Below are 71,877 nucleotides of genomic sequence, written 5' to 3'. Positions count from 1 at the left end.
TAGGTATCATCATCATCATCATCATCATCATCACCACCACCACCACCACCACGGCCCCATCGTGTGTATTCCGTAGGGTTAGGATGCAGAGTTGTGTGACTGTGCCCGTATTCACAAAAAAACTTCTTACGCAAGAATCTTTTCGTAATATGGAATTCTAGCCTCGATGTTGAACATATCATTGGCGAAGGCGGTCGACCAGTGACAAAGTCCACTCACGAATTAAAAGCTTTGCGATTCGAATAGGCGCTCAATTCTCACGAGCAGCTCCTGCCGCCATTCGACGAGCGCCGCCGCGTGAAACTTTGCTGTTTCGCAGAGAAACCGACTCAACAGCCACGCCGCTCGCGTTTGCTCGCATGCGCTCGCGTATGCCTTCGCTTCAGGACTGCCGACGGCGCCAGCGTCTATAGTTTGCCGCTTCTCGTGCTACGCGTGTGCCGCAACGAATTCGCCTTAGCCGTCGTGTTGTAATTTTTTCTAGCAGTAGAATCGACAACGACACCGATCTGCTCTTCGAGAGAATCGCCAGCGTATTGTATCGCATTTTCGTGTCGCGCTTTTCTCGCAGTTCGAAGAATCAGCGTCATTCATTGCGTCCGTTCACGTGCTTGTCAACTTCGCAGCAAAGGGAAAGCCGGACCAACGCGTTGTACTACATGCTGCCCATGGGTCTCGCCAACAACTTCGCGTTCATCTTGCCCTCGTCAGAGGCATGGAACGCCATCGTCTTCGAGATCGGCGGTCTCTCCGTCATTGATATGGCACGTATTGCCTTGAGCATGCTTATACCTGTATGTACGCGGTGCATAAGCAGCGTTCTTTGTCACAAGAAGATAATTGATTCGTCTACAATCAGTCCTTACTTGAATCCTTACGTTCTAGAGGGCGCAAACACGAAGATGTGAACTTTTATTGACTATTGTGGTAGCAATCTGGGTGGGTCAATTGGTCGAGGTTCATGATCGGAAAGCAGGATAAAGCACTAAAATGTGGCAAGGGAAAAGTGATTTAAGTATGCGTTTCCTTCCCGCGGTTGTGGTTGTAGTCTGTGCTTGTGACACTTGTTTGTAGGGCTCGTGCTCGTAGTTCCTGTGCTTGTGCTTGCGTTTAGATCACTCGTTTGTAGCGCTTGTGTTTGTAGTTATATCTTAAAACCTCATGCCTCTTCCTTCCCACATTCCGGTGATTTGCGCTGTATTTCGGTCGCGCTCAAGACGTGGTGGGCAAATTTTGTAAACAAACTTCGAAAGCAAGCAAAAGAAAATGACCGCCGCATAGCTTGTCACTGCCACGAGGCACTGTGCACAGTAGTGCTTGGTTTGCATGGACTCGCTACTCTGCTGACTCCTTCACTCTACCCGCCGTGGTTGCTTAGTGGCTATGGTGTTGGGCTGCTAAGCACGAGGTCGCGGGATCGAATCCTGGCCACAGCGGCCGCATTTCGATGGGGGCGAAATGCGATAACACCCGTGTACTTAGATTTAGGTGCACGTTAGAGAACCCCAGGTGTTCGAAGTTTCCGGAGTCCCCCACTGCGGCGTGCCTCAAAATCAGAAAGTAATTTTGGCACGTAAAACCCCATAATTTAATTTTAATTTAATTTTTTTTCCTTCACTCTCCTGTGAAATGGCCTTGTCGGAAACGGGGCTCGTAAGAGATCAAATTAAAGCCTACCCAAAACGCTAGACATGTAGTTAGCAAAGGAGACCGACCAATGGTTAAGAGCTTATGTTAATGTGGTTAAGAGTTAATGATTGGAAAGGTCTTGTGGGTTCGGCCTCAGGTTCTGGATGCTCTTTAGAACATCGTCAGCGGTATTTAAACGTGAAGAAAGAGAGTTAACTGAGGGGCCCGATTTTTATTAGCATATCATAAGCAGCCAACAAACACTGACACCAAGGACAACATAGGGGAGATTACTTGTGCTTAATAAAGGAAATAGAGAAACAGTGAATTCATGGAAATTAAAGTGAATGAAGAAAACAACTTGCCACAGGTGGGGAACGATCCCACAACCTTCACATTGTGGGATCGTTCCCCACCTGCGGCAAGTTAAACCCAAAAGGGTGTAAACTGTTTTTAGAGTGTAGGTACGCAGGCGCAAGTAGTAAACAACTACTCAATAAGTGTATCATTTACTGGGATTGAAAGTATGGATATCCCATTTACAGTCCCACTCCAAGAATAGGAATAGTTCAACTCTCACCGTTTCGGGGAGTTAAAAGGAGTGTAATTATGGGGGTCTTCACTCAGTGAGATGGACTTGGACTGGAATTGCAGACCTCACTCTGCAAATCTGGTGTAAATGATACCGCACGCTGGAAAAGGGGACATGCTATAATGTCACATACATTCATGCCCCTAACGCGCATATAGCGGGTGTCCCAGCGAATGTGGAGCAAAAGCAAAGTCTTTTGTGCGGGTGAAATCAACTGTATATTAGCAACCATCTGACGAAGGCTGCAGTACTTTGGTGTTTTATTAACTAATTATTAGCGGTTATTTTACAATATTTTTCATTCAATGCTGCAATGTCAACAGGAGGTTTCCAGAACACGCTTCAAAGGTTACTTTTCGTTGTTTGCGACGCGTCACTGTTTGCGTAGCTTTGTTTTCTGGCGCTTGAGTGAAAGCCCGCCAAACCTTTAAAAAGCCGCCGTGGCCCACCGACTGCGCGCTACAGGGAACTTGTTTTAAATGTGAAAAAAGAAAAACAAATTAAAATTACTAAAGCTAGGACATCCGATATGTGCGTTGTTCGTTGCCGGCAGGTCACGTGACGAGGCTGTCTTGCTCGCGCGCTCCCCTGCTCCCCCTCATCCGCACTCTCTCGCGCAGATCATTCCGGGCCTGTTCATGAAGGCCGTGTCTCTGGTGCTCAGCATGCTGTCGTTCTTCACGACGGGCGTGGTGCTGTTCCACATCAACGAGCACGCGGACAACATGTCGTCCTTCAACGTGGCGCCGCTTCAGAGCAGCCGCCTCAGGGTGCCCGCGGCCGCCCCTTACCGAGGGATGCACAAGTGGCCCTTCTGAGATTTATCGCAGCCGATATACCGTTACGGACATATTGTGCGATTCGCAGTAAAACGGCGCGTTTGCCGCATATTGTTATTGCTTTCAACTGCGCCATACGAGGCTCGTTTCTTCGCTTTGCGCCTGTGCGATTTTCCCCGGGGGTTTCGGCGTGCTTGCAGTCGTGGAGGAAGGAGAGAAACTAGAAGGAGAACATTATGTCACGCAGCCGACTTTCGAAAGCCTGCTCTCCCTTCGCTTTCTCTCTCTGACGTGTTTCCGCGAGTCCGCCCAACATGTGAACTTGCTCTCGGCGAACTCGGCCCCGTATGTGCTTGGGTCTCGGTGGGGTTTTAATCGATGCGCACACTTGTTCGGGTGATTCGCCCATCGCTGTGCGTCCATTTGCTCCCGATACATGCTTGTGTGACTTCGGTCATTTCTTGCAACGTACGCATTTGTTCGTTGCAATGTGCGTGTAGCGGCAGGCGCCCGTTGCAATCGCGCACCCATTGTCTTTCCGGAAAGCTAGGGAGCCTAAATGCAAGCGCTTCCATTTAGGCTTCGTATATAGGGAAAGCATGCACGGAGCGCCGCTAGCATGGCGGCGCAAGGCACAAACAGTGGCATGATCACGTGTCGGGCAGACTGTCTTTAAAGCGAAAGCTTTACTGGCCGCGAACTTGCGATTTGACCGTGGCCGCGCTCCGAGGAGGCACATTACGTCACACCGCGTTCCTTGTCCTTTCGCTCGCCTCCGCTCGCTTCGCCAGCTGCGTCGCATGCCTGATAACATGTCGGAGGATTTAAAAGGAGAGCTCGCGTGCGCCGCAACCACAGTTGAGGCGGCAGTATGGACGGCGACAATTCTGATAAGCAGGAGGAGGCCCGGAATCGACATGGGAACGAGATGAAGAGGAAACGAATCGCCCAGGAAACAGACGAACAGCGCACCGAACGACTGGCTAAACGCCGCAACATAGCTAGACAACCATACTAACCTGGACTTGTAATCAAGATTAAGCAAGGCTAACCGTGATATGCCTTAGCTTTCGCTAAGGTTTCGCTTTCGCTTTCGCTTAGCTTTCGCGATATCCTGGCATAGCCGAGCTAAGCCACTGCCAATTTTGTGTTTCAACCTTATCCTGTAAGGCTTCCTTCTAGTTTACCCTGCTCTATGCCTGCAGCCATAGGGGAGTACGTAACCATATTTTTTTTTCTTTAAGTAAAATTTGCGCGTTTTTAAACCTGAAAAGAAAAGTGTGAGGGGCGGGGGGGGGGGGGGAGGGGTATTCCGTACAGCTCACAATCCATATTGGCCCCTGATAACCTACAACTGTGCAGTTTATGAAGCTGCACAGTTTAATATTTTATTATTTTATTATATTTGTCTAAGCGAAGCTTTCTTTGCCTACCATCTTGGGTTTGGCGTGGCTATTGCTGCTGCTTGTGCTTGCTGCTGTCTGCTGGCTTCGGTCAGCTGCAGGGTGCAGATATATTTGTAAATATATATGCGCAGGATATTTATGTATTATGTATACGCCAAAGTGAAGTACGAGCGAACACCGACTGGTAAAGTAGTGCCACTATGTGCAAAAAAAAAAAAAATCCGAGGCAAATCCTGAACATTTAATTTCGGCGCACACGTCTCTCTAAAGCGCACTGATCTGTTAATATAATGTTGAAATATATCCCACTTATTATTTTATTTACTGAGTGTGTATAGCCGTTCCTGTCCAATCCTCTAGAATGTTAATTTGCCATTGTAACACAAAAAAGTACAGATTGATTGATTGATTGAAAACGTTATTATTCCACCGAGCTGGGGTGCCCGCCTCTTAACCTACACGTGGGTAAGGGGGGAGGACGAAGCAATCCCCGCGCGTTGAGGACGGTGAGTCTTCACGGCCTCAACGGCCAGGCGGACTGCTCGACGCTGGTCGTCTTCAGCCTCGCTCTGGAGCAAGGCCTCCCAGGCTTCTCTCCTGTCAATGTTTTCCTTGGCCCCTGGGGAGCCAGCACACTCCCATATTATATGGTCTAGCGTACCTTTCTGCTTACAAATATTGCAGAAGGCGTCGTTATAGTCCCTCGTCTGTGGTAAGCAGATCCAATGTGGTGATGTACAGAATCCCTTGATGTGTCATACGTGTCGCACTTTTCTGTGCATACACGTGTCGTCGCCATTCATTCCTCGACAAGGGTCGTACATCACCTTCGGCCTCGTGACGTTGCTGCCTCGACCTCTGGCCCTGTGCATCCGACAGGTTTGGAGTTAGCACTTCGCCACAGCCTGTGGCCGGTGTAGTGAATAAACGTAACGATTGCTTGAGAATAATGTTACAGCTGTGACCTTTGTGGTGCATGAACAGGGCAGAAGGTTATACGTTGCATAGGATAGAGTAAGTGAAATTATACAAATAGCTTTTAGTTGTAAAGCGCTTTGTAGACCGTTTTACTTAGGTTTGAATACGTTCATTGTATCTGCACAATTTCCATATCTTAAAGAAAAGCACCATGCCCCGCGTCGATTCTAACTCTGGGCCAAAGAGGAGCAGTGGCTACTCGGCCCCTTTTAAATTTTTTTTTTTTATGTGGCCTGACTGTCCCAACGTGGGAGCGGCCCGCAGCGCGCTGAGTCGCGTACCTCAGGACCTTCATTAAAGTTTTGCATCCATCCATTGCCCACTATCATATATGAATACACAAGTACACAGTCGGAAACATAAAGCTATAGAGCCACAATTTCGGCTATGAAAAGTAATTAGTAAGGCTTCGTTGAAGCCAAGTCGTCATGCACAGATATCTATTGCGGCGGTTCACTTTGTTTCCGGAACACATGTCGAATATATATCAAACTTTCAATAAAGTAGTACTGCGCTAACCTTGGATATATGTTAGCATCTCGTATACACCCACATGGGTTTTCCACACTTTGCATGCAGAGCAGCATATCTTTCTGCACCCCATCATGTTAGTGCATGGTAAACATCGAATGACAAACGGCGTAATCGATAAGTCTTTTCTTAATGGTTGAAGTTGAATAGGGCGCAAGCCCTTTCGCTTAGGCTTCTGCAGACCAGCACGTATCCGTGTCTGTCCGTTCTCCACGATGCTTACCCGGACGTGTATCGCGACTACGCCTGCGCCTCCTGCGGGCAGACCTCCACTCTAGCGCACATGCTCTGGGAGTGCGGGTAGACATACCCCAAGTCCATCAAGGAGGAGCGGGACTCGCTTCTGCGTAGCCCCGCTCTAGAAAAGCAAATCCTGGCCGTTCGGCGTGCCCGCGACCGGGCCGGTGGGCTAGACCTGCCGGTCCCGACGTGAGACTAGCCGGGTGCGCGGCGAGTTCGCGTCCTCGCCAGCCCTGCAATAAAGTTTCTTCACTCGCTCGCTCACTCACTCACTCACTCACTCACTCACTCACTCACTCACTCACTCACTCACTCACTCACTCACTCACTCACTCACTCACTCACTCACTCACTCACTCACTCACTCACTCACTCACTCGCTCACGTTGTGTCATGAGAATCTAGAAAAATAGGCTATATTTTTTCGGTCTTTATGTACGGGTCGGACAATTTACTGACCTAGGTATAGACATGTTTTTGCTTTGTAGCCATGACGTTATTGGGTGGGTGTGTTAAGCGAAAAAAAAAATACGATTCCGTTGATGAGCTGACAGGCTTGCGCTTGATCCACTATAGAATACATCTCGTTGAGTGAGTGAGTGAGTGAGTGAGTGAATAAACTTTTATTTGGTCCAGCAAAACGAGATGAAAGGCGCACCCGGCTAATCCCACGACGGGACTGACAGATCTAGTCTGCCGGTCCGATCGCGGGCGCGCTGGACGGCCAGGATTTGGTCCTCAAAGACGGGACTTCGCAGGAGCGCGTCCCACTCTTCCTTGGTGAACTTCGGGCCCTAAATTATGCATAGTACGTTACATTTGTACAGGCAAAATAACTTTGAACTATATCTGGATACAGCATCTTTCTTGTAACGGTTGTCAAATAGTCGCGTTTGTTTTTTAAGCAACTCGCTGCCAGATTTTTTTTTCCTGCTTGATCAAACAAGACGTCTTCCTAAAAACGTTTGTACTAGAGAGATTAAGAGATGGCTTGCCCACTTTTATAGTGTCTACACATGTTCTGAAACCAAGAGTGCAAATGGGTCTCGTAAAGGAAGTCGTTCTAGCATATCGGATTTTGAAAGTCAGGTCTTCGTCCGGCTATTTGGCTTTCGGCTACTTTTTGTACTGCATTCGTTGTATGGAATCTAACGTCTGCCATTGATGTGTAGCATCACACATAGATGGTTTGAAATGGGCCTAGAGAGCACGTCTTGCAACTCGGAAATACTACTAGCACTTTCACATCTATAACAGTGCTTGAGAGTCAATTGCCTGTCGTCGCCACTATCAGCCACTCCGCCGATGATAGCAGAGAGAAGTACTGCGCCTGGAGCGCGCGGTAGTGCCACTAGCTGCAGGGACTGGCTGACGCAACGCTCTGCAGCGTACCTATAAACCAACATCACGGAAAAGATTTTCGAAGCAAGCGGGAAAATCGTGAAATGTGGGATAAGGGAGTTGTAGCTGCACCCGAGCTGTGCAACTGCGTTTCTATTAGCGAGTCAGGTAAGCAGCGCTCAAACAAATGCGATGCAAGCCCGTACGATCGCGCCTAAAGCGACCACTTGAAGGTCGCACTTAGGGTCGACTCGAATATGAGGCGCACGTTCCCCGTTCGCGTCACACCACGATAAGGATGTTCCTTAATTTCATTCCCCTTTGAATTGGACTGCTGCAGTTACTCACCTAGTCTGCATGCGCAGGTCTTTGGGAACGTAAACTTCTCTGTAGAACATTTACGTTCTTTTGCGCTGTCTTTGCGTTCTCTTGTACGCCCGTTGGTTTGCGTCCCCCAATGATTGGACACCATAGTCTAAACCTCTCTAATTACGTGTAACACGCCGCAATCTTCCTATCCTTGCTTTATCTCCTAAGGTTACTTATGCCTGTTACGATTGCCTTCCCCATCTCTTCTCTGCTTTTTTTTTCCGCCACTAGTATTCCAATCGCCTCTTGCTGATCTCTGATCAGATAGCGCTGCCATCAGGTTCGAGCCCCACCTCTTCTGGAAGATGAATGTTCCCTCTGCTCTGGGTGTATGGATATATTCACATTGTATTGCAATATTCCGAGTCGTCTCCCGATTTTTCCTGTAGCGAACACACGTCCTAACTTCGGTGCAAATATTTGCTCCTGCAGGTTCTTGTGCCCAGGCAGCCAGCTCTGTCCTCGAATGCCATGGCCAACCTTTTTGTGTTATCGTGCAAATGTTCTTTCACGGCTGGTATCTTGTTCGTTACCTTTACAAAACTCCAATGGACTTTCTTGTCCCCAAGTTTTGCGTCCAATTTGCCGTCGCTGTTTCTGTTTCTTTCTGATGGTTGCGGGTTGCCTACTTGTACTCCGATAAGGATGATGATGATTTTTATTAGCATGCCCTTTTAAACGACGTGGCGGCAAATAGCGGTAATAGCGGTGAGGATGTCAAGCAGCAAACACCAACTAGGCCTCGCTTAATGCACCCGTCACCACAATCATCTCTGTGTTTGCGCAGTTCCCTATGCCTGTGACGATTCTGAATCCACCGCAGGTTTCGTTGCTCGCCTCCACGCAGCGGCCGCTGGGGGCCGCCACTGCGGCGCCCTCCAGGCACCGTACACGGCCTCGCGCACAAGGTGTATCCGGTGACACGTACGCAATTCCGAAGGGGCGTCGCAATGTGGGCGCATTATGGGGCGAACGGCGAAGTCGTCGGGCCACCGCGCCGCCTAATGGGCTTGGGACCGATGCCGATCTGTGCATAGGGCTCGAGCCCGGGCTGAGCGCCCCGGAACGCGCACCGACTTATCTGTGGCGCGCCGCGGCAGGTTTCCAAATATTCGCGCCGCGCCCCTCCCGGGCGTCGCATGCCTTCGACCGAGTCGCTCGCTCGCTTCGGTTTTTGCAGTGACCCGATGGCGCGCGAAGATTGTCCCTATAGTAAGTAGCATATATTTCGGTCGCATTCCGTTCGTTCCCCGCCCGCGATAGCGCATGCCGCGAAATTCTGTGCCGTCCCGTCCTATGCACGATGCTGCGGTTGGTGTAATCGCGTGGCTCTTTACCTCTCGTTGCGAGGGAGTAGAAATCTGGGCTAGTTGGCACTGTAGAGTCATTGTAAGGCCTCTTATTAATAACGTCTTGACAAGGTGACGACCCCTCGCTGCCCGAATTTCCTCTCTTGAAGCGCTTGCACAAGAACGCATACGGTCACATCGCTTTAGAGAACAATCTTCGCGTGCCGCGGTGGCTTTGCGGCTTATGGCGTTCTGCTGTCGAGCACGCGGTCACGGGGTCGATTCCCGCCGCGTTCCAATGGAGGCGGAATGCAGAAGCGCGCGCGTACTTAGGTTTAGGTTCAGGTCGATTAACACCCAGGTGACACAGAAATTATTTGCACGTAGCGGAATTACATCGGCCCCTAATACATTGACGTTTGAAACCGTAAGTGAGAGGAAATGGCACAGGCGCAGAAAACGCATGACACACAAGTGAGGACTGATTGAGGTCACGGCTAGGAAATCGAACCGGCGGTTTTGAGCTCAAGAGCAGGCCGCCACGGCAAACGAGCCACAGCGGCTGGTATAGGCATCTTTCCTACTGTGGCGACAGCTATAGTAGGGGGCCCCCTTCGAAACGTGTTGTGAAGCCCTGCATCGGGCAACGCCTACGTCACACTAACGCCTCGACCCTGTGATACCTTGGGACGTTAAACTCCATCAATCAATCAAAAGGCTGTCACCTGTACAGCCTCTAGTAATGCATGGAGCAGCTTCTTTTTCTTTCTTTTACCCTTTTCTTAGCGCTGGCTCTTTCCGGCCTGTGAAACGCGTTCGGATGTTGCAATCGACGATCTTAAAAATTGCCGTGCGTGTAACACCAAAAATAACGCGGCATGGCCCCACGCTGCATCAGCCGCGACAAACACGATGGTCAGCTCTCTGCCACTGGTTTTTGGACGCGTATAGATAGATCGGCTGCCGACGAGATGCGTCTTCCGCGTGACGCCAGCCTGCACCTCGTGGCCAAAGTGGCCTCGCACTAATGGGTTCGCGCTCGAGCTGACGAAAAAAAGAAAAGATAAAATGGGCGTGCGTAGTTCAAATATATTCATTCTGCGGCCACAAATTTGCGAAGAGACTTTTGAACTCCTCGTGAGCCAAGTGCAGCCACGAAAGGCCACGCACCAATAGTTCGCCGCCTATCGCTTTCTATATCCCCATTTATTTTGACACCCCCCACCTCCCTCCCTATTTGTTCCTCAGCCGTCCTGAATTACGCAATAATCGCTGTTATTCCGACGCCTCTGTAAAAAGGTGGGAGCGGGCCTAACTTGTCCTCATTCCCACTCAACGTGATACCAGCTGCGAGCGATTCGGCGATAGGCTTACTCGATGTTGTTGTTGTTTTGCTTCAACTGTGACACGCATATGCTATGAGAGATGAGTCGAGGATCGGGAAATAGGTACAAATGTGATAAAAAAAAATTAAGAAAACGCAAGGAAAAGGCAGAAGCAAATAAGAAGTATTACCTTAAGAAAAGATATACTAATATGCAACTTTCTGTCATACAAGAAGAATACGGTGCAGTTAAGAGGTTTTAAGGAGAAAGAGAGAGAAGCCTCGTCAACTATTTTTTTGCGCAATTCGGAAGATCGTGCGACCATCGTCATGCACGAGCGCCTAGCCGGAACGCAAAGCTCGCAATGGGTCGCAGTACAGAGGAAACCCGCGCGTCATGCTACAGCTGCGTCGATCAGATTTAGCAGGCGGCAGCAACAGCAACACGGGGCAACCATCGCGTACTGCCGGAGGGGCCACATCGGCAGCGAGGGAAAGAGGGCGGCACGAGGGTGACGAGGAAGGTGGGGGGGGGGGCTAGACGCGGTGCCCGATGAAGAAGAGAGATTCGCCGCCCTCGCGGCGGTGTGCCGGATGGCGCGGGGACCACGAGACGCACGCGCGCGGCGCGGGCGTGCGTTTGGGGACACGTCGCTGGGGGCTCTATTTTGAAAGCGCCGCAGCGGCGAAGAACGGGCGAAAATAACCAAAACGAAGACGACGGCGGAGACCGGTATGGGGGAGGAGGCGAAGGCGATGGGGGGGGGGGGGGGGGGGGAGCAGCACAAAGGGCAGCAGCTGCGGCGGCCTGATCGTCGTGACAATGGCGCTAGCTGCTGGCGCTGGTGCGGTGACGGTGTCGCAACTTCTGGCGAGGCGCTGGGTGGTTGCTGAGAGACGACTCTCGGAAGGTTTCTAGAGTTTTCAATCCTGCGCCGGGCAATTTCGCGACGAGTGATAAGGAAGGGGGGGGGGGGGGGGAGAGGGATTGTAAAGTTGAAATGTTGAGAGTGTCGGTGAGAGGGCGCGAACGGTTGGGACGTTGTCTTTCGGCAGGAATAAGCACGCTGCGGAAGCAGGCCAAAGCAAGGAACTTGTTGCTCTATTTAGCGTGGTTCGCGGGCGGTTCTTTCGTTTTTTGTTGTGAAATAAAATATCGCAGTTTCGTCATTATGGCCATGCAACTAATGCGATGGCAACATTTTCAGAACGTTACACGAAGTGCAAGACTCGCAGCTGTAGTGGCGGTATGAATTAATGTAAACGTAAGCCGCGTAAAAACCAACCGTTGTGCTAGGGGTCCTCTGTTTGGATCGTGCCATCGGAAAATTTCGTTTATGTCTAATAATTAAAACCAACTTCTTTTTCTAGCGACTATACCACCACTCTTCGTATCGGGCATGTTTCAAACCTCTTTCCTGGGCCGATCCCGGAAGTAGTGCACAGCCGCGCCAATAAAGTTCGATCATTTTCAGGTCAGAGCTATATTATTGTTTCGCACATTTCATATTTATGTCTGAGAACATTTAAGATAAAAGACACGCGCTGTCGGTGTTTTGTTTCGTGACATTTGTTTGTGGGATGTCATTCTCAAAATTCCGAGGAATAATGTTGTCAAGAATGTAAGACCTTGTACGAGCAACTTTCGTGGTAGAATGGTGTGTCAATATAACCCGCGTAGATACCGCATGTCATATAGCATACATATACCTAAATATATACGGAACCTTATGGTGACTCGACGGCGAAAATTCGCTTGGAGTGTCCACATAATTGTTATCGCAATAAATAAGAAATCTGTTTCCATCATGAGTTCACGATTCGTGCCGTTTATAATTCCTATACTGCCAACCCCCGTATTCATTCATTACAACAAAAGGAATTTCGTAGAAACGGGACGTTGACGGCGCGGCACACGTCGATCGATTACCTTGATTGCATAATGCCAGTCGGCTATTCTGAGGTTTCTCTGTTTCCTCACCACTTTACACAACGACTGCGGCTATTCTCAGGCCAAGTGATCGTGCGGTTAGGAGTTACTGCCAGGTTTAATGTAATGGAAAGGATGCAGGCCAGTGCCACTACGGCATACGGCAGCCTTCTCTTGAACAGCATAAGCTACAGAGGCCAGCTGCAAATATATATATATATATATATATATATATATATATATATATATATATATATATATATAATAGAACGATCAATGACCGGGGAAAGCAACTGTTACGCTATAATCACGTTCGCTGTGCACGCCGTGTTGCATATCTGCCTGCGTGTTTAATTACGTTAATTACACTGAGTAATTAGTTTATACTTTGTAGTGTATTCAGTGTATGTTATTGGTCGCCTTGACGCGCCTTGTGTCATGTTATTCCGCATTAACGAGAAGTGTGTGTGTGTGTGTGTGTGTGTGTGTGTGTGTGTGTGTGTGTGTGTGTGTGTGTGTGTGTGTGTGTGTTTGTGTGTGTGTGTGTGTGTGTGTGTGTGTGTGTGTGTGTGTGTGTGTGTGTGTGTGTGTGTGTGTGTGTGTGTGTGTGTGTGTGTGTGTGTGTGTGTGTGTGTGTGTGTGTGTGTGTGTGTGTTTAGTACTGCGTGCATGCCTATTTAGGATGGGTTCAATCAACCAACCTGAATCCAGCGGATATGCATGACTTGTTTCTGTACTGCCAAAAGATTCAGAAAACCTGTGTGAATCCTCCATTGAATCATCCAACAATCGGCCTGTGTTGACGTCTCCCTCCGTCCTATTTCTGTAGCGGTTTTTTATTCACAATCCTTCGTTAGATACGTATATCTAGTTCATCAAATATGTACATTTTCGTTGTTGCGTTATATTTCTTTCATCTTTTTTGCCATCTTGTGCTATTCTTGGGTTGGTGATGTTGGCGTAATAGTCCTGCGGGAACCCACAAGGTGGAGAGAAGCAATTAATAAAGGGGAAAATGAAACATCCACCCAATCGTAGCAACTGCTACAAAGGTGTAGCTCTTCTTAAGTCCAGTAAAAATCGATAAGCACACCTTTCGTATGTATTCTTGCTTCCGGACTTTGTGAGCGAGAACCGTCTCCGGCTTGTTTTCACACCAGCCTATATGCTTGTTTTCCGAGTGCGTTGTCCACAGTGTCAGTACAGGAAGCATTTCGTGTTGTTCGTTTGAGTGCAGAGCGCAGTTATAATGTTGCGTAGGGTTGTGACAGCGTCTGTAGGCTCAGCGAATAGATCTCGAAGCAAACTTTATACCAGCGTTAAGAAAACGAGACGAAGGACGAGGAAAACGAAGACACACAGACGAGCGTCTCGTTTTCCTCGCGCTGGTAGAAGTTGGCTTCAAGATCATGAACCAACTAACTCACACCAGAGTCCTGCTCTTGGGATAGAGTCCTGCGGCAAGGCCCATCGCCCAAGCACGAACGTTTCTGCAAACAACACCTCTGCGCACGATAAGTATGGCATGTATGAACCAGATAAAAGAAAGGGGGAGGGGGTGGGCGAGGTCCTTGCAACGAACATCTCTCGGAATTCCAAGGCCCGAGCCTATAGTCGTCTCTCACTTGGAACAAGAAGGACAGGCGGCATCCCGGCGTAAACAAAAACGCGGGCGGGCGGTGCCAGCGACAACAAACGAACAAGTGCGCCGCCCAAAATCTCGTTGCTTCCGAGGGGAAAGGCAATTTGTCACCGAAGCGGCCGGCATTCGCGCCGGGCTTTGTTCACAAGCGACGGCGAGCAGTGTGTGCTGTATGCAGGGGGATCCCACCCCCACACGGCCCTTCTCTACGCTTTCTATCTTTTCTCCGCCTGCGTCATCCGTCCGAGCTCTGCTGAGCTCTGCGATCTGTGCTAGACAGATCGCTGCATTTGATTGGACAGAAGGGGCGGCGGACTGCTCGCCAGAGTGAGAGGCTTTTTCGAGCCGCCCCGCCGGTGCTGCAGTGTCGCTCTCAATTCCCCTGTTCCTCCCCTTGCCTTTCTCGCACCCCCCCCCCCCTTTTTACGCCTCATTGAGCCTTCGTTTGTTTTCTTTCCCAAGGTTCTGGAATACGCCCTGACGTTATTTTTATGCTTCACGGCGAAGCGTGCTCTTGGAAGTTCGCTGTGGGTGGGTGCTCCACTGCATCAAGTGGACGACAGAAGAGACACGCACGAGGGAGCGCATGGGGCACGATGGAAAACTTGGACGGCAGCACAAAGGGGGGTTTAACCGTGCCTTACTTTGCGAGACCCGAGCCTGCTGCCCGAGTACGAGGACTTGTAGGAGTAAACAATTCATGACGGGAGGTACTAATCCGGACCCTGTCGAATTGCGCCATGTTGTCAAATTTGGTAATGACGGCATTTTGGGTCAATCAGGGAGGCCCAACACAGCCTCTGACTTGCTCAATGTGGCGTCATTACCAAATTCGACAACATGGCGAAATTTGACCACCTGCCGAATTGTACACATGGGGCAGACCCTGCTTTGCGGCAGTAGAAACCTGGAGACGATTCAGAAGGTTGTAATGGATTGCGAAGATGTTCGTTCGGCCAGAACAGGAGGGTACGTCCACCTTCCAGAAGTGCTCAGGTTCAAAGCTAATGAGAGCGGCAATTGGTCAGAGCGTCAACAGGCGGACTCGAGGAAGATACGACTGTAGTTTTCGGAGGGAAACGAACAAAAAAAAAATATTGTGCCCTTCCTCTTTGTGAAGAAGGATAACCAGCGAATCTCTATTGGGATGACTGTATATTGATTTATATGGTTATTGATACTACATTGATTTATATCGTTATTGCTATGTTAATTGAATAAAGACATACAAGTAACTTCGTGGTATTTATCGTCTTTATTTTCTCTCATTTGTTACCACAGTGACCATAGCTTTGTAGTCGCTGTCGTATACCGCGACTGGTTGCACTGCTATGCTAGACACGTTCTTGCCCAAGGTCAAATCTATACACGACCGGTGACGCGTGGTCGGCACATTGACGTCCGTGTAGCAATCAATTCCAAATCCTTCCAACAGGAAGGATACAATACACTTGCCGTCAGTACGCGCTAAGTCGACGTTAAAGCTCCCACTATGACTGTCGACTTGTCTTCGACGGATGAGACCCAACCAAAGGCATCTATTAGAAATGTCTCAATGTCTCCTTTGGGCGTAGCCGGAGACCATCGGGACGACGGTCCCCATCTTCCGTCTGCACAGCACATACTCGGTGGTCCTGACCCGTCGGTCGCTGCGCGTTCGGCAGCAGCGGCTTCTCGTCCCTTTCGCGCCCATTCGCGCTTTTGCCCTCGTCGTATTTCTTTGAGGGCGCGTTCTGCTTCCTCAGAGCGAACTATGCGCGTCCTGCCCATAGCAAGTGAAAAGTGCAACTGCTGATAACGTCGCTAGGGCGATGCTCGCTTGCCCAAATGCACGCGCCCTTTTCCAGCCCTTCCCGCGACGAACAAGCGATCGAGATAACAATCGACATTTGTCCCCTCTTTCTTGTCCCTCCCTCTCCACTTTCCTGCCTGAAGAAAGAATACATTCAGAGCGACCGCCGCGACTCATAACATCGCGCGGATACAGTTGGTCGACTGATCGCTACGGCGCGTTGTGTTTGTCAACACCTCAGACAATTTTTTTTTCAGATCCTAGTCATAGACAGATGCGCTACATATACTGGGTATAGAGAAATATGCGATCAGGTCGGCACAGGCATACCTAATATATATATATATATATAATGTATACGCACAAAAACTATAATTATGCACAAGACAACCAAAGCACTGACGCGCTTATTGAAGGCAACTGGGCTATACGAGCGCTTCTGCATTATACGTGAGTGAACATTCAGTTCACGTGATTGCACTGAAACGAGCGTGCGCACACTGACACTCCCTTTTCCTATCCTTCTTTCCCTTTCTCCTCGTGTAAGGTAGACAACCGGGCGCGACCATGGTTAAGCTCCCTGCCTTTCATTCTTAGCTCTCTCTCTCATTCTGTCGGGGATGCAATTTTCAGAACGTGGTGTCCGACAAGTTCTGAGCAGGAGCAACCTGCAAGCAAATAAACTAAAACTAAAATAAAAATGAAATCGAAACGATATAAAATTAAATAAAAATAACGAGAATAACCGAGCTTCGAGCTAACTGAGGCACTTTCAACGCGACGCAGCTCTCGTCCCTTTACCGCAGCCAACCCGCCGTGGTTGCTCAGTGGCTATGGTGTTGGGCTGCTGAGCACGAGGTCGCGGGATCGAATCCCGGCCACGGCGGCCGCACTTCGATGGGGGCGAACTGCGAAAACACTCGTGTGCTTAGATTTAGGTGCACGTTAAAGAACCCCAGGTGGTCAAAATTTCCGGAGTCCTCCACTACGGCGTGCCTCATAATCAGAAAGTGGTTTTGGCACGTAAAACCCCAAATATTATTATTATTTACCGCAGCCACTCGAGCGGAGATTCCAAGTGCGCTCTTGCCTTTCCGCAAGGGAAACGTTGGCGGGAAAGCAGATAAAGTTGAGAGGACGAATACCGTCGAGGTGTAGCTTAATGGTGTAGAGCATCGCTTGCGTAATGTGGAAGGTGTGGGTTCGGCTGCCACCTGCGCAACAATTTATATTGTCCTCCACTTTCAGTTCTATTTTCCTTGTTATTTCTACACCTACATTAAATATAATGCTTAGTTTTCCCTTTAGCTTTCTCTGGCTTCGTTGTCTGTTTGCGTCATATGACTGTAACCAGCAAAAAACCGATCCCCCTCTGTTTCCCTCCTTCTCCTCGTTCGGCACAAGGAAGAAAGGCAAGGGGAATAAACCGTGGGCTACTTCTAGCACAAGCGCGTAGAGTGTCCCGATTCTCGACACTCTGTCAAGATCACGTAAGGAGGCGGAGCACGTTTCCTGTCGTCCGACTTCGCGCCAGCGAGGCGGCGCTGCAATAACGCGCACTAATTGAGCCGCTCAGACATGCTGCAGAGCTTCTGTTTCATCAGGACCAGTCGCAGCTTACATACAGCAATTGCCCTATAGGTACCTTGCATCAGCCATAGGGCAATGCGAATTTTTCACGTATTTCCGCGGTGTAGCCGACACTGGTCCGCTAGCGACGCGAAGAAAACGAGGCGACGTTAAAAACGACAACGACATCGTTCGTTTGTGGGTTACGTACCGAGCTTTGGCGAGCTGAAGCTAGGGAATGTTCGCGCTTCTGACCTCGTTTGCAAGCGTGTAGGGCATACTACGGAGCATGCGCAGTTGGACGTTTTCGCATTTCAGACATTGCCTCGTGAGAAGCGATCTGAGGTGTCACCGTCGAAATTGCATCGCGTCACTCCCATTTTGCTTCAACCGCTCGCTTGTTGGATTTGTGTTTTGGCGCTGCTGTCAACTGCGGAGAGCTTCAGCACAAGGTATCTGCATTAATAAGTTGTGAAAAGCAAGCTTTCTCTTTTTTTAGTTGCTTTCCACTTGTGCATTTACTTTATTGTTTTCTTGTCATTTGCTGTTATGGTGGATAGAGCACATTAAGGGCGTATCGTGCTGAGAAGCCACGCGATGCTTCATCTGGCTTCCACTTGCGCTGCTGTAAACGCACGACGCTCGTGTTTAAAGACAAAAAAAGAAAGGAAAAGGAAAGAAGGCAGGTTTTTGGCTAACAGCGGTACAATATCCTTCCTTGTGTTCTCTTTCAAACGCCGTTTTTATTTTTATTTTTCACTTCACTATGCCGTCCGTAATTTGTTTAGAGGTCGGGCGCTTCAAAAGAAAACCGGTCTTAGCGGCGCGAGGTAGTGTGATGTGGCGTAATTGAACACGTGTCTATTGCTCTAGACAGGCGTGTTCTCCATCATGAGGGCCGTATCTGTATAAACCATTGCCACCCTGCAAGTTTAAGCCGCTATTTCTGGTACGCCCTATATACACCGCCAGATGAGGACCCACAGGCGGTTGCCATGGTGAGAGAAACCAGTCGTTAAACTGCAGTTTCGTTCAATTTGAAACATGCAACTTCATATGTGAGGATGCCACTCTTTATGTTACTCATTCTATGTACAAGGTGTGGCAACGGTGTTCACTAAATATGTGAATACGTTACTATTAGTGCCTTGTTATTGTGTAACGCCGCGATATTACTCTGTAACTCCGTCGTTTTTGTGTGACAGAACTAACTACTCTTCATATATGTAAAAAAAAAAATGTTCGTTTTGTAAGTTGAACACTGTTGCTTTTGCGCGCAGGGCAAAAAGGACCCCGTCAGGAGCTTTTTAACCTCCTTTTGTCCTTACCCGCGGACAATATGCCTTGTACTGTCCGAAAAATGAATACTTTAAAGAACTTTCTTGTGTGTTTACTAACGCACGATGGTTCAACATCTCTTGAGCATTCCACAGCCCAGAACAATTATTAAAGTCGCACTTTCGATTCCTGACCAAGGCAACCACCTTCTGGGGGAGATGAAAGGCAGTACTTGTGCGCTGAAATCGCCGTTCATCCAAAAGAATTAACCTTAGATGGCCAAAGGAAATCGTATACTTCGATGTCCATAATCCGGATATCACTCATTTGCAACCCACTTGTAGCTTTAGTACGCGTAAAGGTTCGGCAGTTGTGAATGGATAAAATTACGTGTAAGAAACATCTGAAGCCGCGTCATCACACCATGCATTTACTTCAATTCCCATTGTTTTCGTTTTTCGCCGTTGGATCCTACGTGTCTCGGATACCACCACGGCACGGCGTCTCCGCTATCTCCGGAATCGGTATGTCGGCGCGCTGTAGAACGCGGACCACTCTTAAGATCGCTGCGCTGAAGTTACTGTGGTTTTACGTGTTTCTTCTCGTACGTTTTGTGAGCTGGGATTTGTTGACTTTCAATACTGATTACCCTTGGCGTCGCCATAACGATTGCGGGACTGTTTAAAGCATGCGTAAATTCTTGTTCAAAAGCGTCAAGTTTAGCGCGTGGCCTTTAAATCTGCACCTTTTTCCTTCCATGTGAATCACTTGACCACTGACCAATTTTCAGTGAGTGGTGTGTGGTCTACACTCCCCGCACAGAAGTTGCAACGAGGTACCTCAGCCTCAGATCGCCGTGAACTTGTCTTGTTGGAGTACTCTCCCCCTCCCCCCCACCCCCCGGCGGCCAGCGCTTTCTTAGCGGAGGAAGTGCCTCGTCCCAGAGAAGAACGACGCAAGGCGCAACGTTCTCCGTAACGATGTTTCCCCTCGCTAAGCAGCGAGTTGGGCAACCGACTTCTCTACCTCTTCCACATCCCCGCTACTCGGAGGGCGTCAGATAGTCTGTTCTTTCATCTCCGGACCCCCCACCGTGCGGCGTCGCTGTCAGGCGCGCTTTCTAGGTTCTGCTTCACGCTTACAGGCGGCTAAGGTTGATCCTCCGGTCTCGCGCCCACCGCGCCATCTTGTCAGAAAAAGCCACCTGGCGCTGCAATCCATCCCGTCGTCTGCTGCAGCGAGCTCGTCCGCAGAGACGGCTCGTCTGCTCCGAGGAGCTCGCGTCGGCTGCTGCTTCTGCGGCCGCGGTCGCAGTCCGTTTTGGGTTCCCGAATCCCAACCCTCCTCACTGCGTCGTCAAAGTCAGCTGTCGCGACGCGCTGACGGATGGCGCCCGGCGACGCCAGGGGATGACCGATGCGCGGACCGCGGGGCCCGTTCCGGAAGAGAGACGTTAACGGGCACGGCGCGCTCATAAATAAATAAATGAACGCGGAGCGAAGTCTCCAACGAACCAGTCACGCCTGCTGGCGTATAGACGCTTTCACTCGGCCTGCGCGAACACGCGGCGCGGTGGGGACGAAATGTGAAAGGTGAGTGGCCAGAAGGCAGTTCGATGTGACAATCGTTTTTGGCCGTATAGCTGAGGAAAAAAAAATGTCTGCTGTATTTTTATTTCGCCGGGCTCGACATTCCAACGACTATGCGTCTCCTGTCCAACACTGTGCCTCTCAGTGGTGCCGCGTCATCCTGATTGTTGTGCGTTTGATTATAGTCCAATCCGGGAATTATTCATTCATTCATGCATTCGCAATACCTAGATAGACAGATATGTAAACTTTATTAAAACAATAATCAGAATAATCGCTAATGGTCGGGGTCCCTAGTCCACGGCTCCGCCAGCTTCGCGCGGTTACCTTTCTCGTCTACTCAAGGGTCAGAACGAGTGAGTGAACGCACATCACGAGTTTTCTGACGCCATACTTGTGCTATATCCGTGTGGATAATCTTGAATAGATGATCTTTTCTGCTTTGAGACGTTTAAGATTTTTGTGTCATGGAACTTACAATCGTTTTGAAGCAAATAAGAGCGAAACGTTACACGCCACAGTCGTCTAAGTTACTCTGTGAAACCTGTTGTTCGCCACTTTGGTAAAGAATTGTTAAGAAAGGGCTCGCAGCGCGACAAAACGGACACACATGAGCCAGGTAGACGACGAATAGAACCGCTTGCTAAATTATGTGAACATTGTTACTTGTTCCTTTTTATTCGTTTCTCTTTTTTCACTGTGGTATTCGCTCTATAGGCGTGACCACTAAAAATTACCGTTTTCTAATTCATTCCTACTCTTGGCCAATCCCCAATAATAAACATGCGCGCCATACTTGCAAGGAAGTCATACAAAATCAAAGTAATCTTGGCGATTGCCGATTACGTTACCGCTGCGACAAAATTTTGTGAGATCGTTTCTGTTTTGGCCACAGTGCCTTAGTATTATTTGCTCCAATTTCTACGACAGTTGCGAAGGCGACGCTAAAGCACCTACCTATCTTCAAGCTTAAATTCACTCGGCCTAACAAATCGCCGGCTCATTCCGAAGACTCAGCATGACGAGGCTCAGCGATACCGAATCGCGTCCCGTCACAGTCAACTCAGACAAGCTGAGTGACGTCACACGCGATCTATGAATTGGAACTCGTCATGCTGTGTCCACGCGCTAGGTCGGTGATTTTAGGGGGAGATGCAGTGTAAACGACCATTTAGTGGACATGTAAATTTCATCTGCTGCGGAAGTTTTGATTGGCAGGGCTGGGGGATGCGTCAGAAGGAGATGGGCGCGCCCAGCCAATCAGCACTTCATCAGCAAACGAAATGGAGATGGCCACTCGGTAAACACTTACAGAATACACTCCCTCCCCCCCCCCCCCAACCTTCTTGAGCTGCTGTGTGAGTCTGGTGTTATCTTCTCCTCATTCGTCAGCAAACGGAGCATCCGTTGTACGGCTTTTGTAGCGAAGAGGCCGTTTTGTTTTTGCAACAGAAAGCCACGTTCTCGTTTCACATTCGGCACTGCCTACCCGCCTTTCTTGCGAAGCAGGTTTTCTCTTCATTCTTTTTTCATTCGCACAGTGGCATTTACACGCTGATTATGTCACAAAGACAACCGACGACCTCTTAGGAATACTTCCGTGTCTATTTTGTTCTTGTGCTTCTGAGTTTCTTTTCGGCACCGTCGGTGTTGTTTGGTTTCTATATATGCTATCAATGCCTACTTATTGCGTAAGGCGTGCTTGCGGTGGGAGGTCGCTATTGCGTATACAGTGACGTCGTACCTTCTGCCAATACGGGCCAATGTTTGTCAGATGCGTGCTCAACGAATGTAGCACATTTTGGAATTGTTGCATTGACTACAGTTTTGTAGACAACACATAATGACACTTTTTTAATACTACACTATACGCATTAGCTGAATGCATAAGCCGTTTGATTTGACCGGCTACCACTGACTGTATTAGCAGTTGTAATCGTCGTCGACTAGTTCGAGCAGAATTCCAGTTGAGTAAGCCGTGACAACTGCAGCTAGCCTCCTGACTATCTCCACTGCTCGAGCCATTGACCCGTAAAAGCAAGATGGTTCGCTTATATCCAAAGCAAGGGCACATTTTCCTATATATAACAGTGAAAATTTCTTTTGTGGAAACCGTAAAGAATCTTCCCATAGTCAGAGATAGGCGCCAACTTGTGCTTTGATTTCACTCTCGTTTAGTTGTTCGTTTGCTGTTCATTGGCGCATACTTCTTTAGCAACAGATAAGCATGAGTGTCGACGCGGTTGACGTTATTTAGCTTCTTGGCTCATGACGTCCCGACGTGGGACTAGCCGGGTGCGCGACGAGTTCGCATCCTCGTCGGACCTGCAATAAAGTTTCTTCACTCACTCTTGGCTCATGACGAATAGGAGGAATCCATCTAGAATCGGGTGGTCAAAGCAAAGTTATTATAAACGTAAACTTTCATTTCCAATGTCCCAGCATGGCTTTTAAGCAATACTAGAACACCGTAAATGGGCTAAATTGCATGTCACAGGTACACAAAAAAAAGAATGAGCCCGACCGCATGAAGGGAAAAGAATCATAAAGAAAGAACGACAAGAGTCACAAGGCAATAGGTTGGAAACCATAGGAAAACATTGTGTGCTGGTGTAAATAACCCCGTGGCTAAATCCCGAGAGCCAATGCTGCTAAAAGATATGATAACGGAAATTGACAGATTCGGGCGAAGTCTTCCCAAAGGCAATTGGTCAGTGAATATGTTTGTGTCCGTGTGCAATATCCTCTCTCTCTCTCTCTCCATCTCTCTCATATATATATATATATATATATATATATATATATATATATATATATATATATATATATATATATATATATATATATACCTTCTGTCGATAGATGAATCGGAGGGTCACAAAATTAGTCGCCTTTTGGCCGTGTTTCTCTTGTTCTTTTATGTAACCCTATAGTCTCGTGTGGCCCCAAAAACGGAACCCGTCTGCCTCCGCAGGAGTTGGCAAGGACGCACTGCGTGTAGTGAGAAATTAGTTCCACGCGCGTGCACACCAGCTGCATCTTTTATTTAGCTCGCGCTCTTGCAGCGCAGTGCGCCCCTTTGATGCGGGCTCGGCAGCAGCGTCGACTCTCGGTTTGGGCTTTATTCCGGGGGCCGGCGCGCGTTGCTCTTCATCTGACTGTCATGTGGCTGCGATATCAGCGGCCCTTCGACGGTTCTGATAACTACGGGTGACGGAATATTGGTTATTTGTGGATCGATGTCATCGTTGTAGCTGATGTAAAGTATACACAATAGGGGACAAGAAGAAGCGACTGACTAGAAAATGCATTCTGAACGCGGACACTTTGTCGCTTTTGTCTTTCTAATGCGTTAGCATCATGAAGAAGAACTATCATCGTCAGTGGATCGTAGCCCCGTAAGCATTCATGCCCCCGTAAGCAAGCAAAAAATGTAATGGCTCATAGCTCCGTAAGGCAGAGGCTACAAGCACTCAGCAAAGGGAAGCGAACAGTGCTTAAATTCTTTCTAATCTCGCATACAACATACAGAACACCATGTCGAAAACTCTCCTCTTCGATGGCTCATGAGCAACGGCTAATACCTCTGTGAGTAACGGCTCATACCCCTGTAAGCAAGCAGAAAGTGTAATGACTCGTAGTCCTGTATAGTTCATGGCTACTCATTTTGCATGAATTAGCTGCGATGGCACTGCCCCTATTGTTGTCGGTGATTTCAGTGTGGATGTGTCGGTACCGAAAAAGGAGTGGTTTACGCGTTCCGTGTTGCAGACATATCCCTTGCCATGCCGTACCGATCCCGCCCAACCGACCACCCAGCGGTGTACGTGCATCGATTTGATGTTATCAACGAATGTGATTGCAGCAGCGAGTGCAATAATGACCACCGATCAAGACATTAAATGAGTGTGCGACTTTTCGTCACGATGACCACACATCAAGGCAATGAAGGAGTTCGTACCTTTGTTCAAAATTATGTGTCACCTCACTGTCGTGTGCCAAACAGCTTCGCTGGTCAACCACCTTCATAGAGTGGAATGGCTGATCACTTTCTCAAATTTTTTTCGTTGAACAGCTAGGCTAACATTAGTTGGGACACACGGTATAATAACATGTCCGCTCTTCCTGCAGTCGACACAGCCTTCTGATACGACAGCTAGGTGCTGAACTCGAACCGTATGCTCGAATGTGGTCGCGACATATCATATGTGCTGCGAAGGATCAGCCACTCACTGGATAGGGTTCTCAGTGCACTGGCGGCGAAGGATTCCAGCGGTATTGGCAACAGAAATTGTTCTGGAACCAGTCAGCGCGGAGAAGGCCTTCTCATAAGAATTCACCGTCGCCGAATTAGATTCCGTGCCGCTCTAGACGCCACATGTCTCAGTGTCAACGAGCCATAACTGCAAGAAGAAGGCTCCGCTGAAACTGGTAATTGGAACGCCAAGATATTTCGTAGCACATCGTTAGAACGAATGTGTCAGAAAATTACAACCATTCCACTCTGTGAAGATGGAATGGCAGCGAAAGCTGACCACAGTCAAAGCTCTCAAACGAAAAGCAAAGTGCTTTCGCTGCTATTCCTTCTTCACAGAGTGGAATGGTTGCCATTTGTTTGAAGTGTCTGTTGATGGGATTTCATTTCTTCGAATAATGATTTAGTAAAAACGGTGGCTGATGATCGATTGGGACTCTTTATTTTGTCAGGGAAGTCGCGATTGCTTTATGATCACTGTGATATACACTCTGGTTCGGCTGCCAACCTAGAGAGGTTCTTGATTAGAAGCAAATCAATGCACGTCCGGTGATGGGTTGTAGGTATCGCGGGGTTAGAGTAACATTGCAGGCCAAACTCTTCCAACACGTATTGCGTGAACCAATTCTTCTCTGGCTTAGAAATGTCCAGGCTGAAATCTCCGTTAATGATCACAGGTGCGGCATCATTCTTTCTAACCCACTGGAAATACGTGGTCATAAACTCCTCGATTTCGGACCTGGAAGTAGCGGGCGAGATGTACATCGTCGAGATCACGATTCCTTCTTCCGTTTGTTTAGCACAAACGTCTGCACTGTCGGTGACGATTCTGTTCATTCCACGATCGAACGGTTGGACTTGAATGTCGTTCTTTACGTATATAGCGACACCTGCAGCGCGCGACTCCGCCCGGCGATCCCACACGACTACGGTGAAGCCGTTGAGCTGGTCGAACGAGTCCGCCCACGTTCCCGTGTGCCTGGGACCTCTTTGGGCTCCCCGTGTGACAAGAATAGTTCAAGGGCGCGTTACAGGTTCCCGAGCCCACAGGACCATTGAGCTTGGACCCTTTCTTGCACGATCACCAGGATCGGCCGACATGATGATTTTTTCTCTTGCCGGTGTTGCACTTCAGGGGCGATCCCACCGTTAGCAACCAGTTTGTTGCGTTTGTAGGTGATCCCACCGCTAGCAACCTGTTTCTTGCGTACTCCAGGGTATCGTACCGTACTGCTGCCGAGAAGTAGCGACTCCTGCCTATCGAAGCTCGACCGACATTACCTATTGGGTAGCGTGGCGTTGTCGGCAGGCTGCAGGCATCCGGTAAATCATGGCGACCAAGCAGGGGCGAGACGATTTGCTAGTGCGAAACTTGCACGGTTTATTCAAAGGTAGTTGAAAGAAAATAAGAAAAGCATGAAGTATGAAGTATCAAGTATGAAGTCTCTCAAAGTACATTTCGGAGCCCCTTAAATAGGCTCTCTACAAGTGTGGGCGGGATCTTGCTTCCGTCGATGTCCCGTGACAGGCACAGAGAGAGGGCCCGTCCTCCTGCATTACCGAGCACGGGAGAAGAAGTCAGCCCTCTTTTCGAAGAATCCTGGTAGAAGGCCCTTTGTGCGCAAGCTGACTGACGCTCGTGGGCTCCGGCCCAGAGGGTAGGGGGAATGACCTGTCGCCCGTGGGCTCCGTCCCAGAGGGTAGGATGAATGACCTGTCGCCCGTGGGCTCCGACCAAGTAGAGGGTAGGGGGATGACGTATCGCCCGTGGTGTCCGACGCCAACCCTAACACCGGACGCCGAAAAAAACTAGGGAACGTTAGTCACGTACAGCTTTCGCTGTAAAAATGGTGCTATTGTTAAAACTTTTGCCAAACGTGACTCCGCTTGTACTCGGATTTGATCTTTCAATTACATCTGTCCTAAAGTAAATAATTAAACTTTCTTAATTAGGGAATCTTTTTTAGTCAACTACATGTGCACATTGAGGCTTTTTTTATGTAATGTCTGCATTTTGTGGTCATCCACCTCTATAGGTCGAATTGCAGTGAGGCCCAGGTCCCGTGCCGAGGGCCCATTGCACTGCGGCTGGCTGAGGCGCGCCACTAACCGAAACCTTGATAGATGGGACATATGATCGACAGCGGAGAGGCCGGGAAAAACTACTCCGTGGATTACGTCTCGGTGTTGCGTACACTCGCCGGAACTGTTGACTGCTGCGTTTGACGCAATTAAGAGGCAACATGCCGCGTACTTTACGTGTACTCTCAATATACGCCCGAGTGAAGGACGTTCGAGTTTACAATAGACCTTCTGGAGTCCCAGAATTGTCGCGGTGCTTAGACGGGATTCTGACTAGGAGGCGTCCAGTCGTAATACCACGGATGGTAGCTTCGCACCACTGGTCCATCGACCAAGCACGTAAACCAAGTACTCGAATCTGCGGTTCCTCTCGTACTGAACAGAATTGCTATCACAACGACCGGTCATCAGTAGGGTAAAACTATCCTTTCTCGCGACGGTCTAATCCAACCTCACGTTCTCTATTAGTTTGTGAATAGTCCAACACTTGGCGAATTCTGCTTCACAATGATAGGAAGAGCCGACATTGAAGGATCAAAAAGCGACGTCGCTATGAACTCTTAAAACATTTAAATCCAAAAGGGTCGACGGGCCCCGCTTTCGCGGTCCCGAATCGTACTGGATTTCGAAATCAAGCAAGCATTTGCCCTTTTGCTCTACGCAATGTTTCTGTCCTCGCTGAGCTCACCTTAGGACACCTGCGTTACCTTTTGACAGATGTAGGTGGGTTGACCCTGCAAAACATGCCGTAAGATTCCTGCTGAACCTCCCGTATGAGACAGGTTTAGACTCTCGTTTCGAGAACATGCGCGGTGGGAAGGCTATACGGAATGCTTTCTTTTTTTTTTTTTCGTTGAACAGCCTGGCTGACTTTAGCCGGGACACATGGTAGACTGAGATATTGCCCAGTTCTATGCGACAAGCGCTACGCCTAGCACAAACAAAGTGTCATGAAGGAGGAACTGACGCAACAAATGAAAACGTGAAAACTCCATGAGAGCGAAGTGAGTGAAGTACATCTTTTGGGGGAAAACTGCCCTAGAGCGTGTAAGTTTTTGTGTACTCAGCAGGACAGTGAAATATTGGATGCTTTCCTTGTTTACGCAGTATTTTGAGAGCTGGCAGCAGCTCCGGCCGTGCGACGAGCATGCAATGTTCACGACGCGGCCATTTTAGAGGCAGCAAATTCCATTCCGCTGTAGACGCCGAATGACCCATTGTGAGCGAGATGGCAGAGAGCATCTTCAACGGAACGTCAATGCATTTTTTAGCAGTTTCACGATGATGCTATCGTGTTCAATGTTTACTACCACTCGTATGATTAAAGTGGTGGTAATGAACGAGAAGAAAGTGGGTTAACCGAGGGGCCCGATATTTAATAATCATATCATAAGAAGCCAACAAACAAACACACCAAGGGCAACACAGGGGAAATAACTTGTACTTACTAATTGAAATAAAGAAATTATAAATTATAGGAATTGAAAGTGGATGAAAAAACAACTTTCCGCAGGTGGGGAACGATCTCGCGTCTTCGCATTGCGCATGCGATGCTCTGCCAATTGAGCTACCGTGGCGATTTTATCCACTTTCAGTTCCATTAATTTATAATTTCTTTATGTCAGTCAGTAAGTACAAGTAATTTCCCCTGTGTTGTCCTTGGTGTGTTTGTATGTTGGCTTCTTATGATATAAAGTGGTGGTAAATACGAAATTATTTCAAGAGTTTAGGTGGAGGTGAGCCGACGTTTCGATAGGTGAAACTGCCTTTTGCAAGGAGGCTTCGTGGTAATTTCGTGTTTATTACGGCATGTTCGGCTGGTCGTTTCCGAGCAACCCACACACAGCACAAAGAAGATGCCATCAAAATCCATGACGTCACAGCGACCAGGTGCGGAAACTTCAGGGAGGCTTCGCCACCCGTCTTTCGTTCTTGCGCTTTTTCTGGCTTACCAAGCGTCTTATGACAGTAAGAGTGGTATTTTTACTATCCTAGAGAGGTAATTTACTGATGCAGAAGAAATCATTTTTCTCTTCAGTGTCCCTCTAAGAGCGAATTCTGCGTTCGCTCGCCTATAGTTCACCTCGTGGTTATATGCTTGAAGCGACCCGCGGCGGTGGCCCTGTGGCTATGGCAATTAGCTGCTAAGCTCAAAGTCGAGGGTTCGTTTGTGCCTTCGGCGGCTGTATTTCAACCGGAAAGAAATGCAAAGACGCCCCTGTACTTACGTTTAAGCGCACGTTGACAAAACCCAGGTGGTTCAATTTAATCCGGAGTCTCCCACAATTCTGTGCTTTATGATAAGATCGTGGTTTTGGCACGTAAGACCTCGGAATTTTTCTTTTTTAATCCCAGAAGTGGTCAGTTGGGTCCACGCAGCCAGTAACATGACGCTTGTATGCGTGTATTAATAGTGTTTGGAAGAAAGAAAAAAAAAGGGAGAGGATGGCAGAGAGATTAAGCCCAAACAACACAACATCTCTTTGGGGGCAAACGTTTGGTCACGTGAGCTGAATGTTGTCTTCTTTATTCGGAATATGCACACAGCTCTCCGGCTCCTGTAAAAATAGTTGTGTGTTGTCGTCTTCCACCGCAGACGGTTTTGCAGCACGCTGTGAGCCTACGATTGTCACAAGGAAAAGCAAAACGCGAAATAAGGCACAATAGAACAAAGAAGAACAAAAGAAGAAATTGCGGTCTCTGCAAGTGTCTCTTGTCCCACGCACGGCAGCCGCGTATCGAGGTATATCAGGTATAGTCGTCCTTGTCACTGCACTTTCACCCTCCTACATTATATTATCTTCGTCACTTCGATCGTCTTTCACAACCACTTTCTAAAATAATAATAATAAAGAACAGTACCTACTCTCCTGTTGCTGTACATTGACTTCTCGACGTCTTTGTCGACTTGCTTGAAGGAGGCACCTTGTGGCGATGTCACAACGTCATTCCAACAGTCTTACTCGAAAATCGTTCGTCTCACCCAAGTACGCCTATTGTGCGAGGATAGTTAACGCTGACTCTACATAACGATTTGGTGAGCTTTGGCATCTTCCGCGATCTCTCTCAGATAGACGCGAGTGATGTTTTAGCAGGAAATCAGCGCCGTCCAATGACAAACGTTGTCTTTAGTTGGTCTGCATTTCTCAGCTTACTTCTCGACAAAGTTATCCCGTTGGAGAGAGGATGAAGAAAAGACGGCTCTGTAATCATCATGACACGTTGGTCGACCGCGTTGTGCATTACTTAATTAGGCATTGTTCGTCTCATCAAGCAAGGCACGCCTAAGAGTGAGCATGCTTACTTTTGTATGCTCATGAATAGCCGCTTATCTTCCCATCAAGTTTTGAGCACGCTCAGCACACCTCCCGGTGTTTAACTGGTCGATTTCACTTATTTATGCTCGCTGCGCCTTGTTTGTTCTTATTGAGTTGCACTCGAGACTTCGCATGAATTGCAGACAAAAGGCTTCATTATCGTTGCTATAATCTTTGCTGCAGCTTTTCTGTCGTCGTCCAAGTTTACATTGACGAATCCGCGAAAGCTGAATAGTGGTCACGAAGTCTAAAATGTCTGTGCTCCTCTGCTTTTGTGTTTCTCTCTCTCTCTCCATTGAAGCACAACTCCGTGAAACGGACACAATGCGTTTAAAGCTGCGACACTGCCTCTATGCGACGCATTAGAACATTATCACTTGTTCTTTATCGTCCGTTGCCTCGCTTGCCGTATACGTTTCGAATGACTGTAGACAAGCGGACAACTCTGTACCTTATTAAGTCAGACTGTGACTTTCTTTTTAAGGTACACGTAAAATTTCTCATCGCTCATTTGGCTTCATAAAAGCACTGGATCCGTTCTTTTCGTTATCGCGTCGTTCAGAATTGCTCGACGACGTTATATGAGAAGCTTTACCCATTTGAGCTCAGTTTGTTGCGAGATTACTCTTCCTTACTTGCCTGCGGTGGACTGTCCACTCTGAGTCATATATGATATAGTAGTAGTTGCAATAGTTTTTGTCCACATCGCAACCCCAGCGACGGCCCTCTCAGAGTAACGGAGACCAATTTGAAAGTCATGCATTGCCGTACTGCCGGCATCGGAAGCAACTGACGACGTGAAGCGACTGATGACACCGAGTCCTCCGTTTTGTAAACACTACCTATTCCCGTGTGCATCTGCTAGCGTCGCGAATGTATGGTTCGCGTCTTCTGCTGCTCTAGCGTGTTCCTCGCAGCCAAAAATCACCGGTCGTCATCCCTGTCCGAAATTATTCCCAGCCTACGGCCAACGCACTTGACGGAGCGTGTCACTTCTTCTTGCACCAGGTTGAACGACATGGCGAGCAGCGCCATGCCAAACAGCAGGTACACGGCGCACACCGCCAGCGTCACAGTCTGGTCGTCTGAGAGTGCCGTGCCCGGGACCAGGTCGCCGAAGCCGATGGTGGTCAGCGTGACGAAACAGAAGTAGGCGCTGTCCAGATAGCCCCAGCCTTCCCACGAGTAGAAGAGCCAAGCGCCGCCGCAGATGTAGCCGACGACTATGGCACAGCACAGCCAGATGGGCACCGAACCTACGACCTCGTCCTCTTCTTCGTCGCCCACGTCGTCGTCGTCGTCCTCGAGCGCGTTCACCGACTCGTCGTCTGCCAGCTCGCCACCGTCGTCGCGCCAGGCACGCCGTCTGTAGTCGACCGTGAACGGAAGAACGAGAACACGTCATCAAAAGGATAAGGAAAAATATTCGGCTATACAATGCGAATTGTGGCTAGCACATAGATCTTTTCTAATCCTCCCGCTTGTGGCTTCATGTGTTCTTGTAGTTTCATTTATTGCGCTTTATCTGGCCCTCATTTGCCTAAATTTTCATGCAATCATAATTTTTTGCCAAAAGCACGGAAGCAGTAAGAGTCGCCGCACATGCGTAATCAGTGAGATTCGTTGCGTTTATAAGGCCGAAGTACGCGCTAAGCGCGTCCTGCAGGACCGCAATAAAGTTTTCCGGTCCAGTCCAGTCCAGTATAACGCCGTTCTTTGAAAAAGCCACAAAGCCGTTCGAAGCCAGGAGGACGAAGTTTAGGCAAGTCCATGCACTTCCCATCATTTTCACGCTGACTGAACCGGCATGCTTGCAGCTGCCGTAAACGCTGTATTCTCTTGAGACCCGAGCAAAGCTATGGGACATAATCGCTTGTTAAGCTGGTTTCATTGCCTATTTGTTATGTTACGAACATGAAAGGCATTTTCTTTATTTTTAAATTGTGAATACCACGGATAGATGCCAAAAGTCACATCTCCACGTACGTGGAAGAACTATTTCCTCATGTTTGCTATGGTAAAAACTGTAATTCATTGCCTAAACGCTGAGATGAAATTGCAACTACGTGTAGTACATTGTCATGTTGCTGCTGCATCCCGTGTTTTCCCACAATCCAGAGGAAATCGAAGAACACTTCGAGGTTTCTTTCCGACATCTGTGGCAAAACAGAGCTCAGGTGACAAATTTCTATAAAGCGTATGACACGAACCTGATTTAACCACTTTCGTACAGTTCCGCGTGCACCGGACTTTATGTCCAGGATGGGTATCTTCAGTAATCGCTTCAGAATTAATTTTGCAAAAGACAATGAAGGCAATGTGCAATATAATGCATAAAGTGTCATAGCAGGATACAGCGCCAGATGTCACCCTAGTCGTTTTCGTAGAGAACCGTACGGAACGACGTACCCTGTCCTGGCGGGCGGTGTCCTGTAGTCGTGGGCTGGGGCAGGGCCACCGGCGTCCTCTGTGAGCGCGTACTTGTTGCTGATGACGGGAACTCGAGCGGCTTCGATGTCGGCCTGCCTCCTTCCCGCCGCCGATCCCGGAGGCAAGCGCGACGACGGAGGGTATCCGCCGCCACCTCGCGCCGGACGGCACGCAGACAGCTCTTTGTAGCTGGGAGGCGCCGCCAGTGACGAGCCTGCATTGAAATGAAAGGAAAAGTCGATTTCATCTGACGCATGTGTATCCACAACCACTGGTTAGTTGCGGATCCTTAGACTGGTTGCGTTACGCAGTAGGATTCACTAAAAAAGTAAGCCAAAAGTGTTTGCACACATATACGAACTGTAAGGTGTACACGCGTTTTCCATCGAGCGTTGCGGGTGTAATTGTGTTCATATAAAAGAAATACTTTTTCGTGTGAGGTACAACCTTCGCGAGGATTTTCTGTTCACAGCCGAGATGTTTGTTTTACCGGGAGCGTTCTTTTAACCGTCGATGCCTGACACCGTTAACCACTCCTTTGCAAAACAGCTAAGAAGCAAAGATAAGAAGCGTCTTGCCTCTGTCTCTCGTCCCTTTTCGTGCGCTAAAAACCTTAGTTATGGAATACCAACACGCCCTAACTTACGCTCTTTCAAGAAAGAGAAATAATAGCAAGGCTACAAGAAGCCGCGGAAAGCCTTTCACAGCACAAATGAACTCAAGCTCGTCGTATGTGTCTTCACCCTCCGGCATACGTAACGCGCTTCAGAAGCGACGGTGCTCTTTCGACGTATGTTGTGCAGATGGGGTCCTGGCATGGCCTATAGACGACGTGTGTCAAAACTAAGAGGTACACCGTTTTGTTCCTTGGTGAGTGAGGAGTCTTCTCTTCCTTGCGTTTCCCTATACCTAACCGTTGGGTGCTCGCGGAGTTCGGCGAGGCCGTGTGAGGGCTCGGTTAATGCATGCTCTAAAAAAAACGTAACACACACACACACACACACACACACACAAACACACACACACACACACACACACACACACACACACACACACACACACACACACACACACACACATATATATATATATATATATATATATATATATATATATATATATATATATATATATATATATATATATATATATATATATATATATATATATATATATATATATATAACACTCTGGTAACAAAATCTGAGTGACCTGTACGTGCCTGCCCTTTAGTGTGTCCTTACCCTGTGTCCTGCCCTTTACTGCGCGCTTTCACATTTACACCGTAATTGAAATTTTGTCATTAGCAATCGGAGAAAAGGAATCGATGGAGGGGCGATCGCTCAACGCGCGCTGGGAAACCTCCCTGCTGATGACGAGAGTCTTCTCACCGTGGCCTGCACCGGCGCCCTGACCCATGTTGCGGCCCACGGACCGGGGCTGCATTTGGAATTGCTGCTGGTAGCGTTGCTGCTGTTCCTGGTGGAAATGTTTGCGGGCGTAACGCCCTTTAGCCTGCGTAGAGTTCGGGAGGGAAGGAAATGGCAAATCAGGGCACACGCAAACGCTTCCGCAACGTGAGAAAGAATGAATCAGATAAACAACAGATCAGTCAGAAACTCTGTGGATCGCGCAACAATATCGATGTGAATATTACTAAGTAATCAATAGCTGGCATAGCCAGTTGTTTATGTTATTAACAAGACTGTTCTAAATGATGACAGGTTATTGCATGACATTACATGACATGACGTTATTACATAGACAACTATTTGTTAGAGTGTTCTGAATTTGACGCAGAATGTAAAGTGTTATTATAAATGGCTCGAAGTGCAAGATGGGCCCACACTCAAGCGTAAGTGGTATTTTGTGCCCGCGAGTACACTGTATATTTAGCAGAGGGATGCTTGAGCTCCTCCTAAAGTTCATCCGTGATACAGAGCTAGAGGGTGAATATCGAGCAGTGTGGGTTGGGGGGGAATGAATGGGGCGCATCCTGTTGCGCCCCGGCTCAAGTCCATCCTAGACATTAATATTCCTTTCGTTATCAGATGCCGTTGTACTATCAGTGTTAATCTCACGGGCTTCAAACCTTACTGCACTCGATAAGTACGCTCGTGTGGCGCAGCTCTACTTTTGCAATGCTCGGTCCATGTGCGGGAACTCCTCCTCGTCCTGCTTCTGATGATGATGATGATGATGATGATGATGATGATGATGATGATCATCATCATCATCTCATTTTTCTTAAAGCAGGAAAGGAAGGGGGAGCGCAGTCGTAACAAACTCACCCTTTGCACGGCCTTGCGGTGACAAATGGAGCAGCATATGTAGCGGTAGGAGAACTTGAAGCTCTGGGCCATGGCGTCGCCTATGTTCGACAGGCACAGTAGCATCAGGGGAATGCCCACGATGGCGTACAAGATGGTCACCACCTTGCCCTGGGGCGTCTTGGGCGCGATGTTGCCGTACCCTGGAACGTGAAAGCATACGAAAAGTAACATTACAATGCGGAAAAGCTGCGTTATTGCCTTCCTCATCGGCAGGTGAACAAGACATGTGCAATACTAAAGACGCTCCGAATAGGAATGCAATGCAATGAATTGACTTTATTTTTGTTTTTTATTTGGGGAGGGCCGAAAAAAACTGCTTGGATAGTTTGATGCGCCCGTCAACATCTACAGTGGGAGGCAGCAGATGTCAATATTATGTGATGAACAAAAAATTTTAAGTGGATGTTTGCCAGAATGAAACAAATCTGAACGTGAATACTAGCACTAAATATATTTAAAATTAATATAATGAAGTATGTAGTCAAATAAAAGAAATGCACAGTGCTATTGTTATTGAGGATCTGCAGCACAAGAGGCGACGCGGGGACGAAACTGAAACGGGACAAGTGCTGTGCCGAGATGGAGGGTGGGGGGGGAGGAGGAGGAGACAGCGCTTGTCCCGTCTCATTCTTGTCCCCGTGTTGTATTTTGCGCTGCACTTGCTGATTATGAATTACCAGCAAGCCCAGGCAACCACCGTAGTATAATTTCGGTAATGGGTGAAAGATTTATCACATAGAAAGATGGTAACACAACAGACGTAATGGTTATGTGTGACAGAGAAAGTTTAACGAAAGCTGAAGACGTCAGCCCTGCTATGTTCAGGGCTTGCTACTTCAGATGAGGTGCCTGAAATAACATGAAAAGGAGAAAATTGAGAACGAAAAGAAAAAGAAGTGAACTACCAATAAGTAAACAAGTTGAACCAATGACCAAGCAGTAAACGTAAAACGAGAATTTTCAACAACCAACTGATTTCAGCATAACAGCCGCCAGGCCTTCGTTTGCTTGGAATGCGTCGCCACTTCTATTCCAAGCCAATAAGAAATCACTAGTGAAGATTGCAGTGCATAATGTTGGTAGATACAAACAAACATCGTTCAACATAACACGCAAACTCAGTTGAATTCACGTGAGCAGTATACCGTTCGCTGCGCCATTCATCGTGCGATGACCAAATTGATCACGCGGCAAATTCTGCGGAAGGTCCAAGCGGAAGTCAAGTATAGTACAAGAGCCTAATCTCATCGCTGATTCGCAATATGGGACGGGCGTGAATATGTGTTCTGCGACCAGATCACAAGTCAAATTTAAAACTGAGGAGCGCTGTGGCTTAGCTTCACAACATCCTATACTGCTGTTACGCTACATGCAGGAATACATCAGTGTCCGTTTGTAGAGTAGAAGTGTCAGTATGTAAAACAAGGGTTATAAATTGGAACAGTACGATCATCACGGTTTACATTTGAAAGCCCACTAATTATTTTCTGCAAACGTAATTTAAGTAAAAGATTAGGGCATTAAGAAATCTTACCTCGCACGCTTCTACAGCGAATAGTTCTTAGGTAAAGGGGGATGGTAGAGGGAGAGGGATGTTAGAAAAAGCCGCGAAAAAAAAAACTAATATGAGCCGTTGTTCAGATTGTCGTACAATGTAAGCTGCCTGTTTCACAATTTGCAGACTCCACGTGCAAAACATTGATTTACTGTAAAGTTAGCTTTACTTTGAGCTTTAATGTGTATGGCGTAGCCAGATTTACAGGCTATTAAACCGTTATTGTCCTGTCGTACAAATGTGCGTACGTGGGCGCGTGAGCATAAGTGTACAAAAGTTTGAAATTTCGATATCGTTATATCAGATCACAGATTTTCTGCAGGCGAATGGCAAAGAACGGGCTTTTCTCCATGAGCTCTCAATTTCGGCATGAAGTTTTCTTGCGTTTTTTTTTCTTCTTGCTATTGAAGCTTTGCACAGAGCTTCGTTAAATAGTAAATCAAGACTTCTGACGTCGACTGCAGCAGTAAGGCAGCAGGGCGAATAGGTCTGCTACAACCTGAAATGTGGGCTGCGGGGGATAAGAAAAGCTACCTTCTCCAAACGCAAACTCACTTTGCAAACAACTCGTCCTCGGGTCGTTACAATGGGCTTTCAAGAGCGCTAGAAAATGCAGCAGTTCGTTTTTATGGGGCCGCCTCTAAACAAGACCGCACCGCTCCCAGGCTGGCCCGTAGCAATAAAAAAAAAGGAGGTAGAGTCAGACAACGCATGCAGAACGGCCGGGTCACTCGGCGCGAAACAATGCCTCCGAGGCGAGAACGTAGACGAACCCGCGGCCTCTCGAGGCCGCCAGGCTCGGGGCGAATCTAGAGCGCGGCCCGTCCGTTCGCGTTCCGTCCTTGTTAGCGGTGACGTCACCGCTGACGTCGGCCGCGGAACGGAACGAAGAACAAGATGAAAGGCGGCAGCAGTTTTCGGGAAGGGCGGTCCTAAAATTAGAACCGAGTTCGGCAAGTGCCCGCCACTACCGCCGCTTTTTTTCTTTTTTGCCTGGTCCCTCTCATCCAACTGTCTTCTTTTCTTTTCCTCTCTCTCTCTCTCTCTCTCTGCTCTGCTCTGTTCTCTTTTATGCTTTGTGTTCTGGGCGCTCCAACCCTCCTCTAGGATCTGTCTTTCCACGCACTCTTTGTGTCTTGCACCGCGCGACCGTCTCGCCTGCACCTCTCGTGGTTTTCTCTCTAACCGCGCCCTCCTCCTTCTCCTCCTCCTCCTCGTTTTCCTGCCCGTCTCGAAGTGCGTCGTCTCTCCTCCTCCGCCACTGCGGCGCCGGTGTGGCCCGACCTTTTGTCGGCGTCTGGCAGGGCCACGATCACGGGCGCTCATCGCCGGCCCTGGCGTATGGAAGGACGCGCGAAGGCGAAGCGCAGCTTAGCGCGCCCCCCTCCCTAGACGCCGTTCAGTCGCCTCGCGAACCTGCGCGTCAGGCACCGCAAGTACAGTGTCGCGCGCACTCCCTGCCTCGCCTTTCCTGACGCCGGAGAGAGCGAAAATACTCATTGTGACGGCAGCGGCCCGAAAGGAGACGGCGATATGCGCAGAAAAAAAAGAAACGCACGTATACCAAGACAATGTATGGACGACTGAAAGTTCAATGCATCTGCGCAAATACGTAAGCGAAGGTTCCGCTTCCACCGTTCGTTTACTGGGCAGGTGCATCAAACACTTATTTGCAATGAAGAAATACACTAAACATAACAGAGACATCTGCGTTTCCGTTGATGTACTTTTATTAGAGTTGCTTCAATGTTTTTTTTTTTCAATGAACAAATGCAATAAAGCCGAAGTTGCGTCCACCTTTGCATTGAACGAAGGCAGAGAGTGGCACCTACGCATCTGTGCTTGCACAGTGCGCCTAAAACTCAATTATTATTGTATTCGTGCAATAAAACTTCAGTTGATAGATTCATTAAACAGGTAGCTTAATGCATCAGCAGAAAAACGAAAGGTTAAAAAGAAAGTTTAATTATTCCATGGTTTTAATAAATACACATAGTGGCAACTACGCATCTGTGCTCATGCAACATTCATTCATCGGAGACATTAAAAATTCAATTGAGAGTTTAGCTATATATCCCGTGGTTTTCCGTTTCTGTGCTTTTCCAGTCGGGTACGCAAGTCTGTCGTTTTGCGGGTGCTGGCTGTTCTCATGCTGATTGCACAACTTGGGTGGCATGTGCCACTGAGTATGTGTGCCAATAAACAATTTGCAGGTGCAAGTTAGAATCAGCTAGCGCAAGACAGGGATCATTGGAGATCGCTAAGAGAGACTTTCGCCCTGCCAGTGGACACCAAAAAAAAAAAAATACAGAACAGGCTGATGATGATGGTGATGATGATGAAAGAACTTGGGCATCTACGTCGTGTAACTGTGCACGTATTACTGTGTATGAGGATATTCTAGGGCGAACGCACAATGAGGATGGGTGCCACTGCAGGTGGGTTTCCGAATAGACAAGTAGAACTAGAGATACCGGCTAGGGAAAATTGAACACGATCAACTACAAAAAAGTCGGCAACGGAAGCAGCCTAATGTGGAAGAAAAGTAGTCCATTGAGGATAATTGGACCCGAGCGTGCAATGAGACATGAGCGCTGAGTTACGTACAAAAATCACGATCTGATTACGCAGCGCGCCGTCGTGGTGGACTCCAGAATAATAGTAAACACTTGGGGGTCTTTAACGTGCACCCAATGTACAGAACACAAGCGTTTTTACATTCCGCCCCCATCGAAATGCGGCCGCCGCGGCCGGTATTGAACCTGCGACTTCGAGTTTAGCAACGAAACGCCATAGCCGTCGAGCTACCGCAGCGCATAGAAGTGAAGTGAAGACATTTCAGTAAACATCAAAGAAAGCTCCGCTTGTCACCGTATCACACATATGCGAGGGATTAGCCGATTTTTTGTCACCCTCCCTTTCCTCTCGTGTAAGGAAATCCAAGATTGAGATGGGGGGCCGACAGATGGAGTAGCGAACTGGGGGTGTAGAAGTCACGTAAACAGGGATAAAGTACCTTAAAAAGGTCAGCCAGCTTTTTCTCGAGGCACTTTATCCCTGTTTACGTAACTTCAATACCTCTCGCGTGAGGTAGCAATTTGGGTAAAGTCTAGTTTAACCTCCTTCAATTTCCGACTTCTTTCCCTCTCTCTTCTCGGTGTGTTACCGTCTCATTTGCAGTGTCGCCATGATGGTCGCCAACTGAGTTCGCTCGAGTTCCCACCTTATTGCGAAAAGCGCTCGCGTTACGAGGTAAACGCGACGACAGGAACCCCGGGGGCAATGCCGGGATAACGGCCAGTGCGCGATGAGTCTCGACGTCGGCGCGGCGGGCGAAACGGCCCAGTGATTGAGCGCCCTTGCGAGGGAGCCGGCAGAGCATATATACACTCTATGTGCGCTGCTGCGCCCCGATGGGCAGCCCGGTTGCAAAGAATAATATTTATCGCGCGTCGCTCGTTGATTATCTGCTCGCTTCCGGGCTGAGATGAGATTTAGAGGTCAGCTCGCTGGCTATACGCGACTGCCCTCCGCAGCAGGGCGATGATGTTTTCCCTGTTGTTTGCGAATGGGAGGAGTGTTCGCAAATTGAGTGCAGGTCGGCTATCAAGGGGAAGCTTATTTTCAAAGCCCCGTGTTTTGCTTTGTTATTTCCGCACTGTGGAATAACTCTTTTTTTAACGCGCTTGTGACCGCAAGGAGTAATTCGCTGCTTCATTGACGCGGCACGACGACACATTCCACGTTTAGTGGTCCCATATAGAGAACCTCGCGAATCCCAACGACTTTTTTCTTTGAACGCAAACAAACCGCAATGTTCAAGCTCATGTTTCGAGACGCTATTAGGGCATCCGGCACCGCCAGCCTCGAACTGTCTAGAAAAAACGAAAAAGAAAATACGGAGTGAGAACGTTCAATACTTAATGCGCAGCATCGCTGGTGGGAGAAATAACGACGCCGAACTTATTTCTAAATCAGTGAAACGACACTCCACAAGGGGTATAGAACTCAAAGAGTACATGGACGACAACGAGAGCACACGAAAACGCCGCAACAAGCGACAGAGAAATAATTCGCATTGCTTCAAAGTTATTACATCGAAAAATATGTGCTTGAGGTTAGACGCGAGTTGTCGTGTAACCAGATGACACCAGAGATCTTCGCCGGGATGTTTAATGATTAACGCAGACAACAGGAGGTCAACTAAACTAGCATTACATCTACAATAATATTCCTGACCAGGCTGTGTAGGATAGGGGCAATCGGAGGTATCCGGAAGAGGTCATCGCCCTGCAAGGTACGTAGAAATACAATGACGATGTGGCGACGACGTCGATGATAATAATGATGATTGCGGTTGCGGGTACAGAGGGTAAAAAATACCGAGGAGGAGGGCAGATACATAGTGATGATATTATGAAGTTTTGAGGTGCACGCTAAGCACGATTGTAGCATGGCTGGGTCAGATAAAAGAACGTTCGGTGATATTTTTGTCGTGGCGGTATAGATTTAATTACTCTGTGCCGTTATATGCTGTGGAAGCGGAGTAAATAAACTTTTTATTAGTCGCCACCTGTTACCATTCACAAATTCATCCTGCGACTCAGGGTCTGTGCGCGTTCGCAAGAGACGCAGCTTCCCTTTTCCGAGTTAACAGGAGAGATATTACTGAACCATCGTACAACACCTGTGATCCGCTTTATCTGTGCTTAGCGCCGAGCTATAGTAATGACGTATAAACATGGAGCGCGCAAGTAACACGTTAAAAGGTTCCGTCTTCGCCCACAGTTTAGCCATTTGGGTCACATACAGTGACCGGTAACAATTGCTCCCGTTTCTAGCCTTACTTGTTCGCAATTCAATCTCACGAATGGTGTTTTGTTTAGAATCCCTCCTAAATGAAAGCTGTCTGAGCACCGCTTCGTTTCTTTTTTCGTTCGTTTTGCTTGTCACGATATTTAAAACCCATATCACCAAGCTGATTTACTGCAACATGCAACTCTAACTAATCTGAGTAGGATTCTTACGATAAATATAATTCACGTAGAGGGAGCGAAGAGAGTGTTTGCGTTCCGCAAGAAAAAGGTAAAAAAGGTTAACCAGGCTGAGTTAGGCTGGCTGTGTGTCGGCGAGGAAAGACCGATAGAAGGGCGAGTAGACAGACTCGCGAGTTCATCATCCAGTCGCAAGCGATCACATATTCCAGTGCTCTTCGAAAAGCACAGCAGCACCTTTTCTTTTGGGGTGGGGGTGGGGGAGGGGGGCGCTTAATTCTTGCAGCGCTAAAGGGCGTGGCGACGGTTCCAAGACCTCTTTCTCTGTCATCTGACCATCTCAGAGCAGTGCGACTGGCAAGCTCTTGATCATGGAAAGAAGGGAAGTCATATGACAAGCACTTCACGGTTGCTTCAAAACTGCAGTCAACGATGCGCATCATTCTAATTACGAGGAAATACGCGTAAGCGAAAATTAAAAATAAAACGCGCAGGAAACACAGTAATGAGTCTGCGCTGGTTAAGGCCGAGCAAAGTCACGGATAGAGTCCGGCGTTTCCAGCACGCCGGTCAGCCGCCGGCAGAGTCGGATACGCCATGCCGGTGACTCCAGGATCGCGCAGCAGCGCGGCGTTGAGTTGTTGCAGCAAGCACATGCGCGCAAATGTGCGGCGGGCGAGGGATCGAGCGTTTTTGTTTGTTTGTTTGTTTGTTTGGCGAAAGGGCAAACTCGGTGCACTCTTTTCAGTGCACCTGAACTGTATGCCAGCATGCCGTCGGCCAACGAAGCTGGCGCGCGATGCATTCTGGTCTAGCGCCGTAAGATAAAGCACGTTCCATTCGCGTGCCGGCCGCGTCAAAGCGCGCTGAGCGCTCGCCAACCACGCAGAGTGCGCCGGACGCTAGGCTGTAAGGCGTCCACTTGTCGCAGCGCGTAGCGTAACTGCGCCGCGCGTGGCGCGCGCCCACGTTACGCCGGACTGTATCAACGCCTTAACAGCAGCATTACTTACGCATTCATAGCGGGAGAGCGCGCCGGTTGGTGAAATCGCTCGATAGCCACAGCCATAGGCATAGAGCGTAGATGAGCATAGAGGTTTCAGGCATAGAGCGTAGATTCATTCAGTCTATTGTTGACGTCACTGATCGGCTCCATTACGTCATATGCAGGAGACCATTACCACATACTCACGTAGAACAGACCTGACGACGAACGAACGAACCGTCGTGAATGACACGCTCCTCCGCAACTGCGATAATGCTAAGCTATACCGTCTCGTGACTGGGGCGATTCGCTGCGCCGGTATTTTGTAGCGATGCCTTTTCCGATTCTATGCTTTTTCAGGCTTTTCGCGCTTGGCCAGTGGTCAGAGCGACGGTCTGCCCACATCATCAACGGGATCAGGCGGCCGTGTGTGGTGGATGATAAGAATAGCATACAATAAGGCATCGCTACAAAATAGCGGCCCTGCTCTGCAGCGCGCAGAGACGCCGTTTCACGCGTTCAGCATATTTCTGACGTCAGCGATGAATGGTGTTACGTCAAATATACGGAGGCACTAGCGCCAACCTACACCAGACCTGACGACGAACGAACGAGGCGGCGGGAGCGCTCCGCTTCCGCGGCCGCGCATTCTCGCGTCGGTTGACGCCGTGAAGGAGAGGGCCTCCCCTGCGACGAGACAGCAGGCAGGTCGCTCGCACACACATGGGAGCTCTTCTTTCCTCGTCGAAGGGTGTGTGTTTGTGCGCGCGCTGAGTGTGCGTATGTGTTCGTCGTCACGCAGCAGGGACGACCCAAGCACCGTCGTGTTTCGGCGGTGGGTTTTAATTTGCCTCGGTTCACGCGCGCCTCGCGGGCAGCCCGCCAAGATATGCGACGCGGAGACACAACGCGCACTCGCCTCGACGGCGAGGGCGGTTTCTCTCGCTCAATGGAAGGGAAAAGCCCGCCTGTGAGGAGGCGAGGAGGAGGATAATTGCGGGAAATGGTGTTTGTAGTTCTTTCTCGTTTCTCGTAAGTCGCAAAAGACCACGGTCGTGACTGCAGACAGAGCGGGGAGAAGACGAAGAAGAGGAAGAAGAAAAACGGAGAGAAAGGACGGCTTGGAGGAAGGGGAGGGGAGAAAACACTTTCAGGATGGCAGCACGAACACAACGACCACTGATACACTGATCTATTCTGGAACACAGAGGACAAAACCTCGACGATCAAAGCACGCATGCACGCGCGCATTCACTCACTCTCCTCACACACGCTTTCACTCTTGCGCAAATACGCGCATACGCACACTTTTTTATTTCGCTTTCGCACTTTCATACACTCATTCTTGCCCGTACGCATACTCGCCCTTTCTTTCACTGTTCTCGCGCACACCTTCACTCCTGCACATGTACTCACCCATACACACACACGCTACACATATACACTCCAATACATGCGTACACACATACGCAACCTGCACCTACAGGCGTCCGCGCAGCCCGGCCAGAGACTCCCGAGAATGTCAACACAGACGCCCACGAGGGACTCCAGCCAGCACGACTCGCCGAGGGGGGCTTCGCCGAAGAAAGCGTCCCCGTTGTGACTGGGTGCGCCTGATCCTTGATAGTGCGACGCGAAAAAAAAATGAGTCACTGCAAGCAGCGCTAGCCGTGCGAGCGGTATAAATGAACCCGGGTGCGGAATGGGCGCTTCCTGCTTCCACTGAAGCCACGCTTCCCGGTAATGCGCGCACTTCGCCGCCACGTATGTGGAGCGATTCATGTCTCTAGGTGGTGAGGCAGAAACAATTTTCTCTTTATTTCTTTGGGGCTCAGCCTGGTGTCTGTATGTGGCTTTTTGGTCATTGACAACGCTATCTTTATTATTTGTTTCAGTCGCATTGCTGCGCACGAATGAAGTTTACCGTAATGTACGAGATGGTGGGTTAGCTTGTTGAGCGTTCTCTGGGCTGCTGCGCAGGACAGAACTCAAGAAATACAAGAACGTAAGAAAGCGCCGAAGGCCTTTCATCTATCCTTGTCTGACATATACACCGCAGCCGAAAACTGTGTGCACCATGCGTTTCTTCTCGCGTTTAGCCTTACCTGCATGCTTGCGTTTACAATTTGACACGAACAGCTTTGCAGTCGGCTGGCAGGTTCAACGTCGTGCAAGTTTTCGTTAAATAAAAGGACATAACAGATGCTTACTCAAAGCGTGGTATCGCGGATTACCATGTAATCCAGGTATGCGTATATCTTGGCGCACGCACCTGAAGAATAGAGAAATTCGAAACTCAAGGAATTTCGCTACACTGTCTCCAAAAGGGACGCCTCCACATATTCATAACAGAAGGCAAAATGGTACGCGAACGCTACTTCCGCTTTTGTCTGTGTCGTCCATCAAACGGCGCATCAGAATTACGTGTTACAAGGCATCCGCATAGAAGTGAAGCGCCTGTTGCATGCATAGAACTGGGGATAAGGAAGGTTAAACGTTCTGAGGCCGTGGTCTCAGTTAATGTGCGCGTTAGCTGTGTTACTTTAGTGCCAGACAATGTTAATTTATCGCTTAAGTGCTTAACTCAATCGTCGCGACTATGCGGTGTCAGAACCTCTGTATAGCTTTCCCGCGAGTTTGATAAGCACGAAATAAAGCGCCGTGTTTCAGGGTGAAACAGTTGCGAAGAAGTTCACGGGCGGTTCTCTTGCACCAAAAAATGCCGAAGGCACCACGTCGCGCATAAGATATGCTCGTTTAACCAATTTGCAATCCTGGATAGAGAGTGTTGAAAAGGTGTTTCATGTTGGGGGTGTTTTTTGGCTTGCCTTTACATATCGTCGAGAGAGGGAAAAATCCACAGAAAAGCCGGCGGTGCCCAACATATTAGGGGAAAGAGTGCGTACATTAATTCAGGAAGAAGCAATTAAAAAGGAACATAGGTGCACATCTGTGCACGAGCACGAGCAAGGGAAATAGTGCTTTCCCGTGCCATGTTTTACGTCCCCCGACCCTTATTCAACAAAGTACTGGTGGAAAAACTCTGCCAGTTGCATTCGCTAACAACAGCGCTGCGTGAAAAATGCACCTCCGTTTCGTATTCGATGCACCCAGCAAAAACCGTAAAGTCGTCATCGATTGCGGCAGATGGACGGCTAAAACTGCTGGAGCAGCCGTGCGACGATAAGCACACCGCCGCTTCAAGCGCGAAAGACGTGTGTGGTGTCTAAGACCACCGCTTCAATTCTCGCATCAGCTGTCACAACTCAGCATGTTGGTCAAATAATATAGCATGCACCTATTGCAATAAGGCTTCTCGGTTGCACCAAACTTACTGTGAAGTCGAGTAAAAAGAAAATGCCAGGATTGGCAGACGCACCCGCAGTTCTTGCTTCAGCAGAAGGCTTGCCTGTCACCACGGAAATTTATATAATACGACGAACAAGCTTCGGATAGAGAGGAGCGCCCTGCAGGAGGGCGTAAACCTTCTTATCTAACGTGGGTTAACGCGATGGGACGAATAGTTAGAGCTGCAACAAATCGCGCCTTTGTATATAGCAGCCCCGTTTGAGGAGTCATCGTGTGCGGCGCATTTCGGCGGCACTGTTAAACTAAATTCTGGGGTTTGTCGCGCCAGAACCGCAACCTGATTATGAGGCAGGTCGTAGCCTGGGGGCATCCAAATTGAAATTTTAACCGCCTGTAGTTCGTTATTTCGTGCACCTAAATCACGAGCATTTTGCATTTCGCCCCCCTTGCAGTCCCCACCACAGCCGGGACTGAACCCGCGCCCTCGATTTCAACAGCGCATGCGCCGTAACCGCTAGGCTACCGCTGTACCGGCGGCGCCACTGCTCCGCAGACAGCAGCTACGCCGTCAATCCGGCTGCGCATCCACAAGATGGACGGTACGAGCAGACGACGTATCCGGGAAGATATTGATACTTTTTACCCTACTCTCTTCCCGAATGCTATCTGCACCTTCAGCAACGCAAAGATAAAAGGTCGCGAAGAAACAACGGCTAATATTGGCCGCGATGGCTGCTTTTTTGTCGGAATTGGACGGAATTAGCCGATTGCCTGAAATATGGTCCTTTTAGCAAAGTAATAATAACCGAAGCCGGCGCTTCTTGGCATACTTGCAAAGAATCCTAAATTATTGGTGATCGTCTGAAAGAACTCGTTTGTGACAGGTAGTTCAGGATATTTCGTCCATGCGGGTCACGGACGAGGCGCAGATGACAGCAATCAGTGACGTGTAGTCTCGCGACGCGCATTCCAGTGTGGCATGGGAGCATCACGTGGCAGATCACGGTGTGACGGCCCTGCGATTTACCACCTCAACGAGTTAGCTGCTCTAACCGTCTGAGAAATGCATCTATCGCCGCAGTTACTAGGGGTGCTTGCACTGAGCCGATAGGTTGCAGACGAGACGACAGATTTCACATGCATCATCATCATGATCATCATCATCAGCCTGGTTACGCCCACTGCAGGGCAATGGCCTCTCCCATACTTATCCAACTACCCCGGTCATGTACTAATTGTGGCCATGTTGTCCCCGCAAACGTATTAATCTCATCCGCCCACCTAACTTTCTGTCGCCCCTTGCTACGCTTCCCTTCCCTTGGAATCCAGTCCGTAACCCTTAATGACCATCGGTTATCTTCCCTCCTCATTACAAGTCCTGCCCATGCCCACCCATTTCTTCTTCTTGATTTCAACTGAGATGTCATTAACTCGCGTTTGTTCCCTCACCCAATCTGCTCGTTTCTTATCCCTTAACGTTACACCAATAATTCTTCACATACGAATTTAACATACGGAAGTGCATTAACCACAACCCCCACTCGCAACGTCCATGGATGTGCAGAAGCGAAAGGCTAAATTTCCGAACCCGGGGTGCTATGCAGAATGGCCCGAGTTTGTCAAAGTTCGGCATTTCCGCGAGATCTGGCGACGCCCTCAGATGAATGAGCCAATAGTAACAATACATAAAATCCTCGGCACGCCTCCAGTTTCGTTCGCTTACCTAGATTCAATCTCGCGTTATCATCGCTTAGGCGTTACCTCGCGGGTGGACGAAAAAAAAGAGTCACGTGGTGATACCGGCGTTGTTTTCTTTCAGTTATTTAGCATTACTTGGGCAAGTAAGTCATATTACTTTTTTATTTTATTTTTTTACTTTTGCCGTATTCGAGGAAGAGGAAAGGGTTGGCGTGAGATTGTGTCACCTGTGCACAAACAGGAGAAATGGCCGTGACGCGCTCCAGAAAGGCGTGGGTATCGGCTTGCGCCGAGTGTGTAGATAACTAGTGGCACAGTCACGGTATCGCGATATTGCGTTGATAACAATAGGAACCGCTAGAACGTAATCAAGTCTGTGTTTTGAAGCGAGGAAGCGGCGTGCGCAGGGAGCGCTCGTGTTGACTTCATCGTCAATAACCTATGTTTATGTACCTGCAAGAACGAAGGCCTCTCCCAACGATCTACAATTACCCATGTACTGCGCTAGTTCATTCCAACTTGCGCCCGCAAATTTCCTAATTGCGTCACCCCACCCGTGTTGACATACGTGGCTTTTAAGCTCGGCATTTTATTGTTTGCTGCTATTGCGCGTTCCACGCTATCTTTGTTCACTGACTGCCGTGGAGCAAGCTCAGAGGAGCCAGAAACTAGGGGCATCCTGCATAGCACCGCTGGAAACATCGGACCAGCGCAACGCGACAGTAAACCGCTCCCGGGTTCGCGCTCAGCACTGGCGTGAGTCTCTGGCGGTGACCGTGAAGGTATCCTACACGAGATCACGACCAGTTTGTTCCACGAGCAGCTCCAAACCTTAGCCATGCAGACACGTGATAGGACGTTCGAATTGTTGCTTTTTTTCTGTAGCCAATAGTAAGAAAGAAAAAATAAAGAAACGATTGTGCACGCAGTTAACGCTGTCCATTTTTGACCCCAGTGTAGCGAGATCGTTTTTACAACAGAAGCGTGGGTCCATAAATACGCCACTGCAACAGGAAGGGAGCCTTATTTTCGTTTTGGCTGTCATAAATTAAGCCCTCTTGACAGCCAGCAGCGAGACGACTCCTCCGCGCTAAGGAGAGCGTGAAATCTGTCTGGCTTTTCCCGCTTCTGTTGCTTAGTTTATTGGAGACGTTACGCAGGCGGACCTGCACTTAGCCAGTCTGGCAGGTTGCTTTAGATATCTGTCTTTGCGTGTTTGTGCGTGTGCGTGCGTGCGTGCGTGCGTGTGTGTGTGTGTGTGTGTGTGTGTGTGTGTGTGTGTGTGTGTGTGTGTGTGTGTGTGTGTGTGTGTGTGTGTGTGTGTGTGTGTGTGTGTGTGTGTGTGTGTGTCGGGTACATGTTTGTGTATACGCTTGTGTATGCGCATGTGTGCGTGCGTGTGTGTGCGTATGTGTGCGTGATTGTGTGTGTGTTCGTGTGTGTGCGTGCGTGCGTGCGTGCGTGCGCGTTTCTTCGCTCGCCATACAGCTTCATTCAGATAATTTCATTTTAGTGCAGCGACTAAATGGAAAGCGCGGAGTGACTTCTTAAGCAGACGTTTTTAGCCGGTAGTCATGGCAGTTTTTCCACATCTCAAGGCCAATAGCTCCTATATTGCGGAAAGCGTGCACGTTTTAGCCATGGCATCTATAGGGAAGTCTCGAGCGTCCATACATAATTGCGGTTGCGAGTGACGCCTAGCGTAGTCTAATTATTTCAGGGTGAATTATTCTTTAGATAACCTACCGAGTTGGACTGAGGGCTGCAGAGTCATTTAATGATTTGCTGGTGGCTGTCCGGCGCATCTCGAGCACAGTGCAACGCGATCACGTGGAAGTCTCTCCAGCATAACGCGCGTGAAAGCCTCGCATGTGGCGTCTCAAGCACGGCGCATCCAACGCGTACAAAGATTTTGCGGTTTAGCCTGAAGGACGAAGCTTTGTATGACTGACTGAATGAAAACTTTATGAATATTAAGAGGTGCCGCTACGTTAGGCAGCCGCTTTCAGGCACTTTCAGGCACTTTCAGACGTATAGTCCACTGGGTAGCGTTGGTTGTGCTGTGTCTTGGCGAGACAGAGTGAGCTAGTCCAGTGCCCCCTCCTCTTCCCCAAGGCGCTGAGTCGTGCTCCCTAAAAGGCTGCAGAAAGTAGCGCCTCTTCTCTTCACAATAACACATTCTCTCTCTCTCTCTAGAGTGAAGGAGGCAGAGAGAGAGAGAATGAAATAGAGAGAAAGGCAGGGTGGTGGTGGTGGTGGTGAAAACATTAATGAAATACTTGGAGCCTTATGTTCACATGCTAGTATTGGTCGCGTGAAGTGGCCGGCAGTTGGTGGCGCTCGGCGACTTCCAAAGGCCAGCGCACCGGCTGTTTCTGGACAGCTGGGTCGGAGCTGGACACTGCGACCTCGCGTCGCTGTAGGTCGGCGAGTAGCCATTGAGAAGATGTCCTCGGCCAGTGTCCGAGGACTCTCGTTTCCGATAAAGGGCGGTTGTCCAGTCGGTCTAATGCGGTTGGAAGTTCTCTCCCAAGTGGTATAAGCACTGGCAGCGATAGCAAGGTTTAGCGTTACGCTCGACCTTCGCGGATGGTGTTCTAACCATACGCGGGTGTGACGACATGTTAGCACTACGAATCGCGCACGGAAACTCCTGCTGGGCAGACGGGACAACGTCCTATGGCTACGAGACGTCACACAACACTTGCGTGGTGAGCGCCGCCAGTGGTGTTGCAGGCGTCGCACCTCGCCGAGGATAGCTTTAGTCGTTCAGTGAAAAATTAGGTAACGTTAGCCTAATGTTTACCGCTCAGACCACAACGCACACACAGCACCTCATACACCTCATGTGCGCGCACCATGCTTATGCCAATAGCGGAAGGCGGAACGATGCTCTTGCTATGGCCGTGCCTTTGCTCCGCCATCGAGTCCTTTAAGCACAGCGTTGAGGGTGCGTCCGCTTCGCGTCGTCGTTTTTGCAGCCAAGGGCACAACGCGTATCGCAGGCTCCCTAAAGCTCTCCGCGCGCGAGCCGCGCATGCGCTGTCAGCGCACAGCACGCCAACAACGATGGCGGTGACGCCGACGGCATGAATGCTCCTCGAGTGTCTGTAAATTCGTATATTCAAGTAAAAAAAGAAAAGAAATTGTGAGCGCCTCATCACGCCAAGCGGCGCGCTCGCAAGAAAGTCTTTGCGGGCAATCACGTGGTATAAATCCGAGCGGTGGCGAGACGAGACCGCCAGAGATGCGTATATAGGCAGACCTCCGAGGATGCAATGAAGCAGAAAGCCGAAAGAGAACGGCAGCGCATAGAGTTTCTCACTATGTTACTTCCATGCGTCAGCGATAATCCATACTCTCTACAAGCCCTCTATCAGTATTGTTAGGGACACCTGATGGTCGACCACCTTGTGGCTGGCGCAGCATAGCTTAAGTCGCTTTTGCGCCAATTAACTCGATTTAGCTGGCTAACAATGTTGTTAGAAAGAGTTCACCGTTTACCAGTATGTATGCTTCCTCTTACATGAAAATGTCAAGAAAACCACGTTTCTCTCTCTCTCTCTCTCTCTCTCTCTCTCTCTCTCTCTCTCTCTCTCTGGCAATCTAAAAAAATATCGCCGTTTCACCCGAAGGACGAAGCACTGACAGCGAGCAAGGCAGAAAAGACGGCGGATCCAACACTTGGTTGAATATACGTTAACCGAAATTTTGTTGAAACGTTTTAAATAAAGGTTGTGCGATGATACAGACGATGCCTGCAATTTTATTATGTTTCTAACTACGCTGAAGAAACTGTTGCACTTTGTTTTTACCATCGCAGAAGTTGTTGCCCTTTTACTTCGCGGTAACACGAAAGTATAACCGTTAGCGTTCAGCACCACGTTTTTCAGCAAAGCGAATACGTGCCTGCTGGCAAGACGCCCTGTTCTTAGCTTCGATAGTGCGGGAGAACGCTTATGGACGCCGACCAGTGCAGACGCGTGCACATCGACCTCCGTATGACCTACATTTTCGGGTGGTTCATCCTCTGAAACCGCCCGGAAATTGTCACCCGCTAGAAGGGGAAGTGCTCCGGCATCGGAGGACACAACTCTCACCGAACTCGGACCATTTTTCACGATTTGACGGCCACTTGCCATTTCGCCCATGCGAAGCCTCCGCCACCTCGAGTAGAGGAGCGGCGGCGACGCCGGGAGACGCACGCTCGAATACGCCAATCACGACCTCGCCGCAGTCACTGTGACGACCATGACATCGACTACGCAATCGCATCCGATGGCTCAACAACCCGCACTGGCTTTGAGCGAAGAGGTTGTGGACTTTGCCGCCCAAAACCGGGATGATGAACGACCGGCCGGGAATTGCACCATGGCGTCCGCGCATGCCAGTGTGCATTTTTCCACCCAAACGGAGACTGACCGCGCAGAGGAGGGTTGGTAGATATCCCAATCGCTCAGAGAACCGAAGAAACAGGCAAAGGAGCGGAATTTCCGGCGAGGAGGAGACTTCTCCGCGGACAGCAAGCATACAGCGGACAACCTGCCAAAACGCCGGGGTCGGCCCACGAGACGCAGGCCCCCACCGCTACCCAAGGACCACCTGAAAGTGGTTTTTCGAACTCACCAGGGACTTTCACTGAGGAATGTAACCCTCCGAGCGCTTTCCGACGCAGTAGTGGAGGCCTGTCAAGGAAAAATAAGGTGGGACCAGTTCATTATGCGCATACGGTCGGGCTCCAACATAGCACTAGCGTCCACCCCGGATGCGACCGTCGCAATGGCGATGAGCGGCGTCACGTCTTTGAAGATCAACGGAAGACCGCACCTAGTCAATGTTTACGTCACGCCAGGCAAAGGAACCATGGGAGGTGTTATCCACGGTATAGAGCCGCACACTGCGTCTGAGACTCTCAAAGCGAGCATCCGTTTTCGCACCCAGGGCGTGGAGCTGGTAGAGGCCCGGATGTTGGGAGACTCTCACAGTGCTCTCCTTACTTTCTTCGGAGACGTGCTACCGAGATACATTTGCTACAGAGGAGGTGAGAAGGAGTGCATTCCTTTTCGTAACACGGTCCGATTCTGCCGAGCGTGTGGGGAAGTTGGCCACCGCACCGACGTGTGCCCGCAACCAGATTTGCCCACGTGCCGTACCTGTGGATTGCGCAACCCAGGAGTAACTCACAACTGTACCCCGACATGCGCAATTTGCTCTGGGGACCATCTAACTGGAGACCGCAGTTGCCCAAAACGCCTCAAGCCTGTACGAAAGCAGGCAGCGCAACCATCCAAGAAACCACACAAGCCAGCACCTCGCTAGTTCTCCTAGGAGGACGAAGAATCGGAATGGGCTTGCGGACGAGGTGCGACCAACAGGTGTCGTTCAAGAACCCGCACGCCATCGAGCAACCGCTCGTAGCACGGACAATCAGGGCAGCAGCGCCGAAGGTCCACGTCGAGGCCAAGACCAACCACACAGGAGAACACGAAGGCGAAAGCCCATCCGAGAAGCAAGTCACCCGGGGCATTCCTGGCACAGAGCAAGCCACAGGCGAATCAGGTAAGCTGGGCGCAAGTCGTATCTCCCACTGCCAAATATACATCTGTTACACCACCGATCACGCAACACCCTGAATACAGAAGGGTATTAGACGAGAACAGACAACTCAAAACAGAATTAGACGAGGCTAAGTCTAGGATGGCACGCCTCTAGGCACCACTTTTAAAACAATCAAGGAACACGCCAGGCCCAGCGAACGCATCCGTTGTGCAGCCCTTGACAACGCAGCAACCACAAACAGTGTCGCTAGCCTGTCGCTAGTATCCTGCAGCAGATGCAGCTTGTCTTTGCCAAACTAGGACAGATGGAACGCACCATTAGCGACCTAAGCCAGATGCAGAGCCCTAGCAAGAGAACTAGTGAAAGCCCGGGCTCCCCCACCAGACAAACGAAAGAAGTAGGACCGGGTTACGAGAACACCAATGATGGCTATAGACGAGATGCGTCATTTTGCCTTGCCGGCTTACCGCAGCTTCCCTTAGACCGACCTCCACAATGCGTGGGATCTGCACATTGTTAAAGCGAATGGTCGGAAAGGTACGTGTCCTCCGTGAAGAGAACGAGTGGAAAAGAAAGCGCACGTGCGTAGCAGTTGTCATGCCACCGTAGTCGCGCTGTGTCGTGATGGTGACATGCCATCTTTGTCATTCTGCCGTCGTCGTCGCGCTGCCATAGGCCTATTAAAACACGTTGACGATAATTTGCGCCGTCATCATCAAACATTTAGTTATCGACGTCAGAAGCATACTTCGGATGTATCGCTAGTGCGTTTGTTTGATTTCTTTGAAGTTAGCTTTGATAGTTTCTGCAACAAGCTTACATGCTGAGCCTTACTTACGCGCACTGTCTCGCCCACGCGCCCACAGGGCGCACACACGGCGGAGGCTCCCCAGGCACGTGACCGATGTTATCTACGCGACCGCGAATTGCCGTCTCCAGAATCAGCCTAACTTTGATAACACTATTTTCGGGCTATACAGTTCACTTTCGCGCCGTCTCTGGGGTGGGCTCACTTTATTCGGAGACAGAGCGACCGAGCAGACACGCCAGACCCCGAGCAGGAAGGCAAAGAGGGCTTGACTTGAATAAAATGTTTATACATGTGCTCGAAGGCGGATATTTGTTGCACTGAGAATGTTCAGGCACCGTTTCCTTTATCTTCTTTCTTTCTTTCTTTCTTTCTTTCTTTCTTCACTGGGCAGTTCCGTGGAGAACCAAGTCGATCAACGGTACATCTGTAATGCCGCTGCACTTGGATATATAGGCTGATTAGTCGGCCTCGTGACTGTTCCGTATGAGACAGACTCACGCCAAGCCGCGGTGGCGTAGGCCAAAGAAAGCTTCGCTTTAAACCTCTAAACAGTAGTACACGTCCCTCGCGTTTCTCGGAGTTTCGTGCCGCTCTTTCTTCCTCGCACCTCTTCACACTCCTTCCTTGCTTCCTCACCACATCGCTCAAGTGGTGAGGTGTATTTATCAATCAGGCGTATTTAGACAAATAATAGTGCTTAAAATGTGCTGACTATCTTAAGCACCACCATTTAGCCTAGAAACGCCATTCTCTACCAACGAGCACAGAAAGTTTCTGCAGTGGCGAAGAAGCTATCGCTTAAAGAGTTATACAGTTTCAACCGAAGGAATAACTGTCGACGGCGGCAGTGAGGTTCAGCGTTGCGCTCGAGTTCCTCGGACGGTGTTACAACTGTACACGGGCGCCATACGGTGGGGCGACGCGGCACGCGAGGCAATGGCCACTGAGCAGAAGGAACAGTGCCTTGGAAACCTCCAGGCGTCTCACGACGGTGGCGTGACGAGAAGCGCGCCCGGTGGCGTTGCGCGGGCGTGGCACCTGGACGGTGCACGAGGTGGGAACGAACGGGAAACCGTCGGCGCCAGTCAGCTGTCAGTGAAAGGAGCGATATCATTCAGCTTGAGCTTTACCGTCCGTTCCGCTCAGACCAGTGCATGCAGACGCCATATATAGTCGCTCAGCAGGAGCGCTATATTTGTGCTTGTAGTGTGCTTCGTGCCTTCGTGCCAGCGGCGGCAGGCAGACCGCTGTCCTAGCTTCGCCACGGAGCTGATTTAGAAAAGTGTGGTTTGGTTTGGTTTGGTGCGTACGGGTATGGCTCGACCCACCGCGGGGGATCGGCCATGAATCGGGCTGCAGTAGGTAAACAAAAGAGAATAAGGATTAAATAGAGTTTTGGGAATTAAGAATGACATATTAACTGAATGCTAATCGCTAATATCTCATGCTATATTATTTTAATATTTGAAGTCAGTATTTTTGTTTTCATGTTGAGGAAAATAAAACGATAAAGTTAGCATGGCAGTCCTTTGCATCACTTACAAAAGTCAACATGGCATCACATACGTTCCTATTGCAGCATTCTAGTGCCGACGCCCCAAGAGGAAGCGTAATCGCAGGAAGCGTAGCCAAACGAACTGTGCATCTTTAGAGACGCACTAACCGTGCGCGTGGGAGCGCGGGGCATGTGCCGTCTGTAGTGGGACAGCACGACGACGGCGCGCCTTCCGGAAGTTCTTTCGCCGCCATATTCTAGTTCTCGGGAGATATTCGAACACGGCGATAAGGCCCGGCGCGATGTTTATCCACCTCGCCTTTTCGCGAACACTAAGGTTTCGTGGAAGCAGTGGTTGTGAGCCCGTAAGCGAGCGTATTCAGCGGTCAGACTTTCACCCAGGTTGAGAGGATAGAGGCGTAGAGGCGTGAAAAAAACTGTTCTCTCGATGTGGACGGCGTGCGTCTGAAAGCTTACATTTTTGAACACGCACTAGGAGCCGTATAACGTTAGACTATTCAATTCTGGTTTTATTGCAATCTTCTGATGTCAAATTTACGCAACCGCCGACGCAAGCATCAGGCGATGAAACCGCAGCGTTGTTTGAAGAGGCCAGTGATACGCGCTCCTCGTTCATAGGAGATCACTTTTGGTTGTTTTGAAAGCAAACAACATCTCCTACCTTGAAAGTTTCTTTTCTTATTTAATTGGCTGACGAGAGGCGAGGAACATGCAGAAGTGGAGAGTGTTCGGTTGGTATGAGCTAGCGTAGTGAAAGTAGATAACCAGACGGGGAGGGTTGTGCTGGCGTTGGCGATTGGTCCGCTTCCCTTTGCTTAGCATGCGGTGGCCGGTCCAAAATCACGGCGGCGTGCAACGGAAGGCTTAAAATGCCGCCCAAACAGATCCTCAGTGAAGAACAATTGGCATAGGAATGTCGCATACATGCCAAGAAGGGCTCGACAACGTTATACTGCCGTGGACAAATGTTTAATATACGCAGAGAAATCGATTCTCCCAGGCAGCTCCTAGTAGCCAGTGCCCGAGCGATCGGTGGGCAGCCATCTTTCATTCCTTTCAGAACGACGCAGTCTCCGGCTATTCCGAAAAATAAATCAGTTCTGCATATTATTGCATCTTTAAAGGGCACACGTCAGTTTTACGTGGTGACATCACTTCACGTCACGTCACCTTTAGCGCGTCACCGCGCCTCGTCCGGCGCACAGAAGCGCGCCGGACGAGGCACCTGGTCTGAGGCACCTGCAAGGCGCACTTTTGCGCACCTTCCAACCTACTGTGCTGCTTCGAAAGCCGGGGAGCAATCGAGCAATGGAGGGGAGCGTACCGGTTAAAACAAGTAACTCCCTGAAACATCGGTTACACTGAAATCTCATGAAGGAGGCAGGAATTTCATGCCACTAAGCGATTTAATGAGCTCGAGATCGGGAGCGAAAGCGCCTAGCGCCCCACATCTAACGCTTAAACATTGCGTTACACACTAGTAACCATCCTGCGAGTTTTTTTTTATAGACTCACTGCGTGAATTCTTGGGACAGACCTCGTATAACTTAATATAACCCGGCTATCAGATTACGAAGATCGTAAAGCGACCTGTGTATCAAAAGTAGCGTAACACCGTCTACTTTCGTGACATATTTTAGTAGAAAAGTAGCGAGTTTCCCCTCTCTGGCGAGTCTGAAGACGTCCAAATTTGCGGCAGATTAAATGCGGCCGATGACGTTGAATCTTCTATGTGTTAAAACTGCGTGGTGCATCGATAGGACTTTCGCAGGCACCAGCGACAGCACCATATGCGAGATTTGCAACAGATGCCTGCATGTTCCCATTAACAATGTGTCTGCCTGTATATGAATGCATATTTTCGCGCACAAGACGAGGACGAAGGAGAGGCCGAGACACACGAGCGCATGTTATACCTGTCCTGGGAAAAAGAAAACTTTCGCGAAGCATGAATCGCAATAAATTCATAAAAACGAAAGAAACTAAGAATGAGATACAGACGTCAGTAGAACCAAGAAAAAGCAACAGCATCTCCATGGCCTTATTCATTTATATTGCGCCGAAACCCATCGACAGCTGGCCAGTAAAAGCGGGCAGGGGTCGGCCGTAAAACAGGCATCACCCGGTAGCCGAAGCCTCAGGGTGAAAAGCGCCAGTCGGAGCGGCGGAGACTTCTGAGAGCAAGAGAAAAGCGCGTCTCGTTCGGAGATAAACTTGACGCCTGTTGTTACGGGCAGTACGATCGAGAACCGACGTAGTACATGGAAGGACGGCTGCCCTACGAGGCCGCACGCAGTTCGAGTGAATATACATGTATGAGCTGCGGCACAGACGGGAAGCGGTGGCAAGTGTAAATACGGGCCAAACCGAGTGCATGTATATTTTGACAGGGCTGCCCGTCGCAGTGTTGTTATTGCTGTCGGGCTATAAACTCTACAACCAGATAGGCTGCGGCCACCACGAAGCTTGTGCTTCTTTAAGAGCCCACACACTACGTGCCGACGGGATTAGATACATACACCTAGGCCGGTCAAAGTAGGGCTTCTTTTCGCTCTACTATCTGTGTGTGTTTTTTTGTGATTTTTTTGAAGCGGAACCTTTCTTTGCGTAATCTCCCGGGTTTTCCTGACCGTGGCTGCTGGGTTCCGTTCCTGTCTTGCCAAATAACTCGTGGGTAAATTGGAACACCTGCCCGATGGTGAGATCGAACCTCGGTCTCCCAGCACGTGCACTTCTATCATTGCCAACGCCAACTGTCTCCCTGAGATAATAGCCGGAGGTGTTACATTACGCAGCATTGGTGCGCGACAGCGCATGCGCGCACATGTGAAGGAGGCTGCGTTTGGAAAGCTGCTTGCGTGACAGATTCACCGTCCATGGCGGGCCAAGTCCCTGTGATCACGTGGGCGGAGCGTGACTCAGACCACGGACAAAGCGCAAAAAGAAAAGGACTACCACTGGAAGTGAACAATTACGTAAAATTCCACGGGTAAAGATTCATTTTTGGGATGACTGATTTACTGAAACTAATTATACCGTAACGCCGGACTCCTTGTGCAATCCCACTTGGTATGATCAAGTAATGTCGCCTATTCTGGTGGACTATACTTGGAGAGGCGGGCATTACTTGCACAAGAATGGTCATGTTCAGTTAGCTCATTCCACGTTAGCTATAGTTTCGACGGCTCATCGGCATATTGGCAGTTTCAGCGGCTCAGAAGCTTCCGGTATATACCCATAGCTGTGAAGGCCATAGTTGCTGTCCGATTGACTTTCGCACCGCAGTGATGTGTATATTCATCTGAAACGAAAGCATCGCATGTCTTCGCTCACTGCGCACGCACGAACGCACACACACACACACGTACATACATACACATACACATACACACACACACACACACACACAAGCACACACACACAAGCGCGCGCGCACACACACACACACACACACACACAAACACACACACACACACACAAATACGCGCATGCGTAATTCTGCTTAGATGTGCTTTTGAAAGTATGAGTACTGTTGGCACGCCTTTTATTCAATAAATTAGTTTTCATGCAATGCCTTCAATAGCGCGGTCGACATAATGTGAGAATTCTTTTCGCAGGATTCTGTTCCTTTGTTACCCAATGTTCACGACCGGCCGGCACCGATAATGGCGTTGGCGGAGCGCCTCTCGGACACTGCCGAAGCGTGAAAAAAAAAAAAAACATCGGGATATAATCTTTACATTAGCCCGGTCCACGACATGCACGTGCTGACGCTTCGCGCACTTCACGTCAAAAAATTTTCAGCTCTCGATGCGCCAAGCGGCACCGAAAACGCTAGAAACAAGACGGGTTCGTCTGATCATCAACCGCTTGAGTTGACAATTCGCTCGCCAAAGTCAATGCGCTCATTTAGAGGGCGTCCTAAGTGCCCGTCACTTACCGGGAAAAGAAAAGACTCGGAAACCAACTACTGGAGAACAAAGCACTCGTTGAAAACGGTCAAAGCACTGTACATAACCCTGAAAGCTCGCAGGCTGTTTGCTGAAACGCGAACTGCAGCGAACTTTTTCAAAAGCTCCAGGTCTGTACGTTAAAACGCAGTCTGCGTGTCAGCACGCGGTGTGGCGCTGTCGGCGTCGCAATGCATTCAAGCCTGACACGTAATTTGGACGCAATACCTCCTGACGGCTCACTTTCAGCGTGTACTGTCGACGCCTTTCAACGTGTACATACATCGTCCGTTAAATGCGATGTAATGTATTTTAGTTGAACGATGGCATTTTTTTGGCATCACACAGTGACGCTGCACACGCATTTGCGGTGCGCTTCAGTTGCATGGACCAAAGGTCATGGCAAGCACCCCGCCAGCGTGCACGGTATCCTATGGGTTGAGTTTACTGGGCGAGTGATAAATGTGATATATATACAACACTACCGGGACATCCGGATGACGTCAAACTGAACTCCTTTCTCACCTCAACCGAATGAGAAATCGATCGGCGAAAATATTGTCACAGGTCGTATGTTACAACGTTCCCACTCAGATGTAATTAACGGCCAGTGCTCAATCGAGATCGTTCAAGCATTGCCGCGACAAATTATAGATCCACCTCGCGATGCATCTCTGATGCCGCCAAGCTTGATTTGTAAAACCGATAGTGAAGTTCAGGAACTGTGGATGTGCAGGCAAAAGTTTTATTAACGGTTAGCTCGCTCATATTTCTTTCCTGCACCTCTGTCCCCGCCCGCTGAGTTATATCCGTACACTGTACAATTAAGGCAATGCGCACTGAAAAGGCTAATCAAGCGCTTAGATTCTGCATTTCGTCTGCTGTGGTGCTGAAATCTGACAGCCTTAGAGCGGTGTCCCTTTTTTTGTCATATTTGGAATAGTTTAGACGTCGACGGACCGTATTATTGATGAAACATCCACTCATCATGTACGGTCAAGCAGTGGGCGTATCGCATTATTTTGCTAAATTGAGTGTTTCAGCCTCTGCTATACGACACCAGCGCAGAAAATCAGACTGCCAGAATCGCGACAAGAAAAATAAAGCGCATGAGAAAACTCTTTCATATTACGAAACAATTTGGCGAATTTTCCTGCCCTCCAATGTTGAACAGAATGTCTTACATTTTCAAACAAGGTTCATGTAAAGTGAAGTAGCGGAAACAATGCTGCCTCCAAACTCTCCCCATATACCTATATACCAGCCCAAGGTCATCGAGGATGCTCGGCTGGCAATATGAGTTACATAGCCCCCGGATATATCGACGAATCTCGAGCTACAGATGATCAAATTTTACGCCAGACTTCCCCCTTCGTGCATTAAAAGAGCTGATTGCTGGGCTAGTTGGTATATTGATATGAGAACCATCTTTAAATGCAGCGCAACGGGACAGCACAACAGAAAGGAAGACAAACGCAGATGCTCGCTGGCACGAGTGAATTTCTCCTCCTTCGTGACGCACCCAAACAAGACACGACTCATGCGTGTTGACTGCTAACGATACAAACGAAAACGCCCCGGCAAGCTATTTCAGTTTAACAATCGATCACCGAGAGTTTGCCGAGTAGCCACGTTCGGCCGTCATCAAGCGGGAGAGCCGCGAACGCGCCGCGTCTCACCGCTACGTGCCCTTGCGAAAGTTTGTCAGCGGCCCAAACTGAGCTCACGAAACGTTTTCCACTGCCGGCTTCAGTGCATGGTCTAACTAGAACGCTCTTCGATAACTTGGCGTTGTTGTCACGGTAACACGTTCTTTGCGCCGATTGTGGTCGTATGGCCCTCGTTATTTAGTAAGTTGTCGGATAAAGTGGTTCGCGCATCACAAAAGATTTGTGCAAGTCACTCACTCCCGCTCGATGACTGGCGAGCGTCGCTACACATGGACACTGCCTGCTATAGATCTCTAAAACAAAATTTCTTGGTAATGTGAAACGTTGGGTTATCTCGGGTCTGCATAATCCAAAATGTAAGCGCGCTTGTCTTTGTCACGCTCTTCAGTTTCTGTCCTTCTCCGAAGTTGCGCACTTACATTTTTTTTCGGGACAACTTGCAGGAACGGATTCGTGCAAGTGCCTTAACCGAATAAACAGCGTGCATATATTAGAATCGTAATTGTGACAGAAAGCCTGAGTAGTGAAGTATGTAGCACGTGGAACTGCTATATTGCGCTGGCGCGTGCACGTGGTGCGGCAATGCGGGTGCATATACGAACAGCCAAGTTAGTTCATTGTTAGAATTGTTAGTCCAGCAATTAATCGTCCTGAGTGTACTCTTTGTCTTATGCGCACGTACACGTCTTCGCTCATTTTCGTTTTAGTAGATAATGCATCGACCAGCCCAGCGCTTAGCATTTGTTACAGTAACTCGGGTCGCATAGTACAGAGACGCACGCGAGCGCTTGCGTGGTCCCAATTGAACAGTTCTCCCACTAATGCAGTGAGCGAGCTAAGCCAGTTTGCTGCGCTGCTTTCGGCACGAAAGACAATGCCCAAAGAAGGACGAGGACAACCATACCTTCTTTGTGTCGTCATTCGTGCTGAGACCAGTGACGTCTGATGTCTCTGATGTCAGATGCCATCTATAGCCCAGTGGATTTGAAGCCCTATTGATCAGTGAATGAGCGGGAGCGAGCACTCTCAGCTTCTGCAGGGGACGAACCGCGCTAGCAGTACACGAGACAAACGTGTGTGCCCTTGACGGGTTTGGAGCAAGATGAAACGACAAGAATAAAGGCTATGCCCACACTGGTTTACTAGCGAATTAAGACCTTACATACACCGATTGCGCCGATATAGGGCTTTTCCTATAGAGTGTTTCTGCCACTACATTTGACCGTCATAGTCAGGTCATGCCGAATGCCAAAAAGTCTAAACTCAAGAACCACGATTTTTTTTTTGTGTGTGTGGATTCAGTGTGCTCTTTATGACTGCGTCTCATTTTTCATTCCGTCTTGCTGGCACTTGTCAAAAGAAGTCGCGGTATGGCAAGCATTTTTCCGGGATCACGACATTATATTATATCAACGAATCGTTATATTGTCCCCGTCATTCGAGCAACCACGCAAATACACGGTCTATGTGATCATAAACTACGCAGCTACGGTTGAAAATCCTGTAGGTGTATAAGGGAGAATTGCAGGATCCTGCCATCACCGGCTATACTGAATCTCTATGCTAGCGCCCACCGTTACTGCGATTTCATGAGAGCTTAAAGAGGCTCACTAGTAACTTCCTCCAAAGTAAGCGCCACGAACCCAGATCATTGGCACACTGATTTAGCCGTCGAAGTGCCTTTTTCAAGAAGGCTTCTTTTCTTTCGCTTCATTTTTTTTCCTCGAACGTATCCATAAATCCTTATCGAACGGAGACAGCCATCGCTCGCGGCTACCTCGAATAAGGAGGCCACCCACCTAAGGCGCACACTGCGCTTGCTCAGAAAAAAAGGTTTATTCTCTCTATGTCGAGTGTATATTCACCGCAGTCACAGAAACGAGCGGACATCTGGATGCCTTGGGCGCGCTTTGCACATGCATGCACTTCATGCATGTTATTTACACCGTGCAGACGCACGTTGTAGATATCCTATGAAAAATAAATGGGAGTGGGGAGTGCATCATTCTACTGATTATTTGATACTCGCAGTTCTTTAATTATGAAGGTGGTGCAGCGGATCTCAGGACTCAAGGGACTTCTTAAATGTACCGCTACAGATGCCTTGGCGCAAAAGCAGCATTTCTAGTGCAAATAAATTACGGCGTTTATTCAGCTAAACGCAATTCTCGCTAAACATCTGTTGGTTTCGGTAGTGTGTGTGCGTGGGCATGTCGGAGTTTTCTGCAGTGCAAGGGGTGCACGGGGATAGGGAGGGCTATCGCCTTCCGGACTTCGCGATGAGTGCCGCTGCAGATACTACTAGGCCAAGAAGCCATTACAGGTAACTGTTTAATGGCCGTGCGACCATTACAGCCCCTACTTCATTTTCTTCCGCTCCGCATTTCCAGCCGCCGAGCATTACCCATGCCTCCGCTAACATGTAAGTTTGACCTGTAACAACAAATTGGCAAAGGTAAACTCGTGCCTTCGGGACGCACATAACTTCTAAACATCTCTCCGCAGACTATCACCGACCACTCCGACGCCTGTATAGTGAAGCACTCACCAATGGTGGTGATGACGATGATCGAATAGAGCAGGGCCCCGGTGAAGGACCACTGCAGCTGGGCGTCCTCCTTGCCGTCGTAGCCTTCCTTGCGCACCGCTTGCACGAGGGTGACCTCGAAGCGGCGCAGCCTGGCCACGGCCTCGCCGGTCCAGTTGGCCTGGTCCAGGAGCGGCGCCTCGGCCGTCAGCTCCCACAGCGCGTCAGCCAGGTTCGAGCGCCAGCGCATCATCTCGAGCCGCTTGTTGCGCTCGTTGGTGGCCTCGAGGTACTCGAAGAGGAACGCGCCCATCACGCAATAGCCGACCACCAGGCTGCACAGCCCGAAGTGCGACATGAGCGACGTGGTGCCGGCGCGGCAGTAGTAGCGGCACTTGGAGCATCGCGACGACCGGCGTGGTTCCCGCATCCTGGAGCTGCCCGATCGAGCGGCGCCGGGGTCCCTGCGGGGCCGCGGCGACCCGGTGCCGACCAGGATTCGCGGCGATCACCGACTCGTCTCCTGGAAACACTCATAACGACGGCCACTGCACCGTGCGGCCACCTCACGGTCGAAAGGCGTAGGCTGAAGACGGTGTAGCGGCAGGCGGCAATCGAACCTGTTCGGCACTCTTGATTGGTCCGGCGGTCGACTCGTCATGATGACGCGAGAGATGTGAACATGATCACGGCACAACGAAACACTCACTTGGGCACTCATACGCTCGGGGATGGCATTTTATGTCTTCTTTGATGGCGCGTGGGGACGATAATCGCAAGTTCGGTGAGTCTTGAAGTTCGACTTCCGGCTTCCAGTGCAGTATAAGCCAAGCGGCGCGTTGGGTTAAGCGAACAGTTCCGCTCTAGAAAGGCGTTCTTCATCGGTGTTGCAATCCGCCAAGCGCTTGGACGTGGGCTGTGCCGTGGGTGTCCCACGACGGCGATCGAACACGTTGCCTCATGACGGCAGCCCCGAAAGCACGTGGTCCACGAGGACGCCGGCTTCGCTGGGCGAGGCAGATGGCTCCGGCTCAGCTGCAATCCACTCGTGCTAGTCGGCGCGCTACTTGAACTTCAAGTGGGCTGAGAGTTTGTGGCCGCCAATCTAGGCGCAGGGATACTTGTATAAGCTGAAAGTCTCCTAAGCGTGAAGAGCACGCCTTACTGAGACGTCGCTTCCCGGAACATGCTAAATCTCTTTACGGAAACACCACTGCATCCTAGCTCTTCCGCCAGAACACGTCCTGCACGGGCCCTATAGGAGTTCCATCGGCGTTCACTGGCGAAGAAACAACGTTCGCCGTCTGCAGTAGTACTTCCGCGTCCGGCCGAGTCGCCACGTGTGGAGTCACTCTTTCTGGACGAACGAGCCGGCTATCGTAGGAATCGGGCAAGGTGAGCGATCGCACCCTCCTCGCTAGAAGAGAATGGTTATGCGACGGCGCCTCCTAGTGCACAGCAGTGGCTGTGGCGACGGAGCCGGCCACACTGCACCCGGGCTCCTCCACGGAACGGGACGGTGTGGCGAAGAGATTTCCTCCCCGGCCGGCTGGCTGGCACGGCCCTTAAAACCTGCGGCGGGAGCGCAGGCTTTCTCTTTCGGCCCGTCGCTGTTGTTGTGGGCTGTGCCACGCCGCTGCCGCCGCCGCCGCAGCCATCGGTGCGGCAGCCCCCCGAGAGAAAGAAAGCGCGGGCTCTGCGCGGCCTCCAAAAATAAGACGGCCGGAGCTGCTGCCCGTGCTGCGCTGCAGCGGCTCGTGGAACAGCGGCGCTCGCGCGCGCGAACTACACGGCGCTGCTGCTGCGCCCGCTGCTACTGCAGTGTGGATGAGGCACGCGCGCAGCCACTGGCGGCCAAAGCCTTTGGGCGAACCGCCCGTCGGCGTCGCTCGCTGTAGGGTTCGTCGTCGTCCCTGGTGTGGTGTCACGGCGCGTCGGCACCACCCCATCGCGCCGGCGGCCGAGAGAGCGCACCGACGACGAGATGAAAGGGGGCGACCATTTCTGGCCTTGTTTGTTTGTTTGCTACTCTCTCTCTCTATTTTGGAGTCTATACCGCTCGCGCGCCGTTCCTCCTCCCTCGTTGAAATATAACTAAAAAAGAAAAAAAAAAGAGTGCCGAGGATGACGATGACGAGAACAGACCGAGGTCTAAGACTTTAGGCCATGTGCCCAGGGAGAGCGTAGACTGCTTGCCTGGGGAGCGGGAAGAAGAAGAGGACTTCTCTGCTTGCGTCACGGTCGGCTGCTGCTGCTGCTTGTACGCGTCGGGTCACTGACGTGAGACCGCCCCCGCTGTTGCACTCTTTAGCTTGCCCGCTCGTTCTCGAGTCGTTTCAAAACTCGGCGCTCCGCTTTCTTGCTTTCATCTCTCTTTCTCGCTCTCTCTGTCTGTCTTTCTCTCTGCCCGCTTTCTTTTTTCTTTTTTTTGACAGCCGGTTGAACAAAGTACTGCCTCTGTCGAACCCTCCTGCTGGTGCCTTGCGGAGAAGCTCCGTGGGAGTACCGGCCATTCCTACCCTCCTCTCACTTCCCAGCTTCGCCTCTGCAGCTCCTCTTTCTCTTTACTCCTTGGCATTCAGTTCTGCTGGCTGGAAAGGGAGCACGACCGCACATACGCAGCCAATGCCACGGGTTACGGCGCTGACGCTTCCGCAGCGCTGTGCGTGTGAGTCGCGTCTCGTTGATGACTGACAGGGAGACTCAGCTTTTCTTCATTCTTTCTTCTTATCGCTAGTGTGACGCGCGCGCACGGCTGATTGATGATCTGAGCGCGAGCCTGAAATTCTGAGAAAGCTCTACGGTCATGGACATCCTTTCCTTTTTTTCTTCTTTCCTTAACCCCCTTTTTTTTTTTCTTGCGTTGCAGTTCTGTTGGTTTCATAACCACCCTTCTGTCGGTGATCGCTCGCGCCATTTCCGTTTTTATTTTTGGGGCGTCTCCACGCGAGTTGTGACTGCCAGCCTTGCCATGTCGTTTCAGTGCACTCTAACCTATCTGCAACGAACTCGACTAATCGGGCGCGTGATGTTTCTAGTGAGTCACGCTTATAGACATTCGTTGTTTTCTGATAAATCAGCGGTATGCAAAATTCAATATACATTGTAAAGTTCGTGCATAGTTCAACGCAGAAGCTTTCTTTTTTTATATATGTAAGTATTTTATGCCGTGACGTCAAGATGCGGTCAGAGACAACCAAGGAAACAACCATAACTTCTTTATGTAAACAAACCCAAGACACAAAAAAGAAAGAAAAAAGAACACTCTTGTCCTTGCCCTAAGTGGTGCTGTTCACAATTAATGTGTTGTTACTAATTAATTCAATTTACCATCTTCATAAAATATACTTTCTATGGGGTCTCGAGGCAAACGTCACCCGCTACTTAAGGTAGAACAAGACATCCTTAGTAAAATGTTCTTGCATGTCCTCTAAAAAGATTTACCTGGCGGAAGAAAAAAAAAGCAGAACCTTGTTCTAAGAATGACGCTGATGACTGTGAGTTGATTTTAGTGACAAAGCTGCATTTTCAGATGTCGTAACCTTGGCGCGAGTCTTTATGTAAAACACAGCGGGAGATGGTAACCGAAAGGTAGACTGCAATGTGTATCTTATTGAAAGAGCAACACAAACGCATGGTACGAAGCACCTGCTTCGCACCATACGTTATCTCCTATGTTTGTTTCCTTTTTTCTGTTCTTCCTTTATTTTTTTTCCTTATGTCGGCGTATGTTGAAACGGACGGCAACACGTTTATCTGACGAGAAACTAAAAGTGTTCAAGGTCATCATCCTTACGTAATCGGGAAAAGTCAACTTTTGCACACCGCGACCACAATTGGCATACATTCTTCGTCTCCTATTTTATTGGTTTCTGATCATTCGTCCCGCCGGATGGCCGATCGTGGGGATGAGGATGGGGGGGGGGGGGGGGGGCGGCGCTCGACACTGTGCACGCTAATTACGAAGGGAAATGAGTGGAAAACGTAAAAAAAAGTCATAAAGAGTCGGGTCCACGGCGACTCTCCGTCAATTCCTTATGCTACGGATTGTTTGGAAACTGATTTGTAAGGTCTACGACGTTACCGTTTTGCATAATTTTCGGGAAATTGTAACGAAGAAACGAGGAATAAGAAATCTGAGGAACATATGACCATCGGGCTGCCGCTGTCGTCCAAACCACGGCAACTCGAGGAGAAGCCTATGCGTGCTCGTATATATATATATATATACATATATATATATATATATATATATATATATATATATATATATATATATATATATATATATATATATATATATATATAATTTTAAATAAGCAATGCAAGTATATGTTTTAAAGCAGCTAATCAGATGCCCAAAAATGTTCTTTAGCTGATTAGCCACACCGTCGTAAGTTTTCGCCGATGACATCCTTGCGCATGATGTACGCCTGTCCCAATAAGTATTATTGCCAAGATTGCGATTTGACTAATGACCTTGGCCGTTCAGCGTAAATCTCTATTAAATCATAATATAAAAAGACTGATCATCTATATCTGTGTTCTGGCGATACAGTAGATTCTCGTTACAATAAAGTCAGCAGAAGGATGAAAAGCGAACGCGGGCGTTACGCATGTAGTGTCAGTGTACCGTGGCCAGGAAATACCTGTAGAAGCGCGATTTCGTTTTTTAGAGAGATTCACCGTATCCGTTGTTTCGCACACTCCTTGTTCATTGATATTTTGGCTTTGATGCTTAATGAACACACCTGCGAGCATGGCACGCTATCTGATATTATAGGAGAAAACGCTTATTCATAAAGCAGTGACCAGGGAACGCTGCCATCAAAAGCACCCGACGACATCTTGTCAGCGTCCTTTGCGAAGGTCTTGTGTGGAGGAAAACACGTGAGCTCCGAAGTAGGCCTCCAAACTGGCACACACAGTGAAAAATTGCTCAATATCGAGCGATGCGACGACGCCTCTGTAAGTCCTCTCGCTTTTCCTCTAAACTTCATTTGGCCAAAAGACGATGAGCGATATATATATTTGTGTGTGTGTGTGTGTGTGTGTGTGTGTGTGTGTGTGTGTGTGTGTGTGTGTGTGTGTGTGTGTGTGTGTGTGTGTGTGTGTGTGTGTGTGTGTGTGTGTGTGTGTGTGTGTGTGTGTGTGTGTGTGTGTGTGTGTGTGTGTGTGTGTGTTTTTTGTGTGTGTGTGTGTGTGTGTGTGTGTGTGTGTGTGTGGCTGCGTGCGAGTACCGCAGTGGCCTCTTGATTACAGTGTACGTGTTTCGTGAGTACACGATACACTTAGTAGAGTTTCTGAGTGAGTGGCTCTGAATGACGGTGACTGAGTCACCGAGACACTGAGCGACTGGAGACACTGAATCAGTGAGTACAGCATTAATTTCATTAAATATCGCAGTCGGCAGGCGCAGAGACAAGGGGGGAAAGCTAGCGTCCGCGCGAAGCCTCCAATAAATTTGGACTATGCAAAAGACTTAATCTCGATGACACTCCGCTGCAAGCGCTTTCGTACGTGTCCTGTTTATAGAAAGGAGCACACCTTTTCTACTGCGCAGCTGTGACTCCGAATAACGGAAACGTGGCTTGAAAGAGGCATACTGTCTAGAACTCGGTGTTTTCCCACATTCTTGCTTTTCACAGCTTCAATTTATTAATCTTTTAGTTGCGATCGACGCGTCATTCTTCTTCACAAGCTTTTCTCAATATCGCCTCTTTCTCACTCCTAAGTTTGCACATGTCCTGCAAGTTGTACTTCGCTGCAGTATATACTTGCTCGCAACAAAGCACGCTTGTCAGGAAAGCTACATAGGGACCGGGGTGGTGCTCGACTTGAACGCGATATGGCCTGCTCTGGATTGCCTCTGGCCAATCGCTTCGCTGAAATAGAGAAGCACCATTCGATTGTTCCTATTGGCGCTGTATTAAAGGCCGCGGAGCTCAGGCTTCATAGAATATTACGACATAGCTATTTCGCTAGTGTTTGTCTATTTACGAGGTCGGTCTGGCTACATGTCACTTTCGTGTGTGTACATGCACGTTGAATACCGCCAATACGGCGCAGCGCCTCCTGTTATTGATAGGGCAGTCCCATCCTATGTGGCATGCCACTCGTATTTTGAGCGAAATTGACTGAATTCTTCGTTTATTTATTTATTTATTTATTTATTTATTTATTTATTTATTTATTTATTTATTTATTGAAAATACCTTACAGGCCCCTTGACAGGGCATTGCGTAATGGCGGTAATAAAAGCGCAAAGTAATTATGCTAAAAGGCACTGCAAATCAAGGTTGCTAGACTTTGTGATCGCTACCTGGCGAACAGGATCTTGGTATGTCAGCCAAATGTCCTATGCCCTTTGAGAGGCACCATTCGGTTGTTCCTATTGGCGCTGTATTAAAGGCCGCAGAGCTCAGGCTTCATAGAATATTACGCCATAGCTATTTCGCTAGTGTTTGTCTATTTACGAGGTCGGTCTGGCTACATGTCACTTTCGTGTGTGTACGTAAAAAATTGTCCATGGTTACTTGTCTTTCTCTCTTTTTTTTTTTTTTGCCAAGTTGGCGGCAAGAACATGGAGTGGAATAGAAGGGGGCTTATAAGTGCGGTGGTGGGTCTTAGTAAGCTGTCGGTATGAAGTAATGAAATGTTTTGAGACCGTATACGTTATAATTCTTCCCAGTGCTGTGTATGACTTCTCAAGTTCACAACGCCGCGGCGATGTGACACTATCTCACTTTCTGAAACACATATTTTGTTTATGTTCGCCTCCGTGTCCAATGATTGACATGAACTGTGGATGCCCTCTGTCAAACCTAGTTGAGAGCCATGGTTTGAGCACCAGCTGGGGGCGCAGCATTGACACTTTGAGTAGGGTGGCTCGAAGCGCGCGCCCCCGCTTAGGGTGGCGGCATTCTTTGAACGGGGTGATGCCGCCGCGCCGGTCTCGTGTGCCGCGCCGTCGCAATTTTTTGGCTACTGATATTTGCGGCGACAGTGGTGTGCGCGGAAAGGTGTTTGCTTCGCGCGTACTCTCCGCAGTACACTCGTGGGGTATGCATTATACACAGCAGCAAGCATTCTAGAAACGGTTGCAGGACGTTTCCCTTTCCTAAAGGGCCGAAAGTGAGGCTTAGATGGGTCTTGAATATTTACCGGTTATGTCACAGTTGTGCCGAATTCTTTGCGACCGCTTTGTCGTTGCGCGTTCGGAGTTTTGAGCTCACTATTGGCCTGAAGCGTTGCGTAATGGAAGCATGCGATTCGGGGCATTTGTTCCGTTTCGAGGCCGACAGAGGTTCAGCTTGGGGCTGCGTTACTTTATGCATGAAACCGAGTGGCGTTGCCCGTACGATGCGCTTGCTCCACTGTTATGACGTACGCAAGAAGAAGCATCGGCGTTTGCCGTAGAGACATCTCGTCTCTCGAAGTGCAGCGCATATAGTTTTTAGGAGCTTAGCTTATGTTTTGTACCACGTAACGACGTTACGCAGATCGTTTCTGAATGTTCCAATAAAGATGAAACACACCAGAATGATTTCTTTCCTTTTGTCCTGAACTTTGGCGTCCGGCAAAAGGCGACAGTTTTTGAGCACTAAGCTCGCCACGTCTGCTCACCGACTGAGGAGGGCCAGAGTACGGTGGCCGTCATTGAAGACGACGAAGTTGTCCTCGCCTTAAGCGGAGATCTGATTTGTAACGTCCCTATTAAAAAAAAAGGAAAAGACAGGGCGTCCGTATTGAGGCATCCGAACTATGAGCGTTTCCGCAGTAGGGCACGCTAAAAAGAAAGAAAGAAAGAAAGAAAGAAAGAAAGAAAAAAAGGAAGAAAGAAAGAAAGAAAGAAAGAAAGAAAGAAAGAAAGAAAGAAAGAAAGAAAGAAAGAAAGAAAGAAAGAAAGAGAAGCTGGGGGTCAGCCCTCTAACTTACAGTGCACTTTGCAAGGTCACTGTTTCTGTTGGCGTGCTGCATCGCGCCAACATGACACCACCGCGTATTGTTAGAACACGAAACCTTGCAATCACTTTCAATGATTCACCCCTAGGGACAAAACTGCCATCTTTGTTTCGCGCCGTGAGCAGAAAGGGCATTTCTATGCATGCAAAGGCCTGGAAAAATAATTATTTTGTTTTTCAAGGCGATATTCAGGAGCCCGGCATACGCACCTTCGAGCACGTGGTGGATGCAGGCAGACGTGGTGCTGCTTCACCGTTTGCTCGGAGCGAGCTGCAGGAAGCAATCGGCGCTTCGAGAATTTTCCCTCGCGGGAACCGGTTGTGTAGGAAGGAGGTTTCTCGCCTTCTCTTAAATTACTTGCAGGACACGGATTTGGCCTCTACATGGTCACCTTAGGAGTGACTATTTGTAGTTGTGAGGTCTGTGTCGGATTTATGTGATTTATTTATTTGAAGTGTCGCTACGGTGGAGCAATTGCCGGCAGCCACTGCAAGGGTAATCCCACCAGTAGCCTACAACCACTCAACTCAACTCAACAAAAGCATGCGGACGTCTTTAAGAAGCCGCCATATGTGCCACCTAGCACACAGCCTAACTTATTGCTAATGCACGTCAATCCGTTCGTGTCGTAGTGTCCAACTAC

General features: G+C 49.2%; 2 protein-coding genes across 2 annotated transcripts in view; one reads left to right on the top strand and one right to left on the bottom strand.

The window, feature by feature from the left end:
- LOC142574479 (sodium-dependent low-affinity dicarboxylate transporter 1-like) overlaps positions 1-3,039 on the top strand; it is an 18,049-nt gene extending 15,010 nt beyond the window's left edge. The window contains exons 10-11 of the mRNA XM_075683543.1: positions 627-764; positions 2,842-3,039. Coding sequence (XP_075539658.1) covers positions 627-764; positions 2,842-3,039 — 336 coding nt within the window. The remainder of the gene's footprint in view (positions 1-626; positions 765-2,841) is intronic.
- A 26,056-nt stretch (positions 3,040-29,095) lies between these two features.
- LOC142575440 (potassium channel subfamily K member 18-like) lies at positions 29,096-65,267 on the bottom strand. The gene is made up of 5 exons (XM_075684817.1): positions 63,291-65,267; positions 34,654-34,835; positions 33,754-33,877; positions 32,342-32,576; positions 29,096-31,298 (listed from the first exon to the last, which is right to left on the bottom strand). Exons 1-5 carry the CDS (start codon positions 63,697-63,699, stop codon positions 30,857-30,859), a joined length of 1,392 nt encoding a protein of 463 aa, XP_075540932.1. The 5' UTR covers positions 63,700-65,267; the 3' UTR covers positions 29,096-30,856.
- Between the last annotated feature and the right edge of the window lie 6,610 nt (positions 65,268-71,877).

Source organism: Dermacentor variabilis, chromosome 3 (genome assembly GCF_050947875.1).
Source record: "Dermacentor variabilis isolate Ectoservices chromosome 3, ASM5094787v1, whole genome shotgun sequence".
NCBI classification, from domain to species: Eukaryota; Metazoa; Arthropoda; class Arachnida; order Ixodida; family Ixodidae; genus Dermacentor; species Dermacentor variabilis.
This window is presented reverse-complemented; position numbering and strand designations above follow the sequence as displayed.

Bases quoted from the DNA above. Each gene is read 5' to 3' on its own strand.
- LOC142575440 (XM_075684817.1), bottom strand. From the start codon at position 63,699: ATGCGGGAACCACGCCGGTCGTCGCGATGCTCCAAGTGCCGCTACTAC. The intron at 33,878-34,653 runs GTGAGTTTGTTA...AACTCTACGCAG, and splicing joins ACCGCAAGGCCGTGCAAAGG to GCTAAAGGGCGTTACGCCCG. The intron at 31,299-32,341 runs GTACGTCGTTCC...GGTCGACTACAG, and splicing joins ACACCGCCCGCCAGGACAGG to ACGGCGTGCCTGGCGCGACG.